The sequence below is a fragment of the Mus caroli genome, chromosome 4, assembly GCF_900094665.2.
Source record: "Mus caroli chromosome 4, CAROLI_EIJ_v1.1, whole genome shotgun sequence".
Lineage (NCBI taxonomy): Eukaryota > Metazoa > Chordata > Mammalia > Rodentia > Muridae > Mus > Mus caroli.
This window is the reverse complement of record NC_034573.1, coordinates 109,719,072-109,787,199: the sequence shown is the minus strand read 5'-3', so window position 1 is coordinate 109,787,199 and position 68,128 is coordinate 109,719,072. Positions and strand designations below refer to the sequence as shown.

Below are 68,128 nucleotides of genomic sequence, written 5' to 3'. Positions count from 1 at the left end.
TTTCCTTTAAACAAACAAACAAAAAAACCCTGCTGGGGTTGTAGTTTAGTGTTGCCTAGCCCTGAATTTGATTCTTTTTTTTTTTTTTTTTGGTTTTTCGAGACAGGGTTTCTCTGTGTAGCCCTGGCTGTCCTGGAACTCACTTTGTAGACCAGGCTGGCCTCGAACTCAGAAATCCACCTGCCTCTGCCTCCCGAGTGCTGGGATTAAAGGCATGCGCCACCACGCCCGGCTTCTGAATTTGATTCTTAGCACTACCAAAAACAACATGCAAAAAGGCACAGGGTAAAATTCCTATTGAAAAAAAAAAGACCACACACAATAAAATTGGAGGTAGTTTCATTTGCTGTATAGCCCAGGTTGGCTTTGAATTCAGCCTCCCAAAGGCTGGGTATTACAAGGGTCGCTGTCACACATGGTGAATTTCAGTGGATACAGTCAGTATTCCTATGTCCAGAGCTTAGACATCGGTTTCCATAATAGGTAAAATAAAGGAGATATGCAAAATAATGGAAAAGTCCGTAGAAGTTTTGACAGATTAGTTTTGACTGTTTCTCTCTGGAGCTCTGGATCTGTAAAATGGGATCTTTGAGGTGGAGAGGCTCATAGGGCCAAGTGAGACTCCAGTTTCCTTCTCTTAGCAAGACTTCCCCTGTAGAATCTTTTACAGTGTCAGAGCCTGGCTGCTTTAAAAGCTTCTAGTGTTCCCTTTCTCTTGTATAAACTAGCTTATTTGGCAGTTATCGTGTTCAAGAGTTTGTTTTGATCAAGAAAATTAATGATTGACATGCCAAAAATCCCTCACATAAAAAATGTGTCTGTTGTAGTATTTAAGAAAAATTCAAATGTTTAGGAAAACCCTTTTAATTAAAACTTTACTTTTTTTTTTAAAGAGAGGTGGGTGCAAAAATAGGCTTAGAAGACTATCACGTGTTTGTTTAATCAGACTGCTATTGGAGGGAGGTAGCTAGGGACAAAATCTTGGGCAATCAACACTGAGTTTCGGAGTGACTGTAGTGGACTCAGCCAGAGAGAGAAGAACACAGTTGTTTTTTTTTTTGTTGTTGTTCTTTTGTTTTTTTAAGATTTATTTATTTTAAATATGTGAGCACACTGCCGTTCTCTCCAGAGACACCAGGAGAAGTCATTGGATCCTGTTATAGATGGTTGTGAGCCACCATGTGGTTGCTGGGAATTGAACTCAGGACCTCTGGAAGAGCAGTCAGTGCTCTGAACTGCTGAGCCATCTCTCCAGCCCAACTTTATTTAGTCTTTTATACTGGTGACATATAAAGGTTATATTATTCTGTTGCCTCCAGTTCTCCAGAATAGTCCATCTTTGAGAAGCCGAAGAAGAAAATACTTTAAAAGCAAATTGAGAGCTGGGCAAATGGTTCAGTGGTTAAGAGCACTCACTGCTCTTGTTGGTGACCCAGGTTTAGGTACCAGAACTCACACTGAGACTCACAGCCATTTGTAACTCCAGCCCCAGGGGATCAGATGCCCCTTTGGGCATTGCTTGGACACGATGCACATACACACATGCAGGCAAACACCTATATACACACAATTAAAAACTTTGAAAACTAATGAAATCAACACATTCACCGTCTACATACTGAAATACACTTGCAGAGAGGACCGTCTCCTGACTCCCTTAATGTGCAGTCAGAAAGCTTTCGGAGGCTTCATACTGAGACGTGGATTTTGGAATTAAGTTTAACTATGTCCAGACCCTTCAATTGCCATTTATTATAAAACCTTAGGTCACCATGCCTGCTTGAGTCTTAACACCTAACGAAGGTTATCGTTTCTGGAGAGTTAGAAGCCATTATTAATGTAGACGCTCTCGGAGTGCTTGGGCCCAGGATCAGTGCCTGCTAATTATGAGTACCCTTTGGGACTGGCGGATGGCTCAGGGGTTAAGAGAACTTGCTCTTGCAGAGGATGCAGGTTTGGTTTCTAGACCCTACCTGGTGGCTCACAGTCATTTCTAACTGCAGCTCCAGGTGACTCAGTGACCCCTCTCTTCTGACTTTCTCAGATCCAGGCACACGTGGGGTACACATACGAATACATATACAATAAATACAACTTCTCAGAACTGTACTCTTTCCTTCATTTCTTTTTAGTTAGGCTCTGGTTTGCATGGTTTCCCTTTCCTTAAAGGGAAAAGGGATTAGAGATGGCCTGGTGCCTTAGTTAGGGTTTTACCACTGTGAACAGGCACTATGACCAAGGCAACTCTTAGAAGGACAACATTTAATTGGGGCTGGCTTACAGGTTCAGAGGTTTGGTTCATTATCATCAAGGCAGGAGCATAGCAGCGTTCAGGCAGGCATGGTGCAGGAGGAGCTGAGAGTTCTCCATCTTGTTCCAAAGGCAAACGGGAGAAGTCTGGCTTCCAGGCAGCTGGGACAAGGGTCTTAAAACCCAGGTCCACAATGACACACTTCCTCCAACAAGGCCACACCGACTCCACAAGGCCACCCCTCTTAATAATGCCCTGGGCCAAGCTTATTCAAACCACCATATTTGGTCATCTTGGTGAGGACCTGGGTTCAGTACCCAGCCCTACAGTATGGTGTCCATCCTCTGTAACTCTGAGTCTGGGATCTGATAACTTCTGGCCCCCTCAGGCACGCAGAAAGCCCACAGCACACATAAATACATGTATGTAAACACTCGTATACATATAGTAAAAATGGCTATTAGAAAAAGAAAGGGGAAGGGAGGAGATTATAAGGTTACTCCCATCATGAACCTGCCTTAAATATGGAGACTGCCTTCTCTCTTTATTAGCCATATGGATTTTCTTGTCCTAAAAACAAAATGCTTTTTTTTTTTTTTTTTAAATTATGGCCTACAGGACCACCCATGACCTGTTGCTGCCCTCCCCTTTTAAAATTCATTATGTGTGTGTTGAAGCTTTAGGTATGATGTAGGCAATCCAACTGAGGTGATGATCAGACTTCTACACTGTCAGGTGCTGATAGTCTAATAGCCCATCACAAGTATCTTTTATTTTTTCAAAGATTTACTTACTATTATAGATACACTGTAGCTGTCTTCAGACACACCAGAAGAGGGCGTCAGATCTCATTACGAGTGGTTGTGAGCTACCATGTGGTTGCTGGGATTTGAACTCAGGACTTTTAGAAGAGTAGTCAGTGCTCTTACCCACTGAGCCATCTCCCCAGCCCCACAAGTATCTTTTGACTTTTTTTGACAGGGTTTCTCTGTTTAGCCCCTGGCTGTCCTGGAACTCACTTTTTAGACCAGCCTGGCCTCGAACTCAGAAATCTGCCTGCCTCTGCCTCTTGAGTGCTGGGATTAAAGGCATGCGCCACCACACCCAGCTTTGACTTTGTTTTTTCTTGTTTGAGACTGTTTCACTATATAGGTAGCCCTGGCTGTAGACAAGGCTGGCTTCTAACTGACAGAGATCCACCTCCCTCTACCTCTTGAGTGCTGGGATTAAAGGTATGCGCTACCACATCTGGCTTGATTTTCATTTGCAAAATTCATTATTTTAACGATGTTCAAACATAGAAAATGGGTTGGATGTGGTGGTGCACACTAATATCTTCATACCTGGGAAGAGGAGGAGGAAGACTGTAAGCTTGAGGCTAGCCTGGGTTCCATAACTGCCAGCCAGAGCTCCACACTGAGGAAAACCAAATGAAATGAGAGGCATGGGAAGTGAGAGGATTTGGTCACTCAGAGAACTGAGGGAAGGACACGCCAGATGCAGGAGGGGACACAGTTGATGGCAGATGAGGGTGTGGAAGCGCCAAAGCCCAATGTGATTAGAGTTGAGAGTGAAGCGCAGTAGAGATGAAGGAGCCTTTAATTCTGGGTGTGGGGTCATTAAAGTGTGGGCTTCTCCTGCACTGGGCTTGAGGGTGGGTGGGGATTTACGTGGCAGTGGAATGGAAAGGCCGCTTTACGTAGAGGCAGAGCTGTTGGCGTTACTCCTTGAATTGCATCCCCGTGAGACCCTGGGGCCTCTTGCTGTTTCATCTCACAGTTTGGTTCTCTTACCTCTGTAGGCTGATGAATTCATCCGAGCAAATGCTACTAACAAACTGACAGTCATTGCTGAGCAAATCCAGCATTTGCAGGAACAAGCCAGGAAGGTAAGAATGAAGTATGAGGAGGGCCAGTGCTGGTTCGGCCAGCTCTCCTTTCCCAGTGCTTGGGAGGATTGGCTGACCTTGCTTATAAGCTTGGCACCACGTTTACTTTTAATATGTTCTGAGCACGGAGAGATTTTGGATAAAACGCAAGGTATATGCCCAAAGGCTTTTGTTAATTATTTTGCATTGCTATGCTGAAATACCTGGGGCAGGTTAACCCTATGATGTGTGTTTTTTTAAAAAAAGATTTATTTAATGTATGACTGGTGTATCTGCAAGTACATCTTCATGTCAGAAGAGGGCATCGGATCCCATTACAGATGGTTGTGAGCCACCATGTGGTTGCTAGGGATTGGACTCAGGGCCTCTGGAAGTGCTCTTACCTGCTGAGCCATCTCTCCAGCCCCCCATAATGTTTATTTAGCCCACAGGTTTAGAGGTTCAAGGGCAACATCTGACCCAAAACAGAGGTTAAGAGAAGTGAGCTTTGTTTCTTGGCTAGGAGAAAGGGCAGAATAAAGTTTTTTTTTTTTTTTTTTAAGGGAGTGTATTAGTTAGGGTTTTACTGCTGTGAACAGACACTATGACCAAGGCAAGTCTTATAAAAAAACATTTAATTGGGGCTGGCTTACAGGTTCAGAGGTTCAGTCCATTATCATCAAGGTGGGAGCATGGCAGTATCCAGGCAGGCATGGNGCAGGAGGAGCTGAGAGTTCNATGTCTTCATCCAAAGGCTGCTAGTGGAAGACTNACTTCCAGGCAACTANGGTGAGGATCTTATACCCACACCCACAGTGACACACCCATTCCAACCAGGTCACACCTATTCCAACAAGGCCACACCTTTAGATGGTGCCACTCCCTGGTCCAAGGATATACAAACCATCACAGGGAGGCAGGGTCTCTTTTATAAAAGCAGTGTCCTTGAAATAGGAAATCCCAAGCCAGCCACGCTCATTTAGAAACCTTGTCCCTTTAATGGCTTTTCCCAGTGTAGCAGCCTTTGTAATTGTCACATCCTCAGAGCTATTTGGATCCCAATAGTGAGTTGTTGCTGCTGGGGAAGGAGCCTTAAAGTTTTTGGCATGCTTTGGTTAGAGAGATGTGGGTGAGGCCCGATAACCTCTGACTCATCAGTTGTCACACCCGTGTGACTGGCAGGTGCTGGAGGACGCTCGCCGAGATGCTGACTTGCACCATGCGGCTTGTAATATGGTGAAAAAACCTGGCAACATTTACTATCTTTACCAGCGGGCCAGCGGCCAGCAGTACTTCTCCATTATTTCTCCAGAGGTAAGAACATCCATTCCTAACTCCAAACCAACTCCAGCTTTTGAGGAATTCTGGGCAAGTTTGTATGTAAGCATGTCCTAGAAAAACGAGGTGATGTGAGCCCAGGGGTGATAAAAAGTGGTGTGAGCTTGAATGACATTATTTCTGACATGCATTGTAACTTCCAACAATGGTTTGAGTGGTCTGAGGTGAGAAGCACAAGAAGTCTGTGGCCCGAGTAGGAAGGGAACCTTTTCACTTCTCACCCTGACGAGGACTTGCTCCTTTGCCCTCTAGGAATGGGGAACAGGCTGTCCCCATGACTTCCTTGGTGCCTACAAGCTGCAACATGACATGTCGTGGACTCCATATGAAGACGTGGAGAAGCAAGATGCTAAAATCGGCATGATGGACAAGCTGCTGAGCCAGCCCATGGCCTTGCCCCCATGCACTGAACCCACCTTCCAGGGACTGCCTCACTGAGTATGGCTCTGACTAGCAGCCCTCACGACCAAGGCCTGAGCGCTACCCACCTCCTGTCCACATTCTTTCCCTGGGAGTGGGGGTGAGGGGGGGCTATGGGTTTTTGGGTGAATTATGAACTACTTGGACGATGATCTTGATGATGTAGCTGCTGATTTTGCTCTCAGTTCGATGGTAAGGAACCACAGAACTGTGGGATCTTCTGGGGTCCACTGATGCCCAGTCAGTTGGTTTCCAAGGATCGGCCAGTGCTTTCCTTCACCTTTGAGTCAAAACACTGGAGGAGGAGGGGCCTTCTTCCTAGCAAGTCGTTCTCCAAGAGGAGCCATTTGTCTTTCTTTGTGTCTTCATGGGTACTGCCACGCTGATTTCAGGCTGACCTAGGAACCGCAGTGTTGCCTAAGAGGGATTGAAAAAACAGCAAACGAGACCTTGGCCTGGCTAGGTGAGAGCATCAACTCTAGAGTTTCAGTCCTGACTGCGGCCTGCTTTGCCCTTCTGCTCTTCCATCCTGGTGACACTGACTGGAGACTGAAGCAGCAGCCTGGCAGGCCAGGTTTGGGAAGTCATCCTAAACCCTGCAGAAGATTAGACTTGGAAGAGGTTTACAAAGTCACCCCTGCTGTTTTATGTGTCCATCCTAAAGCCACCTGTTTTTTTGTTTTTTTTTTTTTTGTTTGTTTGTTTTTTTTGGTTTTTTGAGCTAAAGCCTTCTTAGGGACAGCCTGAACTCAGCACCACCACAGGACAGACCCATCAGTGTGGATGAGCTGGAGAGAGGGTCAGTAGTCCCAGGTGCTTGCTGCTCTGTTGGGGGACCCGAGTTCCATTCCTAACTCCCATATCAGGCTGCTCATAACCACCTGTACCTCCAGCTCCAGGAGACCTCACACACTCTTCTGACTCCATTAGCCATATACACACACGGCACACCCCACCCCAGCTATACATAGACATCCATTTAAAAACAAACCACCTCAGAGAGAGAGAGAGTGTGGAAGAGTAGGGCAGTGAGGACACAACACAAGAAGAACGATTGGTCTGTCCTCAGGTTCTGAGTTGTCTGGGATTATTTATTTATGGGGTCTCTATAGCTCAGGTTAGCCTGAAACTGACTAGCAGTGGCTGGCTTTAATGTGATAATCCTGCCTCAGCCTCCCTAGTGGTGATTTACAGGCATGAGCCATCACACCTAGCAGGTTAGCTCATTCCTATGGTTTACTGAATAAATCATGAACCGAATAGATGGGTGTAGCTCAATGATGGCGTGTTCACACAGTATTCATGACCCTCTGTCCATTTCCAGTGCCGCAGACAAGCAGAGGTATTGAATAGAACTTTCTTAGCTCAAACCACTGTGACTGACTGGGCTTTTTGAACTTGACCTCATTTCCTATTTAGCTAAGTTAGTTCAAAGTCACAGTCTCAGCGCCATGTAGTTTATTGAACTTGAGGAGTTATAAGAACTTGAGGGGGCTGGTGAGATGGCTCAGTGGGTAAGAGCACCCGACTGCTCTTCCGAAGGTCCAGAGTTCTAATCCCAGCAACCACATGGTGGCTCACAACCATCCGTGACGAGATCTGGCGCCCTCTTCTGGAGTGTCTGAAGACAGCTACAGTGTACTTACATGTAATAAATAAATCTTTAAAAAAAAAAAAAAGAACTTGAGGAGGTGTTTGAGCCCACAAGCCCAGGTTTGGGTACAGACTGTCCTGGTGTTCATGGCTTCACTCATGAACAGTGCACCTTACGAGCTAGAAACATCCATGCCTAGCACAAGAACTGAGATCTAACAAGGGACGCGCAGAAACGTCCTCCCTGGCAGCTGCAGGGCTGGAAGATGGGCTTTGCTGGGATGTTAGTTGATTCTGATCCCAGAACATTGCCCCATCTTCAGGAGGTTCTGACCTGTGTGGTAATGCTGGATACTTTGTTAGGAGGTAAACAAATTGTCACAGGGTTAGTGGCTTAAAGCCACCCTCATCTATTCATGGTTTTGTGGCCACAGTTTGACTGAGTCAGCCTCTAGGTTTCAGTGATACTGCAGGGGTGCAGTCAGGTTTTTGGCTAGGACCTTACTGTCTGCTACCAAGTTCACTTGATTTTTCCAGAATATTGGTTCCTTGGAGATTGCTAAGCTACCTGCTGATGCTATGGTAGAGGTCCCCTCAGGTCCTTACCACAGGAACCCAGCAGCATAGGAACATTCACTATGAGAGAAAGGACTGGAGCTCACTAGAATGGGAGTTCTAACCTATGTAGCCCCACCACAGAAATGACATCACCTTTGCTGGATTCGGGTTAGAAGCTGATCTCTAAGCCAGCACATGGAAGGGAAGGAATTGAACTTGAGGAGTTATAAGAACTTGAGGAGGTGTTTGAGCAGAGAGAGCACAAGGCAGAGATCCCAGGCCTTACAGTCTGCTGCAGTGCTCATGATGAAGCAGAGAAAGTAACCAATTTTGGGTAAAAGAAGTATCAAGCCGGGCGTGGTGGCACACGCCTTTAATCCCAGCACTCGGGAGGCAGAGGCAGGAGGATTGCTGAGTTGGAGGCCAGCCTGGTCTACAGAGTGAGGTCCAGGACAGCCAGGGCTACACAGGAAACCCTGTCACAAGAAGAATCAAAAGATGATTGTTTGGATAGTGTTGATACCACAGACTTGGACTTGACATTCAGCATTGGCAAAATAACCTCCTGCTACTTTCCAGTCCTCTGTCTTTCTCACTCCCTGTGACTCGCAGTCGTCAGGCTGAGCCACTGGAAATGCAGATTACCCCCACTTTTGACATTTCCAACAGTGAGCAGCTGCACCTGGACAGAAACTTCCTATTCAGGAAGATGTACTTCCTGCACTGGCCACCAGGCAGTGCCAGTGCTCCTTCCTGGATAGTGTGATTGATAATGCCTGGTGGTTCTGGATACAGGATTCGGATTGGGGGAATTAGGACTTAGTATATATAACACATCAGCTGTTCATCCCTCTGTCCTGGCTGAGCACTAAGTGCCTCCTCATTTCCAGGTTCTAGAGGATAATCTCAGGGTAGGACAGGGCCTTGTTTGTTTGTTTGGGATAGAGTTTCTGGTTTGGTCTGGTTTTTTTTCGAGGCAGGGTTTCTCTTTGTACCCCTGGCTGCCTTGGAACTCACTCTGTAGACCAGGCTGGCCATGAGTTCACAGAGATCCACCTGCCTCTGTCTCCTGAGTGCTGGGATTGACGGTGTAAGTCACCGTAGCCTGGCTGCAGGGCCTTATTTCAAAGAAGCAAAGTCTGCTAGGGGAAGAAGCTAGCCATAGCATGGTATAAGGACTTCATGGAGGTATGTGTAGGCACTGAGAATATGGGAAGACTTGGAAGGTTCTATTCTGTCTATAGGAAGCCTGTCTTTGGGGGCCAGGGAGGGTTCTTTTTGGTTGAAATGTATTGGATATGCCTTTTAACCTCATCAAACAAAGGAATCTCGGTCTTTACAAGGAGTTGTGATAAGACTCTTCTGGGTAGAAAATTCTAACAGCTGAAGAGGTGGATGGAGGAGGAAAAGACGCAGCTGACAAAAATAACAAGAAGGGCGTTGATAGCCACCCGATACGTGAGGAGGTACAGCGGCTGAAGTGAGCCCTGGCCGGGGTGATGGCAGCCGGACCAAGGTCTGTACTACTGGCCTTCAAGAAGCCATGTCTCATCCAACAGGAGGCAGTGAGGATCTGGACTGAGCTAGCAGTACTGGAGTGCGAGATGACAGATTGTGTCAGCTGTGCAGTGTTATCTGTGTTATCTTTGCAATTTCAGTCCTAAAAGTCAGTGACCTGTTGTTTTGTTTTTTTGGGAGGTTATGTGTGGGTGCCCATAGAGGCCAGAGAAGTGGGATTCTTCCCTGCAAGAGCACTAAGCACTCTTAGCCGCTAAGTCATCTTTCTAGCCCATTTGCTTTGTTTGGGCTTTTTACCTTAGAGCTGTGTAATGGTGTGGCTTGGAGGGAGCACCGTCTGACTTGATGATGCCCATGTAGCATTCTGAAGGCTGATGGACGGCCACCCTGTTAGCTAGTAGAATGTGAGGAGATAAGCCAGAGGAAGACTCTAAACTGGTTCTTGAATGTCTGGCTCGAGTGTGTTTACCCACTCAACAGAATGTGGAAGAGAAAGACACTGTTGTGGCTGTGCACCAGAGAAGGCTGCTCAGACACGGGCTAGACCAACAGAAAGGCTCCTTATCAGGTATTTATTACCTGGTTGATGACGCCACTGGGTCTTCAGGATCCCAGTGTAGCACTGAGCCTTCCTCAGGGGGAGCTTCTAAGCACAAAAGCAATGTCCTGCTTTGACATACTTCAGTTAGCAAGAACATTTAGCCAGAAGCAGAAGCAAGAAAGCAAGGTTAGTACATTTAGAGATTTTTCCCCAGAACTGTGGCTTTTGATGGATTAGGTCTTTATTTTAGTGTTGGCGGGTGCTGCTGTCCACGTGCTGAGTTTTACAGCCTGAATGGCACGTCCACCATGGAGTCAGTTGTGCTAAGGTCTGGGGCCCTTTTATAGACATTCTGATATCTTTTAAATAATTAGTGACCTATCTTTACTTCAAGAATCAACCTTGCTGGCTCTGCCCAGGCTCACTGGATGTAACCACTGACGGAGCTCCCTTTCCACCCCTAGGATCTAGGAGGAGGCCTAACTTTGTATTTACCTTTCCAAGTTATTAGGTCTATAGGTAAAGAGATAGTGTGTCTAGGGAACTTTTTTTTTTCTTTTTCTTTTTTTCTTTTTTTTTAAAAGATTTATTTATTTATTATATGTAAGTATACTGTAGCTGTCTTCAGACACTCCAGAAGAGGGCGCCAGATCTCGTTACGGATGGTTGTGAGCCACCATGTGGTTGCTGGGATTTGAACTCTGGACCTTCGGAAGAGCAGTCGGGTGCTCTTACCCACTGAGCCATCTCACCAGCCCTCTAGGGAACTTTTTATTCAATCTAATGTCCCCTTAGTCTGATTTTAATCTCCATGTGGCCCATCACCCAGGAGGTCTGAGTGGGAGCATTTTCAGTTCAGAAAGTGGCTCATGGCTATTCAGATAGCAGTGGTAAGGTTGGGTTTAAAGAAAGCTGTGTTTGCTTTGGGGCAAGCCATAACATGTCATCTCTACCTCCATCCATGTGTTACCTCGGTCATACTACCTTGGTCAAGTCTTAGCGGATCGTTCTAGAGCTCTACAGAGTGACATACAAAGTGAGCATGGCTAGTGTGGGGTGCCGGTCTCCAGTGCACACCTGTACTGCACCTAGAAAGCTGAGGCAGAAGTCTGGATGCCAGTTCCAGGCCAGCAAGAGAGACTGTGTCTCAAAAAAAAGGGGGGTATGTCTGTGGCATGATGGCGGTTGCTGGGGAGATAGGCAGTAAAATACTTGCTGCATAAACAAGACCTGAGTTTGACCCTCAGCACCCACATTTAAACCTGGTCGTCCACGCTTGTAACCTCAGTGTTGGTAGGGCAGAGTTCACTGGCCAGCCTAGTGTAGTTGGTGAGTCTCAGGCTCCAAAGAGAGACCCTGTTTCAAAACCACAAGGTGCACAGCCTTTCTGAGAATGTGTACACACCCAGCCTCCAAAATCAAATAAATAAAGCAGGGTGAGAATGAGCTACTGTGGGAGTGGCTCACTTAGTGTTCCGTGATTGGCACAGAGCGGAGGTTAGCCAAGGCCAGAGAAGTACACTATTCCTATGCAACTGAGCCCATGTGTCTGGCATTAAAGCCCATGTGAAATGTGTCTGCAGAAGGTAAAGTTTGTTTCTGGAGTTGGGAGGAAGGAGCCACTAAGTGCCTGGAGAAATGGGACTTGTACCGTCATGAGCAGATTTGATTGAATGGGTCACTCACTACTTGAATGCGTTTGTCCACATCTTGATTAGGATGTTCTAGCCTCATCTCTCCCACTTCACCCTTTCTGAATCCAAAGCTCTTCCAGGGTCAGTGTCTTGGCAATCTCTCCTGCATGCTCCAGCCCATTCCCAGGGTTTTAGCCTCCCTGAGCTGCTAACTCATACATATTTCTAGCTCTGACCTGTACTCAAGTTCATGCACGTTTGACCGGCGTCAGTATTTGACATACAGATACTACTTGACTCATTCGTTACAAACTTAATATGTCTAAAATAACTCTGAATTTACCCCTGAAACATTTCACATCCTCGTCGTCATCTGTCTCACACTGTTACTTAGCTCAGAAACACTAAGCATCCTTCATTCCATTTTCCCCCATGCCAGTCGGCCCTGCCCTCAGAACATCACACAACCAGGTCTAACCCCAGTCGGCCCTGCCCTCAGAACACAGCACACAGCCAGGTCTAACCCCTCATCACTTCCACCCTTTTTTCTTGGTTCAGTTCACCTATGTCTCAACCTAAGGCAGTAGATTCCTGTAGGCCTCCTCGATTCCTTCCCGACACTTGAATGTCACCATGGAGACCATTAGCAACATCCTTTAACACATCCCAAGGCTCAGTGTGAGCCTCCATGGAGACAGCAGAGGGCAGTGGTTTGGTGTTGGCTGCATTTGTAGCACACTCTTGGCCCCAGCCTGTTCTTTAGTTTTCAGACACCCATGTCTGACTTCTGTTGTTAAATCCATCTGTAACTTGATGTTTTTCCACCTGTCCACTCACTTTGTTCACAGAAATAATGACTCTGAGACTTAATATTTCATGAATAAATACCTTGGCCAAAAGTTTTGCTTGTTCCCCGACTAGCTCACAACTTAATGACATGTTTATTCTAGTCTTTGTCATCTCATGTGGCTGGTTACCTGGTCTGCAGTTGCATATGGCCATCTTCTTTTGTGTTTGGGGCAAATCTCCTGTGCCCGACTATCTTCCAGAATCCTCACTGGATGCTCCACCTTCTAACCCTGCCTCAGCTTACTGTCCATAGGCTTTTTTATTGACAGGTGAGGCTTCCGTACAGTGCACAAGAGACTATCTCTACAGACTTCAGTGTTAGATTCTTCTCAGAGCTCTGCAAGTTCTTATTTTAATGCTAGGTGCTGGTGGTTAAGTCAGGGGCCTTTGAACACACCGAACAAGTACTTATAATAAAGCCATATACTCATCCCAGGTCCGCTGATGACGAATGGTGGCGTTGACAGTCGATGAACTATTAAATCCACCATTTCCTTGAGTAGAACAAGGCTGGATATGTGGCAAGGTCAATCTAAGGCCCAGGGAGACCCTGTGCACAGCCTCAGCCCAGGGTGTCGTCGGATGGCCTCTGGCCTCATGCTAGATGCCCTCTCCCTTGCTGATTGTGGTGTCACATGGCCTCGTAGCTCCACCCTTTCTGTTGCATATTCTCTGGGCCCTGGATACTCTTGCTGCTTCAGTTTAGCCTCAGTGTGGTGTGGATGTGGGACAGCTGAGGGTGGACCCTACCTAGAATATTATCCAGTACTGTTTTCCAAGGTTATGGGTGCTTCACACCCTTCAGTACTTGGGAGACTGAGGCAGGAGGATCACATGAGTTCAAGGCTAGCCTTAGCTACATAGTTTGTCAGCCTGGTCTACAGTGGAGCAGTGTCTTAAAACAAAAATGAAACAAAAAAGGTTTACTGACCCATGTGGTGGTCCACGCCTTTAATCCCAACACTTGGGGGACAGAGACAGGTAGATCTCTAGAGTTTGAGGCCAGTCTGGTCTACAGAGCAAGTTTCAAGACAGCCAGGGCTACAAGAGAGAAACCCTGTCAGGGGGCTGGGGGGTCGGGGGAGGTGGGTCTTCTATAGCATACTATCCATTCAACTGCTCCATCTGGAACCTTCTGGAAGGCTTTCATCCTTGCTCAGGGCCTCCCTCCCTCTTGCAATTCCTCTCACACTGGCTGCCTCTCCATTCCCTGATATAGCCTCCATCTTACTTCTGTCCTTTACAGTGACTTTCTGAAAGAACATGACTTAAAAAACATTGTCTTCATTTTGGGGCCTTACTTCCTCAGATCTTCATCCCCCTGAGAAATGTTACAATATATTTATACCACCTTTTAGGTATAAAACCCCGGGCCTATAAAAGGCCCTACCTGCTTGGAGCTGACACTCAAGGGCTCCTCACGATTTTGAGCCCAGCCTGCTTTTTACAGTTTTCACCTCACTCCTCGCTGATCTCTAACCCTGGCACTCAGCAGCGGGAGTCTGCACCTAGCAGAAGCCCAGGGTGAGCCCAGGGTGGCTCTATCCAGGTCCAAGTGGGTGGAGAAAGCAGGCCCCTCCCCTAGGAATCCTCCTTGCTCCGCCTCTTGCCGCCCACCGCAAGAGCTGTAAATTGAAGGCCTGGTGCCTCTGTCCAAAGACTGCAGCCCCTCCCCTGTCCTCTGGATTGTGAGCTAAGAGCCAGGTTAAGAGGCTGGACCCGCATCGATGCACCCTCACCTGGGCTGAACCCTCTGCCTCAAAAGGCAGTGGGAAAGCCTCAGCATCACCTAGGAATGTTTGATCCCCAGGTAAGCATTCCCCACTGACATAGAGCAGGTGGGGTGAGAAAGAGAGACAGGGACATCAGGCCAGCCAGTGCCTCGTCATCTGACAAAATTGCGTTTAACCGGGTTACGCGGACAACCTGCGGGAGGCTTGTGAGAGACTAATGTGCCCTGTTCTCAAGAGGCCAGGTCTGTGCAGGAGCTGGCCTCTGGCCTCCGGGGAAGGGGTGACAATGTGTGCGATGAGGAAGGACAAGAGACACCACTGCTGGAAAGTACAGCTTCATTCTCAGCAGCCTCTCATGCTGCCTGAGGAACGCTCATCATCCCTCAGTTCACGGTCTAGAAATCCACAGTCATGAGAGCTCCCGGGTCCCGCTGGGGCAGGTTCTCACCCACAGCTTCCGTTCCTCCCCAATCCATTTTATTCCCACATGGGGTGGGCCCACAGTCACCTCTGGGAGGGCCCCAGCTCAGACTTCCCCAACTTCACCTCCAGTCTCCCGTGTCTTGGGAACCAAGACTTGCTGTATTTCTAATTCTCTTTGGCAATCACACCCATCCTTCCACCCTGGTAAATGTCACCACATGGGTGAAATTCTCCCTTCTCCTTGGTTGCCCCAGACTCGGTCTTTGCTTCCTGGTATACCCAGGGCAGCTGGAACATGCCTAGTCGCACATAACACATGCCTTCTCAAGAGCCTGACATTCCATCAAGACTGTATCATCCGAAGTTGGCACACGGGTCTTGTTCTACTTACCCAAATACGCAAAGCATGGCACAGGGAGGGACTGGAAGATGAGATGAATAAATGATAAGGGCTGAGCAGTTGCCTGGTGTGCTGAAGGGGCTTCATCTACAGTGGCTTTAGAGCCAGTGCAGCAAGAGGGCCTAAGTGGTGTATTATATGAACTAACATAGAGCACTTTTATTGTCAGGCCTCATGCTTGGCACAGGAGACCCCAGTCTGCACTCAAGTTGCATCCCCTCTAGGAAAAAAGGAAGACAAGGTAGGCAAAGTCAGTAAAGAACACCAGGTGCTACACAGTGAGCACGAGATGTCTTCCAAGATGAGAGCACTTACAAGGTCTGCAGGCATCACAAGGCTCCTCAGAGAGGACCAATCAAAGACCCAAGGAAGTACCCAAGAGAGGGGTTTCAGTGGGGCTGGAGAGTGGGAGCTGGAAAGCTTGGCAGGGCTGGTGTGGGCCAGGACTTTAGACTGAGGAATTCAAGAAGGTGGCATATGACCAAATCTATTCCCTCAGGGCAGGGCACCAACCAGCTTCAGCTGTTTCCCTCCTCTGAGCCTCCCCCAGGCAGGGCGACCCCTGCCTGTGCTCACGTGGCGATGCACGTCTCTTCTCCCATGCTGGCTTGCATCCTCTGCCTGACTATTCGTTGAGAGATCAATTCACAGTCATCTGTGTGTCCACGGGACCATCCGTCAGACCTGCAGGAGTGAGGAGACTGCTCTCCATTTCTGTGGACTTGAGCAGCCCTTCTTATCCCTAGCCCCTTCCTTTTACTCCTGGGACCCATGTATGCTATTTTTTTTCCCCCAAATAGTATTTAACTGAGAAAGAGGAGACTCAGCACAAATGGTGGCTCCAGTGTTTGCTGAGACAAGTCCTTTCCACTTGGAAGCCTTGCTCTCCCACTGTGAATGCTTATGAACACAGGCTTGTACCTCATTTCTGTAGACCAGGGATTCTCAGCCTTCCTAGTGCTGCTGCCCTTTAATACATACGGTTCCTCATCTTGTGGTGACCCCAACCATAAAATTATTTTCCTTGCTACTTCATAACTATAATTTTGTTGCTGTTATGAATTGTAATGTAAATATCTGGTGTTTAGGATATCTGATATGTGACCCCTGTGAAAGAGTCATTCAACCCCAAAGGGGTCAGAACCCACAGGCTGAGAACTGCTGCTGTAGACAGAGAGACTGGCTATACCTTAGTTGACGGCAATAAAGGTTCTCTTGACTCTGACTAGTCAGAGAGTACGGGCACCTTCCTGCCCTGTCTGTTGGTAGATGGCAAAGTGCAGAGCGATGAACACTCAAGGCAGAGCTGAGTCTCCGCCTGGAACTTCAGAGTGACCTCTTCTGAGGCTCTCCCCTTGCCGTCGGGTTTGCCTTCCTTGGGATGTATAAGCAGGGGTGATAACCCTTGCCAGACTGAGCTCACAGGGCCAGTAGGAATCCCAGGTGTCCAAGTGGGTTGTGAACAGGATAGACAGTAGATGATTAATCATTAATTAAGACTAAAATATCCGTGAGGCGGTGAGATGGGGCAATGTCTGGTTGTTGGGAGACTAGGCATTTGCTGATCTGCCCTGAAAGGCAGAGACCCAAGGATGCTGTTCTTCTAGGAGATGGTAAGTGGGTGGTACCTGGTTCAGGAACTGATGTATCCTGTCCTGTTGGGGTTGGTCTTGAGGCAGGAGAGATGGCTGTGTAGCTTCATGGAGTGGGATGGTACGGTCAGCCCATCTCCCCTTCCCTCAAAGCTTTCTGAGGCCTACATTATTTCCTGTCTTAGGTGTTAGTCCTGAGGGTTGTGGCCACCTTTTGGTGACTAAGGCTGCCTATGGAAATAGCCAGCCCTTCAGTGATGCCTCCAGTCCCTGACCCAAGTCCAGCCCCTCACAGCTTTGGACAGCTTTGTGGCAGAGTTTCTTGAAACAAAACAAAGTTTGTCTCAGTGCTTTAAAATTTTTGTTTTGTTTGTTTTTGAGACAGGGTTTAATGTGTAGCTCTGTCTATCTGTCCTGGAACTCACTCTATAGACCAGGCTGGTCTTGATCTCAGATCTGCCTGCCTCTGCCTCCCAGGAGCTGGGATTAAAGGTGTGCACGTCTGGCATTGTCTCAGTTCTTGCTCAGGCCATAAGATCTGGAACTGTCCAGAGGGGCTATCTGGAGGCCTGAGCCTCAAAACGAGTGAAGGATTAAAGAGAGAGTGGACATGAGAACGAGAATTAACTCATATCACTCAGGGGTGGGGTCACCGTGTGTGACTGACATGATGTGTTTACCCATAGTAGTGGAGATTGCCTGGCTCAGAGAGGATACAAGCAGTTTATGTGTAAGGGGAACATTTGTTTGGACATAGTATAAAAACACCCAAGACTGGTTGTGAAGATGGATAGGCCAGTTGGTTCCCTGCTGCTGTGAGAGATGTCATGACGGGTGGTCAAAGGCCTGGACATGGCCTCCCCCAACATGCAGAGGCTGTCTGGTAAAGCTGTCCCGGTGAACTCCTCAGTCCTAGCCCCCAGATCTCCTCCTGCTGGAGCCTTGGCTCCCAGCAGGAACGGCAGCAAGTTGGGGACCAAGCTGCTGGGATTTGGTTCTACTCACTTAGTGTACGACTTTGAACAGATTTCTCCAAGTTGCTGAACTTGAGCTTCCTCACTCATTAAATGGGGGAAGAAAGGGTGCACGCTCTCTGCTGGCCCAGACCAGAGGTGAGGACACACAGGAAAGTGCTGGGGAGCCACTGAGTGGCGTCCACATCCATTCTGAGAAGTTGATTTCCTTCTCTATTGGAGATGGAGCCAGTGTTGTGGAATCCCTGAGGTCTCTGATGGAGTGGGTATAGCTTCTCTCAAGTCAGCCATTAGTCTATGACAAGGTTCCATCTCAGATAGAGAGACCTTTGAGGTATCAGAAAGGCTCCTGTGGGGCCAGGGCAAGGGGGATGGATGTCCACACAAGTTCATCTGGCCACAGCTAAGATGAATGGTTTTCTAAACCTTGTCTTTAACTCTAGTGTCTTCTTGCTAATTTGTCCTCTTGGTCCAGTTGGTGAGACAGAGTGTCACAAGGGTGCAGTTCTCATTTGGGGGTCTCTGGGAGCCTCTCTGGAGACCCTTTGACCTTGAGAGCCCTGTGCACCTTTCTCCTGGGCCACAGGTCATCACATCATGAAACAAGAGCAGATGGGTTCTCAGATGACTGAATTTTCCTGGAAAGACATTATTAATGCCTTGGCCCTGGCCAACATGATCCTGGGGCTCTTCTCCATCTTCTGCAGCTTCAGCAGGTAGGTACGCACACATGCATGCATGCACGCACTCACACACGACTTCAAATTCAGGAACCAGGATCCCAGCCTTCCGTTACTACAATCTGGTATGTGACTTGAGCTAGTTTACATCTGAGCCTCGATCTCCACATGGCATGAGGAGTTTATATTATAATTGTTCTTGTTCCTTCAGCTAGAGAAGTTAAGAATGGCTTGTAGGCCAGGCAGTGGTGGCGCATGCCTTTAATCCCAGCACTTAGGAGGTAGAGGCAGGCGGATTTCTGAGTTCAAGGCCAGCCTGGTCTACAGAGTGAGTTCCAGGACAGCCAGGACTAATCAGAAAAACCCTGTTACGAAAAACAAACAAACAAACAAACAAGGCTTATAGGAGGGGGAAAAGATGCATAGTAGTACTCATGGCCATTCTCTCTTTCTCTCCCTCTCTTCTCTTCCTCCCTTCCCCCTCCCACCCTCTCCCTTCTCCAAAGTAGCCCAGGATGGTATTAAACTCACTATGTACCTTAGACTGTCCTTGGACTTCTGATCCTTCTGCTTCAGCCTCCTGAGTGCTGGGACTGTAGGTGTGAGCCGCCCCACTTGACTGTGTTCATATTTTCTGGTTCTCAAATCAGAATATATGATTCATCTGTCTGATATGAGCACTGTTCTGGAACTTCTGTCACACTTGTGCCACCAAGAAAGCAGGAACAATTTATGTTCCTATAAGTTGGATTCTATTTTGAGAGCTTTGATAAATCAGCTCTTTAAAGAAACCCCTTTGTGATGTACTCCTGATATGGACTTGATTCTTTCTGTATCTGTTTTTCATCCATAAATGTGGAGTTTTAGAGTCTAATACAGTGGGAGAATGCACGTCTGTGGTAGGGAAAACTCAGTTTAATCAAATCCCCTTCAAGGGTAGTTTTGTGTTACAATTGTAGGTTCTGTATCTTCACTTAGCCTCAGGCCCCTTTTGATACGCAGCTGTGGGCTAAACAAATGCTGAAGCCATTTGGGGGTGGCTGAGGTCAGGCTCCCTTGGTTCTGCTGGGTCATCTAAGCATTGTAATCCAGTGCAGACTTGGCAGTGGACCTCTGTGGGCAGGCTTGCTTTGGATTGCATGGCTATTAACAGAGGGACTTGGGACCACATGATGGACAAGATGCAGTGGAGAATGTGGGGGCTAGAGAAGACTGGGAAGTCACTTAGAGTAGAGCCAGCATCTGATTCTAGAGTAGGAGATGATACTGACAGATCCTTACCACACATCAAACTCAAGAGAACTTTGGGAGACACCGAGGGGTCTAAATCAAAGTTGAGAAGCCATCCCCTATCAGTCATCCTAGAAAATCAGTGAACACATCAAGCTGGGCAGCACACCCAGTGTCTGATGTAATTGACACCTGCAGACGCTCCGTCCAAGAACAGCAGACTGTACTCTAGTCTCAGGCCATCCTGGAGACTTCACTAAGACAAACTGCATTCTGGACATAGAAAAGAGTAGAAGTCATACAGAAGGTGATGTCGGGGCAAATGGAATTGAACTGAAGCTCAGACGTGGAAAGGCTGTACAAACCCTGAGCTGAGATCACTCATGGGAGCGCACTCGCCTACAGTGTATGAGGCCTGAGCTTCAGTCTCCAGTACTGGAAAAAATAAGCACCAGATGGCTAATTAGGAAAGTTAGAATTTAGCCAGGTGTGGTGACAGAAGCTTGTAACCTCAGCACTAAGGAGGTGGAGGCAGGAGGATCCAGGGTTCAAGACCAGGGGTTGGGGAGATAGCTCAGTTGATGAACTAAGTGCTTGTGGCCCAAGCATGAGGGCTTGAGTTCAGTTCTTAGCAGCAGGTAAGAAAACCAGGCATGGTGGCGTGCACTCAGACTCCAGTGCTGGAGAGGTGGAGACAGGAGAATCTATGGGGCCCACTGGCCTTCCAGCCTTACCAAACCAGTGAGCCCCAGGTCCCAGTGAGAGACCCTGTCTCAAAAAATATGGTGGGTGGCTCCCGGGGAACAGGTGTCTTAGTTACATTTCCTGTTGCTGTGACAAAACGCCTTATAAAACAAAGCATTTAGTTGGGCTTACATAGGACTAGAGTGCTTGATGGCAGAGCAAAGGATGGGGGAGAAACAGCTAAGAGCTCACATCTTTTTTTTTTTTTTTAAAGATTTATTTATTATATGTAAGTACACTGTAGCTGTCTTCAGACACTCCAGAAGAGGGAGTCAGATCTCGTTACGGATGGTTGTGAGCCACCATGTGGTTGCTGGGATTTGAACTCCTGACCTTCGGAAGAGCAGTCGGGTGCTCTTACCCACTGAGCCATCTCACCAGCCCAAGAGCTCACATCTTGCTTAGAAAGCCGGAGGCAGAGAGAGGGGCACTGGGAGTGGCGGGAGTCTTCTGAAGCTTCTCAGTCTGTCCCTGCGTCACATCTCCTCCAACAGAGCCATGCCTCCTAATCCCTCCCAAACAGTTCCACCAGTGGGTGGGAGAGGGTAGGGGGCGTTCTCACCTAAACTATTACAGATGCAAGAAAGGAGAGGAAGCCGCTTAACATAAATCCTTCATTTCATAAATGGAGAAGAAAAAAACCTAGAGAGACACATAGTGATTTAGCTGAAAAGTCAGTGGGGAGGTGGTAGAGGCTGCAGGAAGAAATAGGAAGGAGCCCATGCCGTCAAATACACGTGGGGCTTAAGGGTTGGGGGATTTTGGTGATTACTGTGGGGAGGGGGTCATGAAGCCACCATGTGCTGGGAGTTTAGGGGGGGGAAGGAGCCATGTATGAGGGTGTGTGTGAAACATTTAAAGTACAGTATCCAGAAGGGCTGTGAGCGTGTGCAATGTGCGTGCATGTGTGTGTGTGTGCACATGTGTGTGTGTGTGTGTGTGTGCGCACACGTGTGTGTGTGTGTGTGTGTGCGGGTATGTGTGTGTGTGCACACATGTGTGTGTGTATGTGTGTGTGTATGTGTGTGTGGGTATGTGTGTGTGTATGTGTGTGTGGGTATGTGTGTGTGTGGTAGGGGTTGTGGAGAGCGGGAACTGAGTGGGGGACTTGTCCAACGGGCACTACAGGAAGCTGCCCTGCTGGCCTGCCCTCTAGGAAATCCTACTGTGCTTCCTGGATGCTTCTGATCAGCTTCCTGTTAGACATTGCAATAGGAACGATGACCAAACACCTCAACATCCCACACAAACTGGGTGAGTCTAGACCTCAGGCCCACTCTCATCCCTACCATGGGGAGTGTCCAGCTCCGGGTACCACCCATCCTCTGACATCAGCAGGCCTTTTTCAGTTACTCCCAATTGTGCACATGCCTATGTGAATAGCAGGAAATAGTCCTGCTGTCTTGCACCCTAGATCCATCCTCTGGGCTGGTTCTCTTCCCCATCTTTGTCCTGTCCCTGCCCTGGTGTTCAGTTCCTATCTTCTTTGCCTCTCTGTTTTAATTCCATTTACTCTTCTTTTAATTTATGCTAGTTTGCTGAAGGCTTTGTTTTTACACATCATAGCACATTATAAAGATTATTGTGAGTTTTATAAGGTAAGATCTCACTCTTTCTTACCCAGGCAATTTCTTTGCTGTTTATCCTTTCTTGCTTTCCCAGTGTTTGTTGGGGATCGCCTTCATTCTAAGTGAAGTGTGTCCTCTTTCATTCTCTTAGTGAAGAGGATGGTGAGAGCCAATGAGATGAGACGCAATCCCCAGCAAAACAGCTGGGCCAAAATATCTGGAAAGGTTCCACGTAAGATTTTGCCTGAAAAAGGTGCTAAGGCTTGTTGAACGTGTGTGCTAAGCCTTGCATGTTGAATGACAAGGACCAACAGAGGCAAAGCCTAGGGTAGGCCCAGGCTTTGACCTCCAAGCCACCTTAAGGGGGCAGCTGCTGCTCTCTGAGAGCCCAGTACTCCAAACTGTCACCACTCCAGGTGAGACTAGGGTGTAGACCACACACCTGTGCGTTAACCTTGTCCTCCAAAGCAGGACTCGAACTGAATGACTTTGCCATCTTCACCACCTTTGGCCTGGCCTCGGCTCTGCTCCTGGGCGTGGATGGGCCTCTGAATGGGTTCCTGGCCATCATCTATGTGCTAACCACTTCTTTCCGCATGTGTTTTTATTCAACTGGTGAGTGCAATCCAATCCATCTTAGAACTGTGGCAGGGATCAAGGGGCAGGAGAACCCAGGGGTCACTTATGGACTCCTCTTCCTCTGCATGAGCCTGGGGGAGGTTAAGGGCTGTACTGGCAGAGCCCTGGTCTGGGAGACACAGGTCCTTGCTTCTTCGGCAGCTACATCTCTCTGGTGTTATCTGTGTATGGAGCCTTGCTTCACACCAGTTCCCCCAAACGAGAAGCTGTGCTAAAGTGAGGGCAGCTGCTTTCCTAAGGCCACACAGAAAGGGGGTGCAAACCCAGCGCTCAGCCCAGACTGGCTTTTCAAGGACCCTTTAAGGTGTGGGCATACCCGGTAGACCACTTGGAGCCTGCTGTCCCCCAGAAAGCAACACAAACCCAAACCTGTCTGACATGTGCTTGTGGATGACCAAATGACCTCCATACTCCTGGGCTTAGGGAATTTGGCAGTTCATGGAGAGGAGACCCAAAGCAATAGGTGCCCTTCGAGCCAATTGGTCCTTGGTCTTTCCCTAGGAGGAGCTCCCTCTGGATACAAGGGCCTGCCCTGCCCCTATGCTTCCTGTGTTCTGGCCTCCACGTGCCTTCTGACTAAAGGCAATACATTCATTCTCTGCTGCATGGCTTCACTCATGATTCTCTTCATGATCGACCAGAGTTGCTACCCACACGATGAAATCCTAGATTCAGACAACTGGAAAAAAATCGTTTATATAGGAGGTGAGTTCAAACACCTGCCACCATCTTTGTGGTCACTCCGTGTCACCACAGCGTTGCCCCCGGCGATTTGCTCTCGTGGGGCTTTCACCACGGAATCTGTTGTTACCAATAGGTTCCAAAAACAAATATCCAAACATTTCCTATGTTTAATGTCTGAAAATACTAAATGTACTCCCCTGCATAAGGAACTGTTTTTAGAATTAGGCTGTGCTCAAAAATGTCTACCTGAGCTAATGAGCTCAGTGGCGTTAGGGCGCATGCGTCTATGTGCCAGGTACTGGGAGTCGGTCTGGTAAACCAGGCATAGTCCTTGTCTCAGGTAGGGAGAAAGCCAAAACAAACTCATAAATAAAAATGACAAAAAAGAATTGGAAACAAACGAAGCTGTGTATAGTGGTTGTGTTTGTAATTCCAGTTCTTGGGATGCTGAGGCTGGAGGATCATTGCATATTCAAGATTTAGTGAGTTCCAGGCCAGCCTGAGCTATAAAGTGAAACTCTGTCCCCAAAATAAGTAGGTAACTGCAAACTGACATTTGCCTTGATGCCCTGGGAAAGTACAGGGTGCTCTCAGAGGACAGGCGATTCAGTATGGAGGGATGTTGAAGTGAGATCTGAAGGACTGGTAGGAAGGGCAGTCTGGGAAGAGGATCCTGCCTTGTAGTGACTGAAAGCAGAGAAGGTGCTTGAAGCCTTAGTAGAGCAGTGTGGCTGGTCCTTGTGTGGAAAGCCAGTGACAAAGACTCAGGCTAGTAAAGTAGGCAGACTGGGCAGGGAAGTGGGTAGACTGGGTGGGATTTGAGATTTGATCCTAAAGGCAAACGAGACACCTTGGGTGGAACCCAGACAGCAGGTGAGTGATACAGTCAGGGCAGTCGCTTCCAGGCATTGCTTGGGCTATTGTGCACCAGTGTTCAGGTGGGAGGTGGTGGTGTGATGGATGGAGAGAAGCAGCTGAACTAGAGAGGTGCAGGAATTAGACTTGACACTGGGGGAGGCAGGTCAGTGGGAGCAACGGTGTAGGCGCCAGCCGTTGGGGATGCTCACAGAGGTGCTCTGAGTTAGGGTTTCCTGCAAGGAGTATTCGTTTTCCTTTTAGAGTGTGTGCTTGTGAGCCAGACAAGCATCCCTGGGAGCCGGCCATTCTTCCATTGTTCCTTTGCTGGGAATCCACTCTGGGTTGTTACGGTCTATTTTCTTCAGATTTGTATCACATGTGGCACTAGTACAAATCCTTGTTCAAGTTCTGGGAGCTGGCTCCCCTGTGCCCAGATGGCAGAATGGTGTGAAGAGGCTGGGTTTGTAGCTGAATGTACCTCTGTTGAAGATGCATGTGGTTGTTTATAGATTTGTGTTAATACCTCACCATTTTGAATTCAATCTCCTTCATCTATAATTAAAGCCCCCAAGTTCCTAGCTTGCAGGCTCACTGGGATTGAATGAGGCCACAAGGTAGGTAATTCTCTGGTAGGGTCCTAGACTGTAAACGGCAACTCCTGGCCCCATCTTTTCCACCTCCCCTCTCCTAGGTCAGTATTTTCCTCAGAGGTTGTGCTGCTAGAGTTGATCCCCTCTGCTCAGAAGAAAGCACACACTTAGTGCGAGACTCCTGGGTTTCTTTGCTCTCCGAGTTAAGGAGGAAACAGCACCTCACAGATCCTGACACCGATTAATGCCAGTATTGTGCACATTTCATAGTGGATGATGTTAATATTCTGTTTGCCTAGGGGACAGTGGGTCACCTTAGACTGAAGACTTCCCTACAGAGCTTCAGACTTTGAGAAGCTGGCCCATGGCCAGTTTTGGAGAGTAAATGCTGTCTGTCTGTCTGTCTGTCTCTCTGTCTGCCTGTCTGTCTATATTTTAAGGACCAGTCTGGCTTTAAACGTTGCCTCCTTGCCTCGGCATATCAATGACTGTTCTCCAATTGAAGTTTTCCAAAACTTTAAGCACACCTCCTTAACAAGTTCTTTTCTCCATAAGTGACCTTTTGTTAGGTCACCTGTCACGATCTCCAGACTATGTTGTGGTCAGGTTGGGGGTGCAAGTGCCCTCATAGTAGGCACAGATTCCTGGGGTTCGATCTCCAGTACTGCATACGCTGGCTGTGGTGGCACAAACCTGTAATCTAAGCATGTGGGAGATGGAGGCCGAAGGATCAGAGGTCCAAAGTTGTCCTCAGCTACATAGCAAGTTTAGGCCAGCTTGGGCTCCCTTAGATCCTGTCATGAGACTATTGATGCTCTGTACTCTTGTTAACTGAGGCTGAACGTTTGGTTTTTAAAGGTCAGGCAGACTTAGGCTTGAATTAGGCCTTTGTGCAGGTTACTTCCCTGTCTCCCATGAGAAAGGCGGATGCAATTCTAAGTCACAGGAGGAAGATGAAAAGCAGAGTCTAGTGCTGAGGAGATGTACCATGAGGGAGGCCAGATGCCTGATCGTGTTTCATCTGAGATCTAGATTGTCTTGGGAGTACCTGGGAATACATCCAGGTTCAGTGATTTGCTTGGAGGGGCCTCAGGACTCAGCATGTTGTGGTACTTATGGCTAAGACTGGCTAGAACACCAGGATGTGGCCTCATGTGGTGACACACGCCTTTAATCCCAGCACTCAGGAGGCAGAGGCAGTTGGATCTTTGAATGGTAGGCTAGCCTGGTTCTACAGAGCCAGTTCTAGGACAGCCAGGGCTATAACAGAGAAACCTTCTTGAACAACTAAAATAACAACAAAACCAAAACAACCAAACAACAAAACCCCAAAACAAGCAAACAAAACGAACCCACCAATGAAGGATGTGGTTTGAAATCAGCAGAGGGTGCATGGGATGTGACCACAGAAAGGAGAAGCTAGCTGTTCAGAGTCCACTCCAGGCGGCACCTGAGAGTTACACTCAGTTCCTAAAGCCCTGAACTGTGGTCGTTCACACGAAGCATTGTCTCCTAGGGAAGGTCATCAGAGACTCACATAGGCACCCTCTGCCTAGCAGGGACCAAATCCAGACTCCAGAATGAAAATGGGTGTTCATCACAGACTATGTACTTGCACGGTCTGGGCACAGTGAGCCTCTCTGTTATTGGTGTGAGAGCTAAGACCACTCTGTAAGCAGTCTCAGGCATTTAACATTGCATGTTAAACTCCAGATAACTAGGAATTTTTTTGCCATTGAAAAAGCTCTGGTCAACTTGGATTCATTCTTGGCCAGGACCTGGTTTCTGGTCTGAGATCAACAGAATGGACCTGAGATTGCATTAGCTTCCGGTTAGGGGCTTCCATATTCTTAGTAAACTGAACCTACACATGGCGTTCCTGCCTCTTTGTTGCTGTCTCTTCAGCTCTGTGAGGGACAGGGAGGTTGGATAGGAGCTGTGGGAGGTACTTCACGAAACCGAGTGTCTGTGTTTCCTTTCCAGGTGTTATCCTGCTGTTTTTCTCTCCGTTCCCGCTCACCGCCTTCTACTGCCTGACCTGGTCGCTCTCCTACATCTTCTCCCCTGAAACCCTGTGGGGCAGAGGAGTTCGTATTAAGCCCTAGTGAGAGGAAACCATCATGTCACCACTCCTGCTGGCTCTGTGGGCTTTACGCTTAGCATGCTGGACCGACACCTCCCTGTCCTCATGAAAGCTTCCGGATGCCTGTGCTGTCCTGTGCTTGGTGCACTCTCGTCTTGAATTACATCAACCCACAGTGGGCCCAGAAACCTTCGCTTCTTTCTCCTTATTGAGGGTTCAGACTCCTTTTGGGATACTTTAATCAGTCATGTAGGATAGACTTTTGTTTCCAAGGTAAATTTTAGGCTGAAACTCAAACACAGCCTTGGGCACATGAGACTATCTCAAAAGGAAATTGAAAGCATCACTCTGTGTATTAGTCAAGAGCAGAGATGCTACCTCTCTGTCCGTCTATCTATAAATAAAGGGGGTTTATTCGAGTGGCTTCTACCCAATCTCCTGTCCCTCACAGATCCCTCACAGAGCTGAAGAAGCAGCAACAAGAGAGACAGGAACCCCATGTAAAGTAATCTAACAATGGCTGTCTACCAACAGAAAGTCCAAGAATCTGGCTTCTAAGATCTTATTCTGTATGTTTGTTTTCTAAATTCTCAAACACTAAACTCTACTCAGATGCCAGTTTGTCTTTTAAAATGCAAACAAGAAAGAAATACTGCACGCGATGATATTGTATTCTAAAGCCTGACCTTATGGAGAAGGGAGATTCTGTCTTTGAGAATCAAGACTGTTGGCTAATTCTGCCATTCCCCACACAGTGGCGCCAGAGTTCCTCTGCAACCCGTTTGCCTTTGAAGTCTAAGGAGCAGTGTGTGGAACAACTGGGGCTGAGCTGTCAGCTCACCATTCAGTGCCTTAGTTCCTAGAGAAGAGGTTTTTTGAGATTCCTCCTGGGCTTTCGCGCAGGGACAGAGGTAAAGGACGCCATGAAAGCACGCTGAGCACATGAATGAAGTCAGGGAGCCTAGGCAGGTCTCTGGTCTGAACCCAGATGGTGGTGATTTCCCTCCCAAAGCACTGCTCCATTCCGAGTGGAATCCTGTGTCGGCACCCTCCCGCTTTTGTCTTCTGGTCCTGACTGAGATGTTTAATCTCTATAAGCCCACATCCTCATCTGTAGCATGGAAGACTTACTTCCTCCACAGGAAGACAAACGCACAAGCTAGGGCGGTTCCGACTGGGTTTCCTTGAAGTATAAACTGATGTGCCTGTCCCTTCAAGGAAAAGTTCTGTTGCCCGGGTGAGAGTAGGGGGGATGTGTGTTTGAGGTGCTAGAGAGGCAGCTCAGCAGTTCAAAGCATTGGCTCCTAGTGACAGAGGAGCTAAACTTTGTTTCCAGCCTCAACAGGTCAGTGCCCAACTATGTGTGGCCCCCATCAGGGGTTCCACCCCCTCTGAGGCCTCCTCATACATACATGCAAATACTTTGAGTACATCTGCTTTTAAAAGATTTATTTATTTTATGGTATGTGAGTACACTGTAGCTGTACAGATGGTTGTAAGCCTTCATGTGGTTGTTGGGAATTGAATTTTAGGACCTCTGCTCGCTCTGGTTGGCCCTGCTTGATCTGGTCAACTCTGCTTGCTCAGTCCCTGCTCGCTCTGGCCCAAAGATTTACTTATTATTTATTATACATAAGTAAACTGTAGCAGTCTTCAGACACACCAGAAGAGGGCGTCAGGTCTCATTACAGATGGTTGTGTGCCACCATGTGGTTGCTGGGATTTGAACTTAGGACCTTTGGAAGAGCAGTCAGTGTTCTTACCCGCTGAACCATCTCTCCAGCCCATGAGTACATTTTTTTTTTTTTAAAAGTGGGCTTTCGTATGCAAACTGGAATTTTGGAAAATTCAGGTCTATAATTGTGAGCTTAATTCCTTCCTAACATGCAAACATTTTCCAACAGGATCAGCAGGGTATAAAGTAATATATAATTTTCTTTAGGTTTTTGTTTTGTTTTTAGGGTGAAATGTTCAAAAGTTTATTGTCATAAACATCACTTACATCTCTGGGTTGTCAGGCTTCATAAATGAGGTTGTTGTTGTTGTTGTTTTTACCAGTTTCCCCCCCTGGGTTCTTGAATTTGTCATTTAATTGGATCTCAATTGTGAAGGATGGATAAAAGGGATAATTTAACAACTCTTTAAACTTTGAAAAACTATTTTTTTTAAAAAAAGATTTTTAGTTGTAGCCAGGCATGTTAGCACACACCGCTGCGGACATGTTGATTGGAATGACACCCCTGAACCCCGTGTCTGAGGCGGAGACAACTGTATGCCTCTACCCCTAAGAAGCAGTTTGATTCCTAAGGGATGAGTCTGAACATCCCCTTCAGAAACCTGACTCCAGGCCTGGTAGTACAGCGGGCCCAAGATGAAAACCAAGAACCTGGCCTGCCCTCACAGAGCTGCTGTTAGCACACTCAGTCACAGGTGTGTGTGTGTGTGTGTGTGTAGGGGGCGGGGTCCTAGCTTCCCACCCCTCAGCCCTGGCTAGTAGCTCAAATGGGAGTAAAGGGTCGCATATATCTATGTGTGTACTGTTATCAGCAGGGTCTAGAACAACATTAGAGGTAGGCAAATTCTTTTTTCTACCACCTGCTCATGTAGGAGGGAATATACTTTCTGCTTTTTTTGAGGGGGAAAGAGGGAAGGAAGAAAGGAGGGAGGAAGGGAAGGGAAGGAGAGTAGAGAGGAAGGAGGAAGAGAGGGAAGGGTGGGAGAAGGAAGGAGGGAAAGACAAAAGCAAGGATGGGCTAACAGGGGAGGGTTCCCGGTCCTCCCTGTCCATTGTCACACAGACACAGCAGTAACAGTGAGAAGTGGCTCCCAATGCATAGACTACCTTGTTGCCTCCACAGCTTCTAGAGAGCAAGGGCACCGTTTAAGGTTTACAGGGACTCGGGTCAGAGGTAGTACACAGTCGTGCTGTTTTCTGAGCACCTACTGTGTGGCAGATGAACTTCGGATGTGGTTCTTTCCATCTTACCGACTCACGTGAAGCACAGCAGTAACACCCCTTCTTAAGACATGAAGGTCGCGGCACAGGAAGCCAAGTGACCTGCCCAAGGTCACCCGACAAGTCCTGACATGGGCGCTTCTCAGCGAGGAATGACCCAGTACTCTGGCTTCCCAGACCCCCGGCAAACTCCAAAGGCCTGGCCCTCCGTCCTATTCAGCCTTCTGTAGCAATTCCCTAGTTCTGTCATTCCAGTAAGAATGGCCTCTTCCCCGTCTGTTCCTGCCGTTCTACTCTCTGCTCCCTTCCAGGACACTTCTAGCTCAGTTCCAACCACAGAAATCGTAACCCATGAGCCTTAGACACCGGCCAGTTCTCATTTACCGAGTCAGGGTCTCACTATGTAGCCCAGGCTGGCCCTAAACTCCCAGTCCTCCTGCCTCAGGCTCCCAAGTGCTGGGATAGGCGTGTGCCCACACCTCAGCTCTCACTTCTCACGGCTTAGAGCCGCGCTGTCGATAGAATCCGTGCCCTGGGAACCTGCACCTTTCTGCCCTTCTTTGCTTCTGCTTTAGCTGCTGAGCAAAGCCCTGGTTCATTTCCTCACGACTCTCCATCTTCTGCGCCTCCCTCCAAAGCCAACCAGGGCTGGCGAGCACTGGTCAGCAAGGCTTGGTGTCTAGTGTCTGCGCATGCCCAGTGAAGCCTCACTGCGTCCCAGCTATCGCCCGTGCTGCCATTCTCTGTAGAACTAGACTGCTGTCTTACACCTTCTCCAAGTCTCCATCACCTTCCCTTTTTCTGTCACCCTGCTTCTTGCTCCCCAAAGAACCTCCATACTGCCTTACCAAACCCACCAACTCCTGCATTCTTTCCCCTTGAGAAACTAATAAGCTGTCCTTATTCCAAAGACAAAGCTACCATCACTGTCTCCACGGACATTGGATCCCATCCTTCCTCCTCTTCCTTGTGTCTGTGTTTGAGACGGGTCTCACTTTGTAACTTAGGCTAGCCTGGAACTTGCTATGTAGAACAGGTTGCTGTCAACCTCACAGGTACCGGCTTGCCTCTGCCCCGAGTGCTGGGATTTAAGGGCATGCTACACCGTGCCCCACTCTTTTTTTTTTTTTTTAAGACCTATTTTATCTCTCTGTGTGTGTGTGTGTATGTGACTTTGTGTGGGTATGTGTGTGTGAGTGTGGTACCCAAAGAGGCCAGAAAATGATGGATGCCCTGGAGCTGGAAATCAGGTGGTTGTCAACTGGGAGCTGGGAACCGAACCTGGGTCCTCTGCAAGAGCAGCCAATGCTCCTGACCACTGAGTCACTCCTCCAGTCCCACCTACTTCATTCTTTGTTCCACTTTCTGGGAGTAGGCATTCCCTCTAAAGCAAGAACAAACAAACATTTCTGAATTTTATTATTTTTAGGGAAGACACACAGTTTCACAAGAAACAATGATTTTTCTCAAACAATAGAAAAAAGGTCTTTTTTGAAAAATCCACTGTCTTAGATGAAAAGTCTACCCAGCAAGCACTGGGGCAGTTCTGAGAGTAGAAACCAGTGTGGTGGAAGTTACTTATAGGAAGTTCAGTGCAGAGGTCTCCACAAGTCCTGATTAGTTCTGTAAGGCTCCATTGGGCCAGCTCAGGGTAACAGTGGGAATGAGCTCACAGACAAAGGCAGGCGCCAGTTCCTCTGCCGGGGATGCAGGCTGGCTCACTCCCCAGGCGGCTGCATCTGCTTACAGAACTCATCAAACTGCTGCTGCTCCAGCTCCGTCATGACTCTGTTGAGAGCATAGATCTGAATAGAGAAACAGACACATTAGCAATGGAAGCAGCTGTAGCCATGCTAGGACTGTATCAGGAGGGGCCTGGTGGGCAGGGGCCAGGACAGGACGGCAGCTTCCACCCAGGGACTGAGGAGAGATCACAAGGAGGCACGGGGCTTGGTCTTTCTGAATGGTCCCTGACAGCTATGAGGGAACAGCACAGGGTCAGTTCTGGGAACTTGGAGTGTGTTAATGCAGAGTATACACAGGAGAGCTGGGGAGCTAAAAGGACAGGACTGTCTGGGCCTTAAAGCCACTCCAGGGAGTCTGGAATTTCACCTGCAGCTCTAGAGAGCAGCAGACATTGGTATGCAGGGACAACTTGACTATCTGTGCTTTGTAAAAGATGTCTGGATGCCAGTAGGGGCGGTGGACAGGGGGAGTCCAGGGAAGAGGCAGTGGGAGCATGGCCTGGCACAGGTCATTTACTAGGAAGAAAATCTTGAAAACACTCTGACCCCCATATATGTGCCACGTCACACACATAAATGTAGTAAAGACAAATGTCTCGGAATAGAGAACCAGTCACAGAATATAGTGTCTACCACCAATTTAAGAAATAGAACTTGGGGCAAGAGAAATGGCTCATGGTTAAGGGTACTTGTTGCTCTCGCAGAGTATCTGAGTTTGGTCCCAGCACCCACATGGTGGCTCACAACTGTCTTTAACTTCAGTTCCAGGAGATTCTATGCCCTGTTCTGGCCTCCACAGGCACTCACATGCTGCACAGACATGCACACAGGCCAAACACTAATAACAATAAAGCTATCTGAGAGGCATCTGGCAGGTGGACCTCTGTGAGTTTGAGGCCACTTTGGTCTACAAAGTTCTAGAATAGACAGTGATACATAATAGAGCCCCTGTTTCAACAAAAATCTTGAAAGGCAAAAAGAAGGATAGAACTTGGGGCCAGAGAGAGAGATGGCTCAGCAGTCAGGAATGCTGCTGCTCTTACAGTGGGACTGGGGTTCAGTTCCTAGAACCTATGTTCCAGGGATACACACATACATATACATAAATAATAGTTAAAAAAAATCTTAAAGAAAAAAAAAAGAGGCTGGATGCGGTGACTCACATCTTTAATCACAGTACTCAGGAGGCAGAGGCAGACAGATCTCTGTGAGTTCAAGGCCAGCTTGGTGTACATAAAGTGTTCTAGGCCAGTCAGGGTTATGAAGAGAGATCCTGTCTCAAAACGAACTAAAATGAACTTGAAGCCAGATATAGTAGCACATGACTAAAAATCCAGAAATATGCAAAATGAAGTGACTTTTTGCTATCCTATGAAATACTACTCAGGAGTACACACTACAGAGGTAGTGAGTTCATATAGAACAGCAATGGGATAATTAGCATAAAATTTAAGTAGTCACGTGAACACGCACATCATCAGAAGTAGTACTGGGGCTTCCAAGTTACTGGTCTATTTCCTTCTTCCCCACTCCTCTTTCCTTCCTTCCTTTTTTCTTCTTTTTTGAAACAAGGCCTCACTATGTTACGCAGGCTGGTCTTGAACTTATGTACTTATCGAGCTACCTCAGTCTCCCAGATGCTGGGACTACAGGTGTGTGCCACTAGGCTTGCCTTCAAGTTGGGTTTCTTAGGCTGAGTGGAAGATATGAAGGTGTTTATTCTTCTTTAAACCATACGTGATTACATTTATACTTTATATTTAAAAAGCATAAAAGCCTCTGCCTTGTATGTCTGATCTTGCCAGTCTTTGTGATCTGCATGTTGCTTTCTGTTCTGGGACTGACAGGGATATTATGTAGCATTCTAGAGACCTCCCAGTCAAAGAGGCATAATGGCAGGAGAGAGGGGACAGTAAGCAGGGCAAGGACAAGGTTTAAGATGTCCAGGGTACCTGAGGCAGGGAGTGAGACTCTGGGTCTGCAAGTCTTGGGGTCACAGCAGAGCTACGATAAGCACAGATAAGCCACTTCAACTCCAACTGAGACTCCAACCCCAGGCACGCCTCTCAGCTCTCCTGCACAGCTAACTTTCTGCAAAGACATAGCTTTGTCCCTTCCTTCCCGAGGAGGTGCTGCACATTCCTATGGAAGATTCCATTCCATTCCAGGGAACACAGACAAAATAGCAAGACAGCTTTGGGGAAAGCAAACGGACTGGGCTGGGCGTAGGCTCAGTGGTAGAGCACAGGCGCATACAGGCTATGGGTTCAAGCCCCAACCAACACCATAGAAACAAAACCAAGGGGCCACAAAGTAAGAAGCACTGCTCTGACCACAGGCCTGCCCTCGGGAACAGCTGGACTCTGGTCCCAGCACTTATTCCAGAAGGATTCCCAAAGGATAAAGGGGAAACAGTAACACCTGCTTTGACATTTGCTCACACATGTGCAGGCCCGCCTCAGGCTGACAAGAGGAGCTACAGGTGGCAGCTGCTGCCAGCATGGACATCCAGTCTGACATACCAGCAAGCAAATTACGGACACAACCAGCTGGTCCTTCTAGGTCCACATGGTGACTCCAGGTCATGATCATTGCTGGTTATCAAACGCCGGCAGCGTGCCAGGCCCTGTGGTAAGTGCTTTACCTATGTAATTTCTATTTCATCTCTTCATTACCCTGTGAGGTAGATCCCACCACCTTCATTTTACCAAAGAGGCATCGAGGAAGGGATGTGCACAAGCATCCTTTCCCAGATCACCTGGGAAGAATGCATGGAAGCCAGATAAGTAGATGCTGGTAAGGACAGAAACAATGCCCTCCACGTCTAGCTTTCAGTGTGTACACAACAGTTTGGGGGTGGGGGTGGGGCACTGTTTCTTACAGCACCCTCAAACTGCCTGCTAAGGCACAAAGCAATTAAGATCAACAGCTTGGGTCTGGGGAAAGCCATGACACCTGTGTCCACAGAAGGGAAGGTTTCTGAAATCACTAAGACTACTGGAACACATGCTCCAGGAAGGCAGCACTCTTCTCTGTCTTGGCAAGGCATGTGTCCACACACTTCTGCCCACCCACAGCAGCCGCTGGATGGTTATTTAACAAATGGATCCAATAAACAAAGCTTGACAATATCAACTGTCAGACCAAAAGGAAGAGGACATGTCTTGCACTGTCAACAGGAGTGCCAGCTTGAGGAATCCTCTGAAAGCCATTTGCCAATATCTAGAAGAAATGATTGGCACCGGTAATTGCTCTAGTCAAATGCCTGACAGGAATCCTAGCACAGGTGCCAAGGAAGCATCTAAAAGGGTCTCCCCCCGCCCCCAACATACAAGTGTTTGTAAAAAGCAAAACTAAGTAATTACAACAACCCATAACAGGAGGAATGGGTAGGCATCCTAAATGAGGTGGTCCGGGGGCTGGAGCGAGCGCTTCGTGACACAGAGCCCTTGCTGCTCTCCCAGAGGACCCTGGGTCCACACACGGCACCTTTGTCAGGTGGCTTATAGCCACCTGTAACTCCAGCTCCAGGCATCCGATGGGCTCGTGTGACCTCCAAGGGCACCTGAACTCATGGTCACATATCACCACACACATAATGAAAAACACATCTTTTTAAAAATATGTTTATAATGTAGACACTATAAAGAACAAAGAAAAACGGATTCTTAAGGGTAGTATGACTATCTCTAAAATGCCATGCAAACAAAACATACTCGCACAGGTAATGTATTCATCTATTTGAATGGAAATGCATTCAACAAAAGGGCTTAGCCACAGAGAGGGAGAAAAGGTATAGGACAAACAGTCAAAGGAGATGTCACATTTCTATGTGGCTTTATTTATCTTAGGAAAATTCTAGGAAAATGCGATACTACTAACCACTACCAGTCGGAGAAGCTGAATACGCAGGTGTTTCCTGTACTTTAAATGTTCTCACAAGCACACACAACAAAGAGGCAGAACAGACCAGCAAGCGCTTACCTAATACTGGATATTAAAATACTCGTGTCTGGATGTGGTTCCTTAGCCATGTAAACATTTTAAAGCCTTTTATCTTTAAATGATTGTAAGTGTTGAGAGAACAAAGAAGCACACTGGTGGGCTCAGAGCTTGGGCCTTTACACGGTCATGAGCAGACACTTAGATCTGCTGTTGCTGTCGCTGGGGTGGTGGTGGTGGTGTGTGTGTGTGTGCCACAGCAAGTGTGGAGGTCAGTTTTATGTAGACCTTCTGTTCTTCCGCATATGTATGGATTCTCAGGTTGTCAGGCTTCTCCAGTGAGGACTTTTTCCATCCCGCCCACCAACTAGATACTCTCTGCACCAAATGCCCATGTGTACCGGGTCACGGGTCACACTGGCACTTCATGCATTCTCCTTCATTCATTTGTTCATCTCCTCCCACCCTGATCCCTCTCCCACCCATAGCTACCTTTTTCTCTTTTCATGCATTCCTCAGATCACTAACACAAAAGCTTTGCTCAGGAGGCAACTGGAGACCCGGTCCAGGTTGGGATTCTGACACTAACTAGGTATGTGACTCTGGGCTTCCGCTTCACCGTTTGGGACCTGGCTGGCCTCTCTCCCTCTGGGACCAGTGCCTGGGACAAGCAGGGACCCCTAGTAAAGTTTCCTCTGCTGTTTTTTTTTTTTTTTTTTTCTTCCAGCACCCTCTCCAGCTCGCTCAGGCATACAGAGCTCCCTCCTTCGTCTCACCTCTGCTCTCTGTCTTTGCTTCAGCTCCTGCTGGGCAGATTTCTGCTTAGCCTTCTCCACTCTGAAGGCTGGTTCTTTAACTTTGGATTTTTCTTTCCGGGCAGGTGGATCCATGGTTTGGCTTCTGAATGCTTCTTGGTTAGCTCTGACCTGATGGTACAAAAAGAGAACCGCTTGCTAGTCCTTTCTCCCAACTCCCTAGCTTGGCAGGTGAGGCAGGGTGCCCTGGAGTCCCACTGCCAGCACCTTGCTGTGCGTTCCTAGTCGAGTCTCCTCACTTCTGAGTCTCAGTTTCCTGCACAATGGGACAGTAGTCATTTCCTGGCCATTTCCCTACCAACCCCGGGTGAGCAGCAGATGAGAAGGCCCGAGAAAGCAGCTCCAACCCGGGGGCGTACGGTAGGGCCGGGTCTCAGAGGCCGAGGGGCGAGCCACTCGGTCCCCGGCAGCCCCCTCTGCCAGCCCCGCCCGCCCGCTTGCCTGCTCGCCCGCCCGGCCCCTCCGCAGCAAGATGGCGGCTCGGGGGTCCGTGCGATTCCTTACCCGGCCTCGGGCTCACGGCCTCCGCCACGTCGTAGACAAGCCCCCACGCGGGGTTCACCCTAGCTTTCCCCCTTCCGCGGGACCGCAGCGCCCAGCCCGCTGCCCTTGGACTGGGCGGGGCGCGCCGGGGAGGGCGGGGCCGCGGCCTGAGGTGCCCCTCCTGCAGGAGCCACTGCGCGCGCGCAGCGAGCACACCTGGGCGTGGCCGGAGCGGGAGGGGCGGGATCGGAGGCGGGTAGGGCGGGGCCTGTGGTTGGAGGGCGGGGCCTGGGGCAGGGACATTCTTACAAGTAACCAAAGCTTTTCCGGGCTTCTAGTTTCTGGGACAACTGCGAGGCTTTGAAAGGCAGAATCTGATTCCTGTGGTTGAAATTGGCTAGCACTGGAATTCTGAGCATCAGGTTCTAAATCAAGAAAGTCAGGACTGCTGATTGCTTCCTTCTTGATTTATAGATCTATAAGGAGGATCAAATGGAATCCTGTTTACCACAATGCTTTGAAAGCTTTGAAAAAAATGATCTATCTGTCTATCTATCTATCTATCTATCTATCTATCTATCTATCTATCTATCTATCTATCTATCTATCATCTATCTATCTATCAATACAGGGCCCCTAGCCCAGTCTGGTGGTGCACATCTTTAATCCTAGCACTGAGAAGGGGGAGGCACAAACATCTCTATGAGTTGGAGGCCAGCCTGGTCTACATAATGAGTTCCAGGCCAGCCAAAGCTACACAGTGAGACTCTGTCTCAACAAAACAGAACAAATTCAGGGCCTAGAGAATGTGCTAGGCAAAGCCTTCTATTACTGAGCTATACCCTCAGCCGGACAGAAATTGTATTAGTTAGGTTTTCCATTGCTGTGAAAAGACACCATGACCAAGGCAACTCTTATAAAGGACAACATTTAATTGGGGCTGGCTTACAGGTCCTGAGGTTCAGTCCATTATCATCATAGCAGGAAGCATGGCAGTGTGCAGGCAGACATGGTGCTGGAGGCCAGAAGAGGATATAGAATCCCCTGGAACTGATATTAAAGACAGTTGTGAGCTGCCATTTGTGGCAGTTGTGGGTGCTGGGACCAAACCCAGATCCTCTGCAAGAGCAACAAGTGCTCTTAATCATGAGCCATCTCTCTACATCTTGTTCAGAAGGCAAGCAGGAAAAGACTGTCTCCCACGTGGCTAGGAGAAGGGTCTCAAACCCCAACCCCACAGTGACACACTTCCTTCAACAAGGCCACATCTCCTAGTAGTGCCACTCCCTGAGCCAAACATGTTCAAAGCACCACAGGAATCAGAAGTATATTCAGTCAACACACACACACACACACACACACACACACACACAGTGTGAGAGGTGGGAGTAGAGGGAGAAGGAGGGAGAGAAACAGCGAAACAGCCCCACGGATAATCAAAAGGGTGTCAACTAAAATTTCTAGCTATCATTTTCATTTGTTGTTAGCAAGAAAGGTGTCAAGGAGGAGGAAGAGCCTGAGAAGTAACAATAGCTGCTTCCCCTGGGGCTTCCTCTGCTCTAGGCAATACTCTGAGACCACTGCATTGTTAACTCCCCCGTTCCTCATAAAGATATGTGTACCAATATGATTTCTAAACAGGAACAGGCATGGAAAAGTTAAGTCCAAGATGACCCAGCTAGTAAGTGCTAAACAAGCATTTTAGACAGAATTCAGAAGACACTGGCCTCTGGAGACACATTCAGACCTGCTTTTTAGTCCCTCTATCACCCTTACTCCTAGCAATCCAGAGGGAGAGGCAAATGCGTCCCGGTGTGTCCAAGACCAGCCTGGTCTACCTAGCAAATTCCAGACCTGCCAGGGCTACCTCCATTGGGAAGCCTCCATGGGCACTGAGGTGCTTTCAGTCTACGCCTGAGTTGTTACAATCTTCTCAGAGTCCAATCCCGTACTAGATCTCAAAACCTTAAAGCTGGACATAACCACACGAGTGTGCACACACACATAAACACACACATTACCACATGCTTCCATTTTTAAGAGGTATCAAAAAAGAAACATAAAGTGGAGCTTGGGGGAAGGGGGAAGGAGAGTTATTGTTCAGTGGATATAGAGTGCATTCTACAAGACAGAATTCTAGAAATCTGATGCATGGCGATGTTCATAGTTCTGTAGGTAGACTTTAAAATGACTAAAACGGGGCTGGTGAGATGGCTCAGCAGGTAAGAGCACCCGACTGCTCTTCCGAAGGTCCTGAGTTCAAATCCCAGCAACCACATGGTGGCTCTAACAAGATCTGACTTCCTCTTCTGGAGTGTCTGAAGACAGCTACAGTGTACTTACATATAATAAATAAATAAATCTTTAAAAAAATGACTAAAACGCCATGCCTATAATCCCAGGTACTAGAAAAGCTGAGGCAGGAGAATCACAAGTTGAAAATGTCAGCCTGAGCTACATATAAAATGATTCCAAGATCAGCCTAGGGCAAATTACTGTGAGCCTGTCTCAAAGAAGCAAGAGAACTGGGGATCTAGCTCAGTGGTAGAGCATGTGCCACGGTGCTCAGTGGTAGAGCATGTGCCACGGTGCTCAGTGGTAGAGCATGTGCCACGGTGCTCAGTGGTAGAGCATGTGTCACGGTGCTCAGTGGTAGAGACTGCAAGTTCAATGCCCAGTACCAGAAGAAAGCAAAACGTAAAACGGCAAAGGGTTTTTCACCCCAGTTTTAAAAAATTGACTCAAACCATTAATTTTAGCAATTTCACTCTGAAGGAGTTGTCATAAGTAAATGACCAGAAGCAGCTCTGTCTATAAAGGGGAAGCCTGCAACAACCAGCATCTTCTCATCAGAGTTAAGATGAATAAATGGGGTGCAGAGATGGCTCAGTGGTTAAGAGCACTGACTGTTCTTCAAGAGGTTCTGAGTTCAATTCCCAGCAACCACGTGGTGGCTCAAACTATCTGCAATGGGGTCTGATGCCCTCTCCTGGTGTACCTGAACAGAGCAATGGTGTAATTTTATACATAAAATAATAAATATCTAATTTTAAAAAGATGAATGAATGGGCTGTTTTTCAGCACTCAGGAGGCAGAGGAAGGTGGATCTTTGTGAGTTCAAGGGCAGCTAGGTTTACAGAGTGAGTTTCAGGACAGCTAGGGTTACATAGAGAGATCCTGTCTCCCAACAGAAGCAAGCAAACAAACAAAATGGATGGAAAAGTAGCTATAATAAAATTCAAGACAATCATTAAAATAGCACAGGAGATTTATGACATAATACAATGCTTTTCAGATAGGCAGATTCCCTAGAGCATGATAACCAGGCAACCTAACCACTTCAGAGGGCCCAGATTCAGTAAGAGACTCCGTCTCAAAATATAAGGTGGAGTTCAATTGAGGAAGACACTTGACATTGGCCTCTGGCCTCTACACATACACACACACACACACACACACACACACACAAAACCATACACATGCATGCATACACACCCACACATGTACACACCATTACTTTAGTATATTAAAACTTAAAAAGCCACAAAGAACATATATTGTCTAATCACCGTATTTTTTTTATATTGTTTTAAAACAGAAAGTGGCTGGGCAGTGGTGGCGCATGCCTTTAATCCCAGCACTTGGGAGGCAGAGGCAGGAGGGTTTCTGAGTTCGAGGCCAGCCTGGTCTACAGAGTGAGTTCCACAGAGAAACCCTGTCTCAAAAAACAAAACAAACAAACAAACAAACAAACAAAAAACAGAAAGCGGGAGAAGGCACAGCAAAATTATTAATAAATCTTGTTTTATTAGTAGGGATTACAATTGTCTTGTTTAAGCTTTCCTGTATTTTGTGAATTTTTACAGTGGATATTTATACTTCAACAACCAGGAAAAAGTACCAGAGCCAAGCGCTGGGATGAGTGTTTGTGATCATAGCACCCAGGAGAACCTCAGTGTAAGGCCAGTGTGGAGTATGCAGGCAGACTCGCCTCAAATAAAGGAGAAAAGACAATAAACGTCCTTTAATAGCGCCTTGTTCAGGAAACCACAGTTATGTAGCTGGAAGTCCAGACCTCTGTCAATAAACCCCTTAAAGCAAAGCATGGTGGGCCTGATTTTGTAAATGGCTGTACTACCACCACTCACGAGGCAGATGCAGGAAGGTTAGGAGTTTGAGGTCAACCTGGATTATGTAGTAAGATACTGTCTGAAAACAAAGCAATTAAAACTCGGGAGAAGGGACATAGACTGAGTTATGACTCAGTTATGACTGTCAGCAGTTAGATAGGAGACGTAATCTCTAGCATTCTAGGGTGAGTACATGTGTGGTTGTTATATATTCAGGTTAACTAGGAGAGAGAGCAGTTGGAGGTTTCCTAATACGAATGATGATGATGATGATGGTGATGATGATGATGATGAGAGAGAGAGAGAGAGAGAGAGAGAGAGAGAGAGAGGTGTGCTGGAGATGAAACACAGAGCCAAGTGAATGAATTAGTGCAACCCACCTCCATGCCCAAAGCAAAGTGTAAGACAAGTCCTTTAGTGCAGGATTTACAGAAGAAGATCTAGGAGAAGAAGAGGGTTTCATTCGTCCGGGGAACCAGTGGGAAATCTTGGAGGAGTTATGTAGTAAAGCTGGCTCAGGGCTCCTCCCGTGGTGCCTTACCTACAGTGAACTTTAGGGATGTCCACAGGCCACGAGCCTTTGCATAGAATCTCAGACAGTAAGCAAAAAAGTTTCTGGGGCTCTACAGCTTGCTGACAAGTCTCAGCTACACTTAAAGTGACAGCTCAGCCATCAACAAGGGACACAGTGCAGGCCACCACTGGAATCTGCTAGATTTGAAACCCAGTGATGACTGAAAACGGAAGCCCCGGGGACTTCTGAGTGACCAGTGCATCTTTATAAAAGTCCACGTGCATATTTGGTGTTGCTGTGAGTACAATCAGTATGAAGAAGGCAAGTCAGTTGGGGAGGGTGTGACGAGAGAGGAGGGGCGGGAAGCAAGTTGGCTTGTCTGGAAGCATATATCAAGGTGTAGCCGGAGATAAAAGCCGTGGCCGATTGGCGGGTATCTTGAAACCAACCTTCTAATTTTTAAGTCAAAATTTAAAAGTTAGTGCACAAAGGGATGGGTTTCTTGGTGGCAGTTGCATATGTGCACATCATTACACTTTGTTCTTATTCATTCTTCCACCCAGTGTCTTCTCACACACTCCCTAACCCCTTCTTACTGCTCTCCCTCCTCCCCAATGCTCCTCCCTGTGCTTTCAAATTGCCCATATTACTTTACTCTCCCCTGGCCTTTTATGGTTTCTTTCTCCTCTCCCATGGTCTCCTTTTGACTTTCATAACCTACACGTGCTTACACACACACACACACACACACACACACTACACACACACACACACACCACAAACCCTTAAACATAAATCCCACATATAGGAGAAAACGAGTCTTCCTGAGTCTGCCCTATTTCCCTCAACATAATGGTCTTCAGTTCCATTGATGAAGCTTCTAATTTATGCTTATTGGGAAGTACAAGAGAGCAAGCCTTTATTTTTAAAAAGGAACAATGGAATCAAAATTTAGGAGTCATGGTTGTCACCAAGCACTGGGGGAAAAGAGAGTTGGGGAAAAGGCGGCAGTAGACCGGTCCCTTGCTTTTGGGGAGCCTCCTTTCTGAACGCTCGCTTTATCAGGGATGGGCAGACAGGGCGTTGCTTGTTTGTTTATAGGGACAGTCAGAGGCCCTCTGTGGGATAGACAGAGAGAGCCCTTGGCTTTGAGACTCTGGCATCAGACTAGAATATGAACTTTTTGCAGACCCATCTCTTGAGATCTTCCTGGCACTCTTGCCCAATGTCAGACCACCCTGCCTGTGGGGAGCCCAGTGTTCCCAGGTAGGAGGCTCCAGCTCTGCCGCTAAAGGACACAATCTCCATCCCAAAGGTCAGTTCTCTCCGGTCTCTTTTCTTTCCTTAGTCTGTTTAGTTCTTTACATTTCTCAGGATCCTCAAGTTCAGTAGGGAAATAATCTTTCTTTTTACAAAGATCATCTTAAAGGACAAAATGGAACAATGGTTAGCTGTCACTTAGGAGCCTCAAATCCAAGTTACCAGGGTGCTGGGCGGGTTCTGTCTAAGACTCTACTTATTGTCACAGTAGTCATTAATAATACAGCAGATGTGCAGCTCGGCCCCACCATCTGCTGGGTCCCGGGCTGGGCCATATCAGGCTGATCATTTATACATGTGTAGGGTCTTCATAAGTTGCTCAAGATTGGCAAGAGAATGTCTGTTGGAATCTTTTTTTTTTTGATTTGTAAGCTTTAAAAATCAGACTAGTTCAAACTTAAAATGTGACTGATTCTGACTGAAGGAACATACTTTCAACTTGTGTCATGGGGAAAAATGGCTACTATATAAAGATTTATTCAAGCTATTAAGAGACAATAAGTCAAAGAAAAAGCTTAAAAATATTATTTTATTATCAAATTGATTAAAACTTTATTTAACTTGAAATATTCCACTTAAGGCAAGGCTGTGGGAAAGCAAGAACTTTTATATTGATTGATTGATTCATTCATTCATTGATTGGTTCATTGATTCATTCATTCATCCCTTAGGACAATTTGGTGGTGAAAACATTCCTATTTTAAAATTAGGAAACTCAAAGCCTAAGAGTTAAGCAGTTTGCTTTAATTTACAGTCTCATTTAGTTGGAGACTCTGCTACAACCCTTAGGACTAAGACTCCTAATTCTAGCCACCAACCACTGTCATCTGTACTGATGTTCAACCATATGGAATTATTTCTAAAAATTCTCACAGGTCTGTGTTGGAATGCTGAAGCTGCTAAAGAAACATGTGGTGGCATGGAAAATGTGTGTAATGCCACACTCACGGAAGATGTCAGGTATCAAAGCAACATGACGGGTTTATGCTTTTAAAAAAGATTTGTTTGTTTTTACTTTATGGGGACAAGTTTGTCTGCTTGTGTGAATGTGTGCTTAGTGCCTGTGAAGGTCAGAAGAGGGCATTGGATCCCCTGGAACTGGAAGCTACAGATACTGGTGAGCTGCCATGTGGGTGCTGGAACTGACCCAGGTCCTCTGCAAGAGCAGGCAGTAGTCTTACAAGCTGAGCCATCGCCCCAGCACTCCCGGGTTGTTTTCTGATAACCGAAGTGATGGGCAGGGTGGGAACGGGTGGAGAGAATTTGGAGGTGATCTCCTCCTAGACTGCTTGCATTTTCACCTTCCTCCTCAGTGTGGCAGGACAGACCACGCTTCCTGCTAACTGCCTGCAGTTCAGGCAATAGCAAGTGGGTGGGCAGAGCTTCACTAGGGAACTCTCTGGGGTCTCCCACCGCTAGAACACACCGTGCTTTGCACCTCTGAGCTATGATATCTCCGTTGAGTTTAGTACACATTTATCAAGCACATTTCTCCAGGCATCTACAGCCAGTGCTCAATGCATACTCTCTTCCCGAATCTGTCCACCTGCCTGTGAAGAAGCCCTGCCCCGACAGATTATTGCCAGAGCGGCAAAGATATTACACAACTTTGCTAGAGATGTGGGACTAGCAAATAGAAATTAGGTAAGACTTGAGTCTAGGTCTAGTCAGCGAGCCCCAGTGCCTATTTGAAGGATTGGTTTCTTCATGTTGGACCATGATGAGGACTTTGCAGCCTTGGTTGATCGTCAACTTGCAAGGCTGTCAGCGAGGCTGGAGATGCTGCTCAGCAGTTAAGAGCATTTGTTGCTCTTGCTGGGGACCATTCTCACAACCACCAGTATCTCCAGTTAACAGGGGAGCTGGCACCCTCCTCTAGCCTCTAAGGGCACCTGCACTCATGTGGTGCGCATGCCTCCCCCATATAGACATATAATTAAAAACTACTTTAAGAAGAAGAGTTTCTGAGGATTTTAGTCACATTGTCACAGGAGGAATAAGAGTGGTATCACAAGGGAGTAGGGAAGGGGAGCTGGGTTTAGAAGCACATGTCCTTGCTCCTCAGATGGGCCATGTGTCTCAGCCCCAGTTCCAGCTCGAACTCATCAGCCCTCTTTTGATGTCTGTCCTAGTTCATATGGAGAGACCAAGTCCCCGTGGTTCCTGGCTTGTCGGCTGTCTCTTCACCATAGCTGTCTTCCAGCCGCCTGTTCAGGTGTCAGGTAGGAGTTTTGGGTCTTTTTCTGCCTGGGAGGTCTGACAGGGATGAGGCATGGCTCTGGAACTTGGCTCTTCTTGGGTTCTGTTTTCCATTCTCCTTTCCAGGATTGCCCTTCCCTAAGGAAACCCCCTTTCTCACTCCTTCCCAAGCTGTCTCTAAAACGTTTTTCTCCCCCTCTTTGGTCTCCGTCACACAGGGGATGCTGGCAAGGTCTACATAGCCCCTCTTAGGGACACAGCCAACTTGTCCTGCCCTCTCTTCCTCTGGCCTAACATGGTACTCAGCGAGATGAGGTGGTATCGGCCCGGACACCTACCTCGCACCCAGGCTGTCCACGTGTTCCGGGATGGGCAGGACAGAGATGAAGACCTGATGCCAGAATATAAGGGCAGGACGGCACTGGTGAGGGATGCCCACAAGGAAAGCTACATCCTGCAAATCAGTAATGTGAGGCTCGAGGACCGAGGGCTGTACCAGTGCCAGGTCTGGGTCGGAAACTCAAGTCGAGAAGACAACGTGACCCTGCAGGTGGCAGGTTAGCACAGGTTGGAGGGGCCCGGGTCATTTGTGACAGCTGCTTTATCAGCCTGGACTTCTCCAGTCCTGTCCGTTCAACTTAGTGAAACCCTGACTGGTGTTCTGTTGGGAGGAGGGGAGGAACTTGGACTTTGGAAAACATTGTCCAATACAGGACCTGGATAAGCACAGTTGGTGACCTGTAAACTTGTTAGCTGAGACAACAAAGGAAGCTTTCTCTTCTCCGCTACCAAGAAGCTCATAATCAGGGCTGCAAGGAAAAGTCCTCCAGGCTCAGAATTCCCAGCTGTGACAAGGATTTGCTGCACAGCTCCTTTCTGAGTTCTGAGTATGGAAAGGGCCAGAAGGCAGATACTGCTTCTCAAACCATCTTCAGTGATTTTTAGAAAAACCAGTCTACCTCAAACCCGGTCCAAGTCTCTGCATTTGTTCCGTGTCAGCTCTGTGAAGTCACCCTAGATCATCCCTTTGAAGATTTATTTATTTTTATTCTATGTGTGTGGGTGTTTTGCCTGCATGTATGTCTGTACACCATATGGGTACCTGGGGACAACAGACACCAGAAGAGAGGGTCAGATCTCCTGGGACTGGAATTAAAGACAGTTGTGAGTTGCCATGTGGGTGTTGGGAACCAAACCTGGGTTCTCTGGAAGAGCAAGCAGTACTCTTAACCCCTGAGCCATCGCTCCAGCCCCTGATCACCTTTTGATTGCCATTTGGTTACATGCCCCAGAGGGATGAATTCCTGTAAAACACACACAGTAGTTGGTAGACTCTTTCAAATCGTGGAGTCCTTTAGAGGTAAGTCATTTTCAATTGGAGACTGGAGTCCCCGGACTGGTAGTATGATGCTGGTATTGTCCTGAGTGAATCTTGAACTTTATATGGCTGAACTGTTTTATCCCACAGTGGTGAACCGAGCAGCTGTGGGCAAGGGTAAGAAGGCAGAGGCAGATGCTCTAGGTCTGTTACCAGCTGTGGCTGTCCATCAGAGAAGGCTGGAGGAGGGCAAGAAATTGGCTAGGACCGTGCCCTTGCCAGGGCCCTGCCAGTCAGCTGGATTGCCTCAGTCAGGCAATCTGTCTTCTTCAGTTTTAGGTTCTGATCCCTACATCCACGTGAAGGGCTATGATGCTGGGTGGATCGAGCTGCTGTGTCAATCAGTGGGATGGTTCCCAAAGCCGTGGACTGAGTGGAGAGACACGACGGGTAGAGCGCTACTCTCCCTTTCAGAGGTTCACTCCCTGGATGAAAATGGGCTGTTCCGAACAGCAGTGTCCAGCAGAATCAGGGACAATGCCCTGGGAAATGTGTCCTGCACTATCCATAATGAGGCCCTTGGCCAAGAGAAGACGACGGCCATGATTATTGGAGGTAATGCTAGGATGCATATAAGCTTGAGGCTCCTAAGAGGCCTGGAGGAAACCCCTACCTCAGTGGAAACTTTATAAGGAATTTTCAGGGGTGAGAGAGATGGCTCAGCCGTTGGGGCACCAGGCACATGCATGGTACATAGACATTCAGGCAAATTAAACACCCATACACATAAAATTTAAACATTTATTCAAAATTTCCAAGAATTATATCATATTATAGCTCTGAGAATGTATATTGTAAAAAAAGAAAAACTTGAAAAAAGGGAACATTTTAGAGAGATCAAAACAATGGTATAGAATCTCATAAATTATAGAGAACTACTGCTAATATTTTTGGGGTATGGCTCTCAAGACTTACACGTATGTACCTCTGAGGAGTGTGTGTAACAGCCCTGGATAACCTGAAAGTTTCTTTGTAGACCAGGCTGGTCTTGAACTCATAGAGATCTGCCCGCCTTTGCGTCCCGAGTGCTGGTATTAAAGGCATGTGCCACCACTGCCTAGCCATAAGCCATTTTTCTTCTATATCCTTAAATATTTTTTCATAACTTGATTTTTGTGTGTGTCTATAGATTAAAACAAATTAAACAAAGGCTGTGTCTGGAAATCCAGATGCCTTGCCATCCCCGCCCCCCCCCCCCATGTTATAACTAGTGACATAGTGGACATCTTCATACCTCTTTGGGAGCCGATTCACAATCCCATCCTAAGGAAATGGAACCACTGGGTTAAAAAGTGTGACACTTTGAAATACCCTCTAACTATGGAGTCATGTAATAAAATGAGTTGGTAGAGCAGCCTCCTGGACATCTGCCGGTCCCTTTCGTTGTTCTTCCCTCTATGCCCTTCTCCTCTTCTGACATTGCCTCTCCCTAGCATAAGAATTTAAGGTAACAAATTTAAGTCCTTCCCCTCCCCCCAAGTCCCAGGGAATTAGGACTCTTACCATCTCCATTTTATAGATGAGTTAAACCAAGTTGGGAGAGGCTAGGTCTCTTGCCTAGAGCCACCCAAAGGCTGAACAAGAACATCCAGCCAGCTGGGACTCTCCACCACTTGTCACAGCTCCACCCCTTTCCTGCTCTACTTGCGGGGACACAGACCTCAGTCCCACACCAGTGGCCTGAAGCACACTGTTGCAGCTGAGCCTGTGGTTGCGTACCAGAAGAAGGCAGACAGGACTCATGAGAGACTGTTGATGATTATTAAGGAGCATGCACTTAGGACTGTGAGGTCCCTGGGAGTCCTTGCCAGTGGAGTTAGAGGACAGGGTCAGCTTGTGGTTGAGAAGCCTTTGTAAAATATGAGCACCCCATTTCACTTTGCCACCTGGAGTTTGAATTCCCAAGAGAAGCAAAGAGCTTCATCAGTCTTGGCAGGCAGTCTTCCCAGAGGCAATGGGACAGCAGGATGTACCTGGGCCATCTGTCCTTCGAGGCAGGGAGCTATTCTCAGATGTCTCCCTGAGGGTGGTCATTGGTGATCTTTGTTTCAGCCCCAGAACGAGGAAGTCTGTCCTCTCCAGCAGTGGCTCTCTCTGTGGTCTTGCCCATCTTGGGGCTCCTCATCCTCCTTGGCATCTGGCTCATTTGTAAACAAAAAAAATCAAAAGGTAACGTGGTAGTAAGGGAGCTGTGGGCACTGGTGGGGAGGGCTGGGGGGGTATGGGAGACTGTGACTGCTCTGGGGAAAGACCCACAGGAGCAGATGTGGACACAATATTTGCTGCAGGTGGGAGACCCTGCCAGTTGAAAACTGGGACAGCCACGTGCCAGGGACTCACATGGCAGAGGGAGGGGAGTAAGCTGTGGAGAGGCTCTGAGTAGAGCTGTGAATTCTCAGCCTTTGAGAAATTAGATCCGAATCAACCCTGGCAGCTTTCTAATTAACTAAGAAATTAGAGCCTTCTAATCAGGAAATCCAATTATATTCATTTGGATAAAACCCTCATTTAAAATGGTTGCGTTTCTCAGGATCTTAATTGCAAAGGATTTGGAAAGTTACATAACCCAACACTTCCTCCTCTATCCGAGGGTGTGAGGACTGTGACCTTTTCTAATGGCCATACACCTATATTGGCGGAGGGGTCAGTCCTATTCGGACAGCTCAGACCATGTTTGGGCAGCAGCATGGCGGAAAAGGCGCTTCCTCAGCTGAGCTCACTCTCTCCTCTCTCCCCTTCCAGAGAAGCTGCTGTATGAGCAAGTGATGGAGGTAGGTAAGTGTCCTGGGCAGGGGTCAGGGCCGTGCTTTGGTTTTGTTGATTTCTGTATCACCAGTGCCCACAGAACTAAACTTTGTCCCTGAAAGTTTCATCAACCTCTGTTTGTGTTGATGGAAGAGCCCAGGCTTTTCTCCTAAAAGAGATGGTAAAGCAGTCCATGGGGACATCCTGCTCAGAATCATGCTTTGACGTGTGCTCGTCAGCTTCTGTGTTGTGAAGAGATCAGAGGAGTAAGACAAGACATGGGAGACAAGTTGGGTTTCCATTTTTGTTGTTCCGAAGAAAAATGATAGACCAGATCAGGTGGGGTGGAGCTGAAGGTGGCAGAGTTGGGCAGTTCAAGGGCTGATAAAACCAACAGGGACTAGGGACTCTCCACAGAAATGGCCACAAATCTTATTTGCTTTCTCTTTTCTTTCTCTAGAAAATCTTCTGGAAGACCATGCCAAAGAAAAAGGTATGAACAGAGTGCAAGACAGGGAACAAACGCAGCATTCTTTCTACTGATAATAAATACTAGCAGCCCCTCCACAGTGCAGAATGTAGTTTCCAGTGTCAAGAGGCAATGGAGTTGGTGGCAGTGGTTAGGGAGATGCCAATACCCCAAAATGCATGGGTCTGGACCATCAAACTCCCTTCACCAGTCCTTCTGCCAGTCATTGTAAAAGGAAGTTTGCATATGACTGGAGCATATATGAACAAAGTTACATGGGATGCATAAGAATCTTGGGAATCTACATGACCTTGATATGGAGAGAGGTGATGTGGTGCCATGGAAGGACCTCAGGCTCTGGGGTCAGCAGTACTTGGCTCAGCTTACTGGTCTACCACATCTTGGCCTTGAGTACGTTGGTCTTGTCCAGAGCTCTGGACTCCTCATCTGTTCTCAGTGTTAAAAGAGAAACCTTTACAAAGATCTGTCACAGGACCTGGGGCACCTTTTCCTCAATGCCATGCCATTACCATTAGTTGAATGAACGTGTGCTGAGGACCACCCAGGGCGAATGTCAACAGACACGATTGTGAAGTCTTGCTGAGAAGGTACATCACTGACTTGACAGCTCATAGTTGAGTGGTGTTAGGCTCTGTGCCGCACTCTGTACCTCTCCATCCTGGAGTTGGAGTGTACACTGCACACTGTAGACACACCGATTGCTCTGCCCAAGGGGACTAGAGGACAGTATGATGGCAGGGGACACTGTCTTAGAAACCAGACAGGCTTGAATTGGAATCTTGCCTCCATGGCCAATTACTAGCTAGATGACATTGAGAAAATTCCATGTCCTTCTGAGCCTCAGCCCACTCTCTGCAAAACAGGAATAGTAATTCCATGCATGTTACTGTTAAGAGGTTCCACATCATACTCTGTAAGGGCAGGATATGGTGAATGGAAGCACTTAGTCGTGGAAGTAACAGCCATCAACCCTAAGCTCCTGAGAAGCTGTGACATGTTCAGCTTCACTGTTCCAAGCCCAAGAACCTACCTTGAGTCTAGCCCTTAGCTTTTTTGGAGCCTCTCAGATGCATAGTTTCAATTCTTTGGCTCGAGCTCACACACTCAAACACAAACTCACACACACACACACATACACGCACGTGTATGCGTGTATGCACATGTGCTTGCACGCGCACATGCAAATATGGAAACAGACAGAGGAAGTGAGACCAGACAGATACGATTGGAAAGAGGAACGAAAGTCTGGGGCAGCTGGCCATCAGGGAAGTTGTAAAAGCTCCCTTGGACTCCCAAGTCTGACCTTGGGAACCAGGGGTTGGATCTGGCTGGAAGCAGCCTCGTCCTGTAACTTGTGGGGTGGTGGAGTGGTAGGCCTTCCATGGCCGCAGAGATGAAGGGACAGGCTCTGGTTGCTCACTCCTCTCTCCGTCTCTCTCTGGTTTTTAGGAAGACTCCACAAAGCCCTCAGTAAGTTTTGCTGAGTTCTATTGCACCTCCTGCTTTCTGCAGCCATCTCTGCTGTGCGCTGAGTGACTCAACTTTCATTATTTGGGTAGGGGGAATAGAGTAATTGAACTACAGGCGGTTTCCTGGGTCTTCACAGCCCCTTTGTGAATGCTCTCTGTATCTGTGTCCTGCATAACATTTACATAGCCTCTAAGTGGGAACTGTTTTACCAAGGTGTGTGTCTCTCGAAGCTGAAGCCATCTGGGAGTCCTTTGTATCCAGGCCTAGTATTACCTTAGGCAGCATCTAGAACAGTTGAGTCTCTACTTGAATCTGACACAGTCCTCTGGATTTTCAGTCACTTCGTCTTTAGGAACCAATTTTTGACATTTAATAACAATAATAATAATAACAACAACAATCCTGCCAGATATAATAGTGCACAACTTTAATCCCATCACGCTGGAGGCAGAGGCAGGCAAGTAAATCTCTGTGAGTTCAAGACCAGCCTGGTCTGTCTATCAAGTTCCAGGCCAACCAGAGTTACATAGTGAGACCCTACTAAAAAATAAAACAAACAAAACAAAACAAAAAACAAGAAAACAAACAAATCTGAAGATATGTAGCGTATCTATATATTTTTACACAGAGAAAATATACATGCTAACAAGAGAATGGGTGATAGTTTTAAATAAACTTATATTTTATTCTATAACATCTTCACACCCTTATTTTGTCACCTACAGGTGAGACATGCAATATTTATTGGGTCTGTAGATAAGATTTACCTCAGAGGTTAAGAGCACTGTCTGTTCTTCCAGAGGTCCTGAGTTCAATTCCCAGCAACCATATGGTGGCTCACAACCATCAATAATGAGATCTGGTGCCCTCTTCTGGCATGCAGGCATACATACAAGCAGAACACTATATACATACATAATACATACATACATCTTTTTTTTTTTTTAAAAGGTTTGGCTCACATAGAAATTTGGGGACCATCTGTCATATCTCTGGGGACCCCCAGGCCACAGCTGGGAGCTATCACCAGTGCAGACAACATTATGGGGAAGTCCTAGGACGTAGCTGCTTCTTATCTGCTCTAGGAATGTGGGTGTGAGGGACAAAGCCTTGCGAATGGGTAATTGACCTTGTTCTGATGTCCAACTGTTTTTGTTCTTCAGAGAAACTCCGGAGTGAACTGAGTAAGTGACCCATGTTTTTATCATGTCCATACTGTTATATCTCCTGCCCAGTAAGTGCAGAGGCAGACAGCTCACCCTTACCCCTGTTTCTTCTTCCCCAGAGTTGAAAAGAGCGGCGGCCAATGCAGGTGAGATGCTCTCTCCCGGGTTTTGGCTCTGGTCTCTGGGTGGCCTCCATTTCTCCTCAGCTTTAACACCTCCCTTCTTTGCCTTTCAGGCTGGAGAAGAGCCCGGCTACATTTTGGTAAGTTAATAACCGGGTCTCATTTCAGAGTCCATCCTTCACAAACTCTGCCACTTAGGCTTCATCCTGTTCCATCTGGATGCAGACTGTACATTTGTTGTTGTTGTTGTTGTTGTTGTTGTTGTTACTACTGTCACTATGTAGCATAGTTGGATCAAATCTGAGATTTTCCTTGGCTTCCCTTAAAGGACTGTGACCCAGGAGATACACACACACACACACACACACACACACACACACACACANATATATATATATATATATATATATATATATATATATGCCAAATAAACCCTTTCCTCCCAAGTTGCTTTGGTCATGGAGTTTTGTTACAGCAATAGTAACGCTAACTAACATAGGAGGAAAGGGTATATTCGGCTTACAGCTTACAGTTAATCATCAGGCAAAGCCAGGGCAGGAATATGGAGGCAGGAACTGCAACAGAGACCATGGAGGAGTGAATTCTGCTCACCGGCTTGCTCCCTATGGCTTCTTTAGCCTGCTTTCTTATACAGTCAGGACCATCTGCCTAGGGATGACACCACCCACAATGGGCTGAGTACCATTACACCAACCGTTAATCAAGAAAATGAACCCAATAGCAAGCTAAGCGGATACAGGCATTTTCTTAATTGAATTTCCCTCTTTCCAGGTTATACAAGCTTAGTGGTTTTCAGCCCTCCTCATGCTGCAACCCTTTAAATACAGTTCCTCATGTTGTGGTGACCCCAACCATAAAATTATCTTCATTGCTACTTCATAACTGTAATTTTGCTATTGTTACTAATTGTACTGTAAATATATGCTATGCAGGATATCTGACATGTGACTCCTCAAGTAGTTGTGACCTACAAGTTGTTATATGCTCTAGCTTGTCATCAGGTTGACAAAAAAAACCCTGACCAATGCAGGATCTAACATCCAAGTCTAGACTTTTTTGTGTTTTGGCCTTTTGAGACAGAGTCTAATGTAGTGCTGCTGGCTCGTTTCGAACGCTCTATGTAGCCAAGGGTGATCTTTGCTACTACTGATGCTCCGGTCTCTACTCCCAAGCACTGAAGTGAGTTGCTCTGCCTGTTTTATTAGTGCTGAAAGTGGAGCCTAGGACTTCATGCACACCTTTCTACCTACAAGCTAGAAGTCCAGTACACACATGGAGGAGGTCGGGAGAAAGCCATAAATTAATACAGATTAATGGTAGTTTGCAGATATCCAGGCTATTTCCCCCTCCAAATCTACTGGGAGATTCCTTAAAACATAAATCTCTCTTCTCTCCTCTCTCTAACTCTCTGCAGTGGCAGTGACCCTGGACCCCGACACGGCACATCCCAAACTCATCCTGTCTGAGGATCGGAGATGTGTGAGGCTCGGCGACAGGAAGCGGCCTGTTCCTGACAACCCAGAGAGGTTTGATTTTGTTGTCAGCGTCCTGGGCTCCGAGTATTTCACAACCGGCTGTCACTACTGGGAAGTGTACGTGGGCGAGAAGACCAAATGGATTCTTGGAGTGTGTAGTGAGTCTGTGAGCAGGAAAGGGAAGGTCACGGCCTCGCCTGCCAATGGCCACTGGCTTGTGCGACAGAGCCGTGGGAATGAGTATGAAGCTCTCACGTCCCCGCAGACCTCCTTCCGCCTCAAAGAGTCTCCAAAGTGTGTGGGGATTTTCCTGGACTATGAAGCCGGCATCATCTCCTTCTACAACGTGACTGATAAGTCCCACATCTTCACTTTCACCCACAGTTTCTCGAGCCCACTTCGCCCTTTCTTTGAACCTTGTCTTCACGATGAGGGGAAAAACACGGCACCTCTGATCATTTGTACTGAGCTTCAGAAATCAGAGGAGTCGATTGTCCCCAAACAAGAAGGAAAAGACCGTGCTAATGGAGACGTGTCCCTGAAGATGAACCCATCCTTACTGTCCCCTCAGGGTTCTGAGCTATTTCTGCTTAATGATACCTGGCCCTCTAACCTTGGCCCTGCCCTTAAGGGCCTCAAAGTTCCTTCTTTGTAGGGCTGTGCCCTGTGCTCCACTCTCGTGAGCATCCGGCCTGGCACCCTGGACCCAGGCTCCTGGCCCAGCATCTGTTTCTCCAGTACCTCATCTCCTTGACCCCAGTCCAGAGCCTTCTGTGGTTTCTCTTCTGCTTTTCTCCCAGGGCTCGGTTCTGAACTCTGCCTTGTTCTTGAGACATTCCCATTGCCCTGGCAGATGGCTTTTTGAAATCAACAAAATGCACTCAGGCAAGGTTCAGGAGGAGACCTTGGATGTAATGCAGGGGGACTCCGTTCAGGCCAGGGGAAAGGGCTCTCTCCCTGAGGGAACCTTGGCAGCAGCTTCTCTTTGTCAGCCTGCTCAGGGGTTATCAGGTGTGAACTTACAGCCCCCAGACCCAAATGTCTTCCACCAGAGACTGTTCTCTTTTCCCCCAGTCAGGCCTCTAACTCGCCACGCCAGCTTTTTACAAGTATGTATCTTGAGACTCACACATCCTTTCTTCTCTGTTCAGGGTTAGAGACAGAGGGGTAAATACTCCATGGGTTTCTGTTTTCTTCAGGCTGTTTACAGCAGAGTTTCGAGACACCCAGAGCTGTTTTCGACAGCTAATTTGAGATGGAGACATCCAGAATGCACATGGTTTCAAAAATTAAGCTACCTACATCATGACAGGAACCAGAATCCCAAGAAACCTGAACACAGGCTGGTAGGTACAGCTGTAACCAAAGCAATCCAGCTGTGCAGCCCTGAGCAGATGAGTTACTCTGCAGTCTGTGGCCATGGCCCTTCTGAACACTTCCTGACATTCAGAGAGGCCCAGTGAGAAAAGGTGGCAGTTTGAACTACTCATGTATACCCACAAGACTATTAGACTCGACAACAGCCTCCAGGTCAGAGACTATTGAAAACAAGAAAGTTGGTCTTGTTTGAAATAAGACACCTTACTGCAAGGTATGGTGGTACACATCTGTGATTCCAGGTGGATTACTGGAAGATATATCTGTGTAAATTATAGACCAGACTGGTTTCTGTAGTAAGTTCTAGGACAGCGAGGGCTTTGTGGAGAAACCTTGTCTCAATGCCATGTCCTCAAAATGAGATAAGATATCATATTTGGAAGATTATAAGGTGAGACAACAAAATAATGAATTCAGGGCTGAAAAGATGGTTCAGTGATTACGAGCTCATTCTGATCTTGCAGAGGGCCTGGGTTTGCTTTTCTAGCACCCATAGCGGGCAGCACCCATAGCGGGCGGTTCACAACCACCTGTAACTCCGTATCTAGAGGATGAGACTTCTAGCCTTCAAAGGCACCTGCAACTCGCTGCACATACTACACATCAACACACACACACACACACACACACACACACACACACACACACAGACTTTTTTTATTAGATATTTTCTTTATTTACATTTCAAATGCTATCCCCTTTCCTAGTTTCCCTTCTGAAAATCCCTTATCCTCTCCCCCCTCCCCCTGCTCCCCAACCCACCCACTCCCACTTCCCGGCCCAGGCATTCCCCTATACTGGGGCATAGAACCTTCACAGGACCAAAAACCTCTCCTCCCATTGATGACCAACTAGGCCATCCTCTGCTACATAGGCAGCTAGAGACACGAGTCCCTCCTTGTGTTTTCTTTGATTGGTGATTTGGAGCTCTGTGGGTACTGGCTAGTTCATATTGATGCTCCTCCTATGGGGCTGCAAACCCCTTCAGCTCCTTGGGTACTTTCTCTGGCTCCTTCATTGGGGACTCTGACACACAGACTTTTTAAATTAAATACTTAAATAATGAATCCAAGTTTTGGATGTGGATTGGGGAAAGAAGGCAAGGCACTTTCAAGTCATACCCACATATGTGTTTTGGCCTGTTTGTGGAGTTAATAATTACAGATTTGCAGATGGGAAGGCAGCTGGACTCTACAGGAACTAGATCTGCTACAGGCTCTTTCTAATAGAGCCTATATTAGTGTTCCCTAGAGAAAGAGAACCAACTCTGTGTGTGTGTGTGTGCGTGTGTGCACACAAACATGCAGACACAGTAAGAGATAGAGACAGAAAGTAAATATGAGACTGAAGTTGGCAGGTCAGAGTCCTAGAAAGAGACAAGTGTTAGTTGCAGTGTAAGGCAGGGAAAGAGTTGATATTCGTCTAATGCCCGACAGGCAGCGAGACTCTTCTGAGGTCTTCCCCTGGTCAGATGACTCCCACTGGACTTAAGGAGGGTGACTGCTTTACTCAGGCTACTGATTAAATGCTAATCTCGTCCAAGCTCCTCTCACAGAGACACCAAATGTGAGGTCTGACCAAGTGTCTGGGACCTTTGTGACGGGTCAAAGTGATATGTAAAATTTGCCATTACAGTACCCAAAAGGAATATTTTGTTTGTCTTTGTACAGTTATTAAATATACCCTTTAATACTTATTGCTTGATATGTTGTCTTCATTATGAAAGAGGTTGTGGAGAAAACACATTACGGGGTTGGTTTCTGAATAGCTCAGCCACCATTCAAGCAAACTTTAGACATCATTCATAATAAACCCAGTTTTACTCCTGAGTCTGCCTTTTGATGTTTTATTTTTATCAATTTATAAACTAATAGTGTGTAATGGATACTTACACGTCACACACATCCTCAGCTCCAAACATAATTGCTTGAGTAGCCAATCCTATTGGCTAACTAACTCACGCTGGTCTTACCTATTGAGAGAGTTTACCAATAGAGAATAGAGCTATTTGTAGAAGCAGGAAATGTTTGTCTGTGTGTCTATTTGTCTGACTGTCTGTCTATCCACTCAGTCCTTATATCCTTACAATAGTTGTGCCAGGGATCTTATAGAGGAGAGAGGTGGGATTATAAAACTTGACCCTCTCTTTTTTCTTTCCTGATTGTGTGTGTGTGTGCATGTGTGTGTGTGTGCATGTGTGTGTGTGTGCATTCGTGTGTGTTCTTGTGTGCAGGTGCTCAAATTGCACCTGCAATTGGGCATTGGATCCCTTGGATCTGGAGTTACAGGTGGTTTTAAACTACCTGATGTGGGCGCTGGGAATCTAGGTCCCCTGTAAGTGTTCTTAATCACTGAGTCATCACTAGCTCTAAAGCTTTGCCAGCTACAAAGACAACCATTGAAAGACCGCACAGACAGGAAAAGCTTGTAGTTAGCTTACACATCAACTTTCTTTATCCTCTTTATCTTTCAAGTTCTTAATTTTTATTGTTCTTCAAAATAAAATCTGGGAAAAACAACCAGCCAACCAAACAAAAACCATCTCTGGATAGCTTACTGTTCTATTATATCCAGATTGATGCGAGACTTTTGGGTTAACAGGATCACATAGGACACAGAAAAAAAACCAAAACCTACGTTGGGCCACTGGCCGACCTGGCTGGAGGTCATTCCTTGAGAGAGGACACTTAGCTTCTCGGACAAAGAGATCGAACTACTTTATTTTTAAACTCCTTTCCTGGTACATGTCCTTTTAATTTTAAACTATAAACTTTAAATGAAGTACGAGGTTTCTATCGAGGGCCACCGCTTCAAAAGACAAAAAGAAAAGAAACCTGATGACCTTAGAAGTGATGACAGCTGCACCGCTGAGTTCTGAACTGGGCAAATGTTTTCAGCGAAGCAAACCTCCGAACTACAACTCCCAGCATGTCGCACACTAGACCAATGTTTATTGGCCGTCCTACTAGGTCTTGTGCAGTGTGACAGTTAGTATGGCCAATAGAGAGGAAGAATGTTCCCAGGATCCAATCCGGACGCTGTGAAGGCGGATCCTCTCTGGGTTCCGGCTCCGGCTCCTTCCCCCGCCCACCGAGGCGCCGCTGTCCCTGACCGAGCAGCGGGAGTGAAGTGGGTCGCGGCTGTGTAGAGGTGACGTGGGGGTTATGGGGGAGGCGAACGCGAGGCACGGGGCGCTTCGAGCCTGGCCCCTTCGCTCTTGCGAAGGCCTTGAAGGCTGATGTTTGGGAAGTTACTGTTTTGCGAGTCCCAAAGGCCTCCGGGTACCGTGTGTCCCTCCTCTGCGATCATGTCCCCAGTCCTCGGATGGCCCAGCCTTACTACCCTCCCTGCCTTACTGTTGGCCTTGGACCACTCTATGCCCCTCCCACACACCGTGTCTTTAGAGTCGCCCCTTGTACTCTTCCAGCTCCAGTCCCAACCTCATGGGCATCTCTGAACCCAACTCTCGTCCTTCAGCTTTCCCAGCTGACTCCTCCAGCTTTATCCTCCTTCCCCACTTAACTAGGCTCTTTGGACACTGCTGCAGCCTTTGTCCCCTCTCCCAGGCCACCTCAGATTCTTTGGCTTCTTTGATGATCCGTCTCTGAATCGCTATGTAGCTCCGGTGAGTGCTTCCTTAATTTTTCACACTCTGTCCCCGGTCCTTCCAAGTTACTCCCGGTACCCTTGACTCGAACCCAGATCTAGAACTTTAATCTTTCGGACCTTAGCTTGGTCTCTTCCTTCTAATCCAGGCTCTTGTCCTTCATCTTCTGTGATCACCAAGCCTCATCTTCTTGCCTTGTTCTTAGAACTCATCCCTCCTCTGCACTCTTGCTGGCGACTCTGTGCTGCTGAGCTCCGAGGAAGAAAACCCCACATGCACTAGGTCTCTTCTACCTCAGATCTTTGTAATGCAAGGTGACTTTGTGTTATTTCTGCACTGCCTTTTCAGTCAGGGAAGGACTCTCCATCTCTGTCAGCCTTGGTCCTGCTCATCTGTCTATTTTGCAAGTCATAGTTTAAATTTCACCTCTTCAGTGAAGCTCCCTCCCTGCCCTCTTCAGAGAGGTGCCTTCGCGTGTCCTAACTGCCGTAGCACCGTTTCACCCTCCAGCCCTGGTGGAATGGTTGAAAACCTCAGCTTTGGAGGAATGAACATGGCTTCAGTTTTGCCACCTACTGTGTGCTCTTAGGCACGTGACTTGATTTCTCAGAGTTACAGTTTCATCATTTCTAAAGTAAGTATGAGAAATGAATAGTTGAGCTAGATGTAGTGGCACATGCCTTCAACCCCAGCACTCGGGAGGCAGAGGTGCTGTAAAAATGAATTGAGATGGGTACATTGGACCGCTTAGCCCTAGGTCGAGTGCTCTGTAGGACCTTTATAAAATATTAGCTGTTACGGACTACTGTGTAATATGCCATATGCAGTGCTGGCCAGAAAGAATGGGTGTATGTACTGTCTGTTCCCTGGAACTTAACCTTGCATATTGTGTTCAGGCTTGGTTGGTAGTGTCTTTACCTACCGAGTCATTTTTTTTTTTCAGCTCAGTTTTTAAAATGTATTATATGTATGTGTGTGCACCAGAGTATGTGCACCACATGTGTGCAGGTGCCTGTGGAGACCAGAACCAGGCATTAGATCCTCTGGAGCAAGAGCTACAGGCAGGTGTGAGCTACCTGATGTGGGTACTAGGAACTGAATCTGAGTCCTCTGCAAGAGCAACAAGTGCTCTGAGCCACTGAGCCAGCTCTCCAGCCCCAACTCAGTCTTTTTGAAAAGTTTGTTTGTTTGTTTGTTTTAGTGTTTGAGACAGAGTCTCATTATGTAGCTCTGGCTGTTCCAGAACTCACTACGTAGATCCAGCAGTCCTTGAACACACAGAGATCTGCCTGCCTCTGCCTCCCAAGTGCCAGGATTAAATAAAGGCCTATGCCACTCTGCCTCGCTGACCTCCTACTCTTATATTTACCCAACATTCCGCGCCCTGGAGAGAGATTGGGTAAATTATATGGTCTCAGCAGTTTTACAAGAGAATACACAGTTGGGCATGCATAGGGACACTCAGGAGACAGAGGCAAGTGGATCTCTGTCAGTTCAAGGCTAGCCTGGTCTACATAAAGAGTTCTAGAGCAGCCACAGTTACATAGAGAAACCCTATTTAAAAATAATTAGTGGAGGCTACATTGCTTCTTGTATATTATTAGATCCTGAAGTCCTACGCAGAGCCAACAGGGGCAGTGATGAAAGTTTTCATTCATCTCATCTCTCATTCAGAAAATCAACTGAGCACCCAGCCTTGTGCTACAGAAAGCTACTACAATGACCTAGTCCCTTAAGTTGCTTAGAAAGAACTATTGAGAACAGATGTGTGAAAAAGTATACAAACAAGCACAACGTTCTGTTACAAAGGAGAAAGTGGGCGCAACTCAGGAGATTGCCGAGGAATCTTAGCAGTGGGTGGGATTAGACACAAAGCATGACAAGAATTTTGGATATACTCTGGCCTTCTGTACACTCCTAGTCAGGTCACTGTGGGCGGGTGGCATGTATACTTTTTGTGGCTGTATCAGATATGGATGTGTATGTGGTCTCTATGTCTGATGTCGGTATGTTGGTTATATGCGTGACATGAGTGGGCACGTGGTATGGATAGCTGATGTCAGTGTGTTTGGTCCTGTGTGTGGTGTGCTGGAATGTAACTATCGCTAAACATGACTCCAGCTGTGTGTTATTTAAGAGGTTAGCTGTGTGTGCAGGAATCTGTGAGAAGCTGGCACTGAAGCTCAAGCCCTGCTGTAGGTCTTGTTAACCTGTTGGAAGGTTACAGAAAGGTCTAGAGAGGAATGGGTTGGCAGAGCATAAGACTGTTAAGGCTGGGCCTTGTAAGTAACTACTTCTAGGTATTTATGTTCATCTCAGAGTCAGTGAGTAGATGGCTACTTACCAGGAAGAAGTTGAATTCATCTCTAAGAGGAAGCACCTTTACTTAACACATAAATTATAGTGTAGAGTGCCATTGTTTATGGGATTAACAAGTGACATTCAGATGGCCCAGAGTACATCTATTAGTGGTGGGTAGCCTTAACACTCTGTGTAAGTTTGTCATGGGAAAGTTAAGGAGTAAGTAAAGTTATTTGAGGTTTTTCCTGGGGGGAGGTATACACGGCTTCAACCAAAAAGCAAGATTCTGTGGGGTCTCACGGCCCGGCACAAGGAATAAAGGTTGTGTTCATTCTCAGGGTTCAGAGATGGGCAGTGAGAAGGAGCAGAGTCCCGAAGCTCACCTGCCCGAGGAAGGAGAAGGGGCTAAACCTTGGAGAGTGGATGGCTCAAAGGATTCTCAGATCACACCTCGGGAGGATCATGGGCAGGAGAGCCTGTTGGCGGGACTCCACAGAACGCATCCACCAAAGATAAGGCACAAAGTCACTGCCCAAGCCGGAGGCCCCGGAGATCCCATGCCTTTTTCAAGCCCAGAGACAGATGAGAAGCCTTTCATATGTGCTCAGTGTGGCAAAACCTTCAACAATACCTCCAACCTGAGAACGCACCAGCGGATCCACACTGGCGAGAAGCCCTACAAGTGTTCCGAGTGTGGCAAGAGTTTCTCCCGGAGCTCCAACCGCATCCGGCACGAGCGCATCCACCTGGAAGAGAAGCACTACCAATGCGCCAGGTGTCAGGAGAGCTTCCGGCGGCGCTCAGACCTCACCACGCACCAGCAAGATCACCTGGGCCAGCGGCCCTACCGCTGTGACATTTGTGGCAAGAGCTTCACTCAGAGCTCCACGCTGGCTGTACATCACCGGACCCACCTGGAGCCAGCCCCTTACATCTGCTGTGAGTGTGGGAAGAGCTTTAGCAACAGCTCCAGCTTTGGGGTGCACCACCGTACCCACACCGGTGAGAGGCCTTATGAGTGCACTGAGTGCGGGCGGACTTTCAGTGATATCTCCAACTTTGGTGCACACCAGAGAACGCACAGAGGGGAGAAGCCGTACAGGTGCACCCTGTGTGGGAAACACTTCTCCCGGAGCTCCAACCTCATCCGACACCAGAAAACACACTTGGGCGAGCAGGATGAGAAGGATTTTAGCTAAAGGGGAGGCCTGCTTGGGGAGTGAGGGAGAGCATAGAGCCCAGCTTGATGGGTGGAGGAGGCCTTTAGTACCTGCTGTGGCCTCCAAGACTACAAACCCTTCACTTTGCGGAACAGCTCCTTCTTGCCTTCGCAGTCAGGAAATCCTGAGAAGGGACTGAGTAAAAACCCTGCCTCTTCCCAGCAGTTTTTTTTTTTTTGCCTTGGAAATTCAGAGTGCTCACTCTTCGTTTCCTCAGCTGTGGGGGAAATGGGATGGGCTCAGGACATGCTCTTGTGACTGGGTCATCAGTCCCCAGGCTTTGGGGGTAGTGCCTCAGACGGTGTCATTGTCTACAGGTCCTCCAAAGTTGTCTAGCTTCACACACACACACACACACACACACACACACACACACACACACACACGGCAGTGGCCTGTGAATTCCTACCTGCTGTGCCTCATCCTGTGTCAGCCTCTAGAGCCTTAGGCTGGGGGGCATGGCCCTCCTGGTGACAGGCCTCTTCAGTCTGAGAAGGAAGCCTCAGGGATCCACAATCCAGAGACCCTCACCCTCCCATGCTTGTTACCTGGTTTTCTCACCCCGACTTGAGTCTGTCTCCTCAGTGGTCACCAGTAAAACACTTCAGTGAAAAGAACCTGTGTACTTATTTGGGGATGTGGGGCACCGGGGAGATTAGACCAGGGCCGCCATTCTGCAAAGGCGTGGAGTTGAATTCTGAGAAGGTGGTGGTTCCTCTGAGATGTGAAGGACAGCGGGCCGAGCCTCTGGAGCCTTTGAAGAGGAGGGGGAGGGAAATGGTCAAATGAATGAACATCCACACGGTAGGCTGCTGGCTGCTGGGTGTACACGCCATTCTTTATCTCATTCGGTTGCCACAGAAACCCTCCAGGGCAAAAGATGAAACAGTCGAAAGGAAGGTTAAGTAGTGGGCATGTGGTGGGACCAGTGTAGACCTGGCTTCTTCAGCTCATCTGGATGCTTTCTCATATACTTTGTTGGCCTCTGAAGGAAGCTGGCCTAGAGGTGGGTGCCAGTGTGGCCTCTGATAACAGCCGTGACCTCTTTGCTCTTGGAAGTCACACCACAATTAGAACCTTTCAAACTGGAGACTATGAATTGAACCCTCTTGTGACTAGGGGAAATGGCAGTGACAGGGAGTAGGGGATTGGGGATAGGGTGATATAAAAATTTTTAAAACCGGATGATAACGTTTCCTTAAAAGCAGTAGATTCGTCCCTAGGGCTCGGACAGTAAGCTTTCCTGTCCTCATTTAGGCCCGGCTTCACAGGTCAGTTTCTCACTTGGAAATTTAGCGTTCACCCAGCTTTCCTTTCTTACCTCTTCCGTCAACCTGGGGTCCTGCCTCCCTGTGTAAGGAGTGCTCTTCAGTTGTGCCCAGTTACCAGAATGTTATTCTGGTACCAGAGTTAACAAGGGTATGGCCTGTGACTTGACCCTGCCACTCAGCCTGAGTAGGATACGCCAGGAACTTGATATGTGTGAATTCTCGCAGGTACCTTGAGAGGTAAAAGTGGATCCACACTTCACAGACATGGAAACAGGCTGCCAGAGACAGTGGCTTGTCCAAGATCACGGAGGCCATTGATGCCATGACTGCAAATGGAATCTACTGCCCAGTGCTCAGGAATTTGATTTAAACTATAGAAGACTGGGATGGCAAGATGGTTCGGTGGATAAAGGGGCTTGCTGCCAAGCCTGACGGCCTGAGTTTGATCCCTAGGACCCACATGTTGGAAGGAGAGAGATGATTCCCATAAGTTGCCCTCTGATCTCATGCATACTATGGCACATGTTGACACTCATATAATAAGGAAATGTAACATAATAAATGGAAACTGTAGGAGACTGCTCAAATGACTCCCTTGCGTATGGAGAGTGTTTTACAGTTTGCAAAGCACTTGTATACATCTCTTCCTTCCCTCCTCTCTTTCCTCTCCTTTTTTCCTTTTTCTTTTCCCTCCCATTTCTTTTCTTGAATTGTGTGACCAGGCTTAACTTTACCTTAAGACTTGTAGCCCAGCATATGCTACACATTTAATCCCAGCATTTGAGAGGCAGAGTCAGGTAGATCTCTTTGGGTTCAAGACCAGCCTGATCTATATATCAAGTTCCAGGACAACCAGGGATACATGGAGTGATCCTGTCTCAAGAAACAGAATGTACACGCCTGGCAACTGAGCAAAAACCTTAGGCATGTAATTCAGCATAAATTAAATACCAGTTGGCCATTGAGGACAATCATAAGCATGTTGCTGTAGTGCCTGAAAGCCTGAAGGACTGAAATGAACACCAGGGGCGCAAGAGACCGTGAACTCCTAAAACCTCATATGATAGACATGAGATCTAGAGCACGCGGGAGGCCAAGGCAGGTGAGTCTTTTGATTTGAGGCCCTCTGGTCTACATAGTGAGTTCAAGAACAGCCAGAGATATGTAGAGATATCTTGTCTCAAAAACAAACAAACAAACAACATCAAAACCCCAGTGACATCTCCCTCTAAATCATCGGAAGACACCCCTCTCCCGGAATGGAGTGGGCTGGCTATTAAAGACATGTCCCAGTATGAGTGGAATTGACTAAAAGTCAGAAAAATGATGCAGGAAGAATTTGAGGGCATCAGTAGAGAGAAGTGTTAAGGAACCAAACAAACATTCTGAAATGGGAAATTATAATAACGGAAATTTCTCTAAAGGGTTTTAATAACTGACCTGAGCAAGGAAAGACTCTGCATAGGCCAGAGGGATGGCTTGGTGCACACGCCTGGCACCTGAGCTACATCTCCAGCTCCACAGTAAAAGGAGCAAACTGAATCTGAAAGCTCTCCTCTGCAGCTGGGGAGCTGGCTCCCTGGCTAAGAGAACTTACTGTCCTTGCAAAGATCTGGGTGTGGCTCCCAGCACCTACAGCAGGTGGCTCCCAGCCACCTGTAGTCCAGCTCCAGGGAATTTCAGAAGACCCTGGCCTCTATAAGCACCTGCACATAAGATAGCTAGGGCTACATAGTAAGACCCTGTCTCAAAATTACAAAACAAAACACAACCAGAACAAAAGAAAGCTGTCCTTTTACAGATATGTGCTATATCCCCAATTAAAAAATAAAATAAAATAAAATGAGATTTTAAAAATACTTTGGTTTTGGAAAAATTATTTTTTATTATCATATGTGTGCATGATGTGCATGTAGGGGGTGGGTGCGTGTGCCAGAGTGTGCATGCGCATGCAGAAGCTAGAAGGAAGCGCTATCGTCACTTCTCTCCTTCCTCCTTTACTTTGGTCCTGGGGAACCAACTCAGGGTGCCAGGCTTCCGAGGTGAGTGCCTTTCCCCAACTGAGCATCTTGTCAGCCCAAATAATAGCAAAAGAAAAAAGAATCTGGAAACTCAGAGTCAAGTGTGTCGTTTGAAATTGTCAGACCAGAGAAACAAAACTTCAAGAACAGGTATCTTTCACCCCAGCTCTCGGGAGGTCAGAAGCAAGGAGTTACCAGAAGTTGTAGGTCAGCCTGGGCTATCTATTGAGTTTCAGGCTAGCCTGGGCTATCTAGTGAAACTTTGTCTCAAGAAAAATAAAAATGAATAAAGGTGCTATAATCCTAAGGGAGTTACGGGACACCATCAAGTAGACTGATGCATTGTGGGAGTCTCATTAAGAGAAAAGTGAAGGCGGAAGAGACAGCATATTTCAAGAAATAATTACTGAAAACTTTCTAACTCTGAGGGTAGAAATGAATAACCATGCCCGAGAGGCCAGGGAATTCCAGCCCATGCTATGAGATATTATAGTCCAAATACCATTAAAAAAAAAACAGAGAGAAAAACAAGTTGTTACACACAAGGGATTTCCCAAAATATTATGAAGAAATTTCTCCGCAGAAACCTAATTGGAAGGAAAATAGTGCAATGACATACTGAAAATGCTGAAAGAAAAGAGAAAAAAATACAGCCAAAGTATTACGTCTGTCAAAAGCGTCCTTCAGAAAGCGGAGGAGGAAGGCTGACTTTCCAAGATAAAAGCCAAGGGACATCAGTCCTAGACCTGATGTACAAGACCCGCTTCCTGCTTTGATGATCCACGCCTGCCTGCAGTCCCAACAACTCAGTGGGCCTCAGGAAAGGCAAGCCTGGGCTACAGAGAGAGACCCCGTCCTAAACAACAGCAGCAGGCCATGGTAGCACACACCCTTTAAATCCAGCACAAGCAGGAATCTCTGAGGTCAAGGCCAGCAAGGGCTGCTACAGAAGGAGATGCTGACTCAAAAACAAAACAAAACAAAAACAAGAAAAAGAGAAGAAAGCTAAAGGGAGTTCTTGAGTTCAAACAGGGATAGTCAAGTTGAAACAGACAATACACAGCAGCAATGCAAAGCATAGGAAAGGGGTTGGAGGGTTAGCTTAGCGGTACTCAAAAACCCTAGGTCCAGTAGTCAGCACTGAAGTGAATGAATGAATGAATGAATGAATGAATGAAACAATCATTCAAGGGCTGGAGAGATGGCTCAGCAGTTAAGAGCACTGCCTGCTCTTCCAAAGATCCTGAGTTTCACAATCCCCAGCTACCACACGGTGGCTTACAACCATTATAATGGGATCAGATGCCCTCTTCTGGTGAGTCTGAAGACAGCTACAGTGTACTCATATAAAATAAAATAAATCTTAAAAAAAAAAAAAAACCACAAACCAGAAAGCATACAAAATATAAATAGCACTGGTGAGTCCAAATATGGACATATCTAGCCACATGGTGGTATATAAATTCCTCAGTTTCTTTTACAGGGCCTCTCACTTGCTAAGAAAGCACTTCATTGGCTCCATAAACTATTAATTCTGGTATAGAATTAATTAAGTTTTTTGAGGCAGCATTTCATATAGTCCAGGGTGGCCTCAAACCAGGTAGCCAAAAATGACCTTAAACTTCTGATCCTCCTGCCTCCACATCCTGAGTGCTGGAATGACTGGTATGTGGGGGATTTTGTGCATTGGAAGGCTCCATACAGCTGTGAGTTTAACCTCTGGGGACTTGACTCAGTTATTACATTAAATACTGGGGGATATTGGTTGGCATTTTTGATGAGGAGAGTGAAAAGGAACCCTTTTAAAATATACCAGAACTTCCCAAGAAGTCTCGACACACAGGAGGCAAAGGCAGGGGGAGCTCTGTGAGTTCAAGGCCAGCCTTATTAGGAGGGAAGAAATAAAACCTTGTATTTGCAGATGGCAGTGTCGTGTTTATAGAAAGTCAGAAAGACTGCAGAGTTTGCTCAGTGGTTAAGAACACCAACTCTGTTCTTCTAGGGAACTGGGGGTTCAGTTTCCGAGCAGAACCACCTTCTGGCTTCCAAAGGCACAGACACAAACATAATGCATAGACATACATTCAGGGAAAAACAACTTGTACAAATAAAAGTTTATATATATATATATATATATATATATATAATGATACAAAATGAGCATAGCAATCAGTCACTAAATACCACCATTGACCCTCATGACCTGAGTTCCATCCCTGGAACCCACATGGTGGGAGAAAAGAACTGACTCCGCAAGTTGTCTTCTGACATCCACATGTCACAGCCCATGGCACGTGTGTGTGCACCCACACAAACACACATACTAAACAAATATGAAAATCTAATACCTGTGGTGATTTGAATAAGAATGGTCCCTATAGGCTGATACATTCGAATGTTAGTCAGCAGAGAATGACACTATTTGAAAAGATTTATAGGATTGGGAGGTGTGGCCTCATTGGAGGAAGTATGTCACTGGGGGTGGGCTTTGAGGTTTCAGAAGACTATGCCAGGCCCATAGTCTCTCTCCATCTTTTTGCCTGCAAGTTAGGATTTAGCACTCTCAGCTATGTCGTCAGGACCATGTCTGACT

General features: G+C 47.3%; 5 protein-coding genes across 16 annotated transcripts in view; 4 read left to right on the top strand and 1 right to left on the bottom strand.

The window, feature by feature from the left end:
- C4H1orf50 (chromosome 4 C1orf50 homolog) overlaps positions 1-6,028 on the top strand; it is a 6,747-nt gene extending 719 nt beyond the window's left edge. For both annotated transcript variants that reach the window (XM_021159497.2, XM_021159498.1), the window contains exons 3-5: positions 4,053-4,139; positions 5,301-5,432; positions 5,709-6,028. In XM_021159497.2, the coding sequence (XP_021015156.1) occupies positions 4,053-4,139; positions 5,301-5,432; positions 5,709-5,894 (405 nt within the window). In that variant the 3' untranslated portion in view covers positions 5,895-6,028. The remainder of the gene's footprint in view (positions 1-4,052; positions 4,140-5,300; positions 5,433-5,708) is intronic.
- An 8,236-nt stretch (positions 6,029-14,264) lies between these two features.
- Positions 14,265-26,963, top strand: Tmem269 (transmembrane protein 269). 3 transcript variants are annotated; one of them, XM_021161125.1, is made up of 7 exons: positions 14,265-14,379; positions 15,295-15,366; positions 18,278-18,407; positions 21,502-21,599; positions 22,385-22,528; positions 23,054-23,257; positions 26,668-26,951. In XM_021161125.1, the coding sequence occupies exons 2-7, from the start codon at positions 15,300-15,302 to the stop codon at positions 26,787-26,789; spliced, it is 765 nt and encodes a 254-aa protein (XP_021016784.1). In that variant the 5' UTR covers positions 14,265-14,379; positions 15,295-15,299; the 3' UTR covers positions 26,790-26,951. The 3 variants fall into 3 exon arrangements, with proteins under 3 accessions (XP_021016784.1, XP_021016783.1, XP_021016785.1); XM_021161124.2 differs by having other exon boundaries at positions 14,319-14,379; positions 22,382-22,528; positions 26,668-26,963; XM_021161126.2 differs by lacking the exon at positions 15,295-15,366 and having other exon boundaries at positions 14,322-14,379; positions 22,382-22,528; positions 26,668-26,963.
- Positions 26,964-31,125: 4,162 nt separating this feature from the next.
- On the bottom strand, positions 31,126-36,907 carry Svbp (small vasohibin binding protein). 2 transcript variants are annotated; one of them, XM_021161026.1, is made up of 3 exons: positions 36,730-36,907; positions 36,187-36,336; positions 31,126-31,528 (listed from the first exon to the last, which is right to left on the bottom strand). In XM_021161026.1, the coding sequence occupies exons 2-3, from the start codon at positions 36,298-36,300 to the stop codon at positions 31,442-31,444; spliced, it is 201 nt and encodes a 66-aa protein (XP_021016685.1). In that variant the 5' UTR covers positions 36,301-36,336; positions 36,730-36,907; the 3' UTR covers positions 31,126-31,441. The 2 variants fall into 2 exon arrangements, with proteins under 2 accessions (XP_021016685.1, XP_021016684.1); XM_021161025.2 differs by lacking the exon at positions 36,730-36,907 and adding an exon at positions 36,433-36,652.
- Positions 36,908-44,280: 7,373 nt separating this feature from the next.
- On the top strand, positions 44,281-54,777 carry Ermap (erythroblast membrane associated protein (Scianna blood group)). Of its 3 annotated transcripts, none has more exons than XM_021161495.2 (12): positions 44,281-44,316; positions 44,805-44,894; positions 45,090-45,428; positions 46,523-46,804; positions 48,302-48,418; positions 48,992-49,024; positions 49,455-49,487; positions 50,934-50,954; positions 52,118-52,138; positions 52,240-52,266; positions 52,356-52,382; positions 53,678-54,777. In XM_021161495.2, exons 2-12 carry the CDS (start codon positions 44,810-44,812, stop codon positions 54,391-54,393), a joined length of 1,701 nt encoding a protein of 566 aa, XP_021017154.1. In that variant the 5' UTR covers positions 44,281-44,316; positions 44,805-44,809; the 3' UTR covers positions 54,394-54,777. The 3 variants fall into 3 exon arrangements, with proteins under 3 accessions (XP_021017154.1, XP_021017153.1, XP_021017152.1); XM_021161494.2 differs by lacking the exon at positions 44,281-44,316 and adding an exon at positions 44,338-44,577; XM_021161493.2 differs by lacking the exon at positions 44,281-44,316 and having other exon boundaries at positions 44,338-44,894.
- A 3,404-nt stretch (positions 54,778-58,181) lies between these two features.
- Znf691 (zinc finger protein 691) lies at positions 58,182-62,857 on the top strand. 6 transcript variants are annotated; one of them, XM_029476862.1, is made up of 4 exons: positions 58,214-58,265; positions 58,642-58,740; positions 59,157-59,356; positions 61,362-62,857. In XM_029476862.1, exon 4 carries the CDS (start codon positions 61,371-61,373, stop codon positions 62,220-62,222), a length of 852 nt encoding a protein of 283 aa, XP_029332722.1. In that variant the 5' UTR covers positions 58,214-58,265; positions 58,642-58,740; positions 59,157-59,356; positions 61,362-61,370; the 3' UTR covers positions 62,223-62,857. The 6 variants fall into 6 exon arrangements, 5 of the variants coding, with proteins under 5 accessions (XP_021015695.1, XP_029332722.1, XP_029332720.1 ...); XM_029476860.1 differs by having other exon boundaries at positions 59,071-59,356; XR_003836505.1 differs by lacking the exons at positions 59,157-59,356; positions 61,362-62,857 and adding an exon at positions 58,928-59,064.
- Positions 62,858-68,128: the final 5,271 nt, after the last annotated feature.

Bases quoted from the DNA above. Each gene is read 5' to 3' on its own strand.
- Tmem269 (XM_021161124.2), top strand. From the start codon at position 15,300: ATGCTTGGCACAGGAGACCCCAGTCTGCACTCAAGTTGCATCCCCTCT. The intron at 21,600-22,381 runs GTGAGTCTAGAC...TGTCCTCCAAAG, and splicing joins CAACATCCCACACAAACTGG to CAGGACTCGAACTGAATGAC. The intron at 22,529-23,053 runs GTGAGTGCAATC...GTCTTTCCCTAG, and splicing joins CATGTGTTTTTATTCAACTG to GAGGAGCTCCCTCTGGATAC.
- Svbp (XM_021161025.2), bottom strand. From the start codon at position 36,504: ATGACTACTGTCCCATTGTGCAGGAAACTGAGACTCAGAAGTGAGGAG. The intron at 36,337-36,432 runs GTGCTGGCAGTG...TTGTACCATCAG, and splicing joins GACTAGGAACGCACAGCAAG to GTCAGAGCTAACCAAGAAGC. The intron at 31,529-36,186 runs GTGAGACGAAGG...TTCTCTATTCAG, and splicing joins AGCAAAGACAGAGAGCAGAG to ATCTATGCTCTCAACAGAGT.
- Ermap (XM_021161493.2), top strand. From the start codon at position 44,738: ATGGGCCATGTGTCTCAGCCCCAGTTCCAGCTCGAACTCATCAGCCCT. The intron at 49,488-50,933 runs GTATGAACAGAG...TCTGGTTTTTAG, and splicing joins AGACCATGCCAAAGAAAAAG to GAAGACTCCACAAAGCCCTC. The intron at 52,267-52,355 runs GTGAGATGCTCT...TTTGCCTTTCAG, and splicing joins AAGAGCGGCGGCCAATGCAG to GCTGGAGAAGAGCCCGGCTA.
- Znf691 (XM_021160036.2), top strand. From the start codon at position 61,371: ATGGGCAGTGAGAAGGAGCAGAGTCCCGAAGCTCACCTGCCCGAGGAA.